The sequence below is a fragment of the Juglans microcarpa x Juglans regia genome, chromosome 1S (genome assembly GCF_004785595.1).
Source record: "Juglans microcarpa x Juglans regia isolate MS1-56 chromosome 1S, Jm3101_v1.0, whole genome shotgun sequence".
Taxonomy (NCBI): domain Eukaryota; kingdom Viridiplantae; phylum Streptophyta; class Magnoliopsida; order Fagales; family Juglandaceae; genus Juglans; species Juglans microcarpa x Juglans regia.
Window position 1 is genome coordinate 12,857,276 of NC_054595.1, and position 72,089 is coordinate 12,929,364.

Sequence of the window (72,089 nt, forward strand, 5' to 3'; positions counted from 1 at the left end):
AAACTACCACAATAAGATTTCGAGAAATTTCAGGAAGTAATCACACAACATACCACAGTTAACACAAGCATATATATCATTATATGCGTGCATGGACATGTACTTGACTTATGCCTTAACCAGAACTTGACTTATGCACTTAACCCTTTTCAAAAGACTTGTAACAGAGACTTAAACTTTTCATGAAAATTTCTTAACTTTTCTTATTCACGTGAACTTATTCAGAACTTGCCTTATTAGAACATATCACAATATTTACATCGACTGATCCTTATCATATCACGAGATTTTCATCAAGTGATCATTATCTTATAAGCTCTTATCCTTATTCAAAGGGTAGACACAACATGGCTCCCCTCCTTGCACTGCGTGTTCCTGCTAGTTACCGCACCATCAACGGTCCATACACCGTGATGAATACATCGTAAATAAAGAATCATATTAACTTGACCTTACTTCGTCGAGTTACATGCCTTATGCACCCACTAGCGTTACGTGCTTCCTCACTCCGGTATCCTTTAAAAAAAATTCACTTGAGGCTCATCAACTTTTCTTCGTCGACCCAAGGGTTACCACTCCATTCTTAAGCACTCCAGAGTGGACAGAGGAGTTCCACTAGGACAGTCCCCCGCCGTAGCACTTGGGGTCATGATAAAAAAATTTCTTTAACAACATTTTCTTTGAAAATAGTTTTTAAAACCATTTTCTTTTAAAAATACTTTTCCCCAAATGCATGTGACATGAGACTTAAACATGCATACTTATACTTGACATATGACATCTGGAATGCCGAGCATGAAATAACCAAGCATAACATTTTCATTTCATAGCATGAAAACATAAACCATTTGAGATATCATAATACATATATGGAATCATGAGAACTTGCTTAGCCTGAAACTTATAGGCACAAAAACATGAAGATCCATTACTTAAACATGTTCCAAACTTCAAGTATATAATATAGAAATCAAGATATAGTGACACAAACATGAAATCATAGGTTTTTGACCAAGGTTCGAAACTTTCAAAGCATGTTCAAACCGAAACATCATATTGCATAAACCATCAACCTCAATAAAGTGAAAGCCGAAACTTATAGGAACATTTCATAACATTTTCATCACAAATCCAAAACATATATTTCCTTCCTTAGAGTTACTCAAGATCATATTAGCATATTCAAACAAACAACCAAGAGATAGCAAACAAAGCAATCAAATACCATAGAAGGATTTACACAATCATATACGAATATTAACCAAGAGTAAGTTGAGTGTATACTTACAAAATCCTCGTAAATGAATACTAGCAAGCTATAAATCCGAACATACTATATTAGAAAGAGCATCTAAAACCCTATCTCATGTTCTTGAGTGTGTATGTGTGTTTCTGGGGCATCACTTGGTCTTAAACCATTCGGCTTCTAGGGTTTTTAGGTTAAAACCCCCTTCATTTCACTCATAAGGTAAAACAAAACCTAAGGTAGGCAAGAATACACATGATAGTCAAAACATGGAGGATGATCTCCCCTTTCACTATTCGGCCTCAAGTGTTTCTCTTCGAAACCCTGGGTTATTTCCAAGAAAATAGTAGAAAGTACATGTGTTCTATCTTTCTCAAAGTCTAATGAGATTTGAATCTCATTTTCGGATTGAGAAAAGACTTGTGTATGTGCAAGACTTAAGAGAAGCCGATCCTTACCTTGCTAATCCTTGGGTAGTGTCGAAATCCTTCTCTTGCAAGAATCTTCCTTGTTTGGTTGGAGAGAAAACACAAGAAAATTTGAAAGCTTTCAAAGGAACATGGGAGAATTGTGTGGAAAGAATGGAAACTCATGCAAAATTTGAAAAATGGCAAGGGAAAAGCCTCATAGGCGTGAACCCTTCTCTTTATATAAGACCCTTCACTTCCCTCCTTGTTTGTATTAAAACCCTTGCATGTATGACAAGTGGCAAGGTTTCTTCTTCTCCCTCTCTCTAAAACCGAAAAGCCTCTTGGAGTTCCCCACTTAGATTGCATTGGGAAGGGACATTCTTAAGAGGTGGCGTGTTGGACTTCTCTCCTTGGCCGAAAATCCCTTTTTCCCTCTTATGCCCTTCCTTTTCTTAAACAAGTAAATATCTTTTTAAGGGGTAACTTGGTAAAACCATGCATGTCTTTTCCTATTCCCAACAAGTAACTCTTGGCATGGAAGACAAGTGGCATTGGGCGTGTGCCATAGCCCTAGCCGTCCCCTCCATTTTTCCTTTCCCAAGGTGTTGCTTCATCTTCCCAATATTCATTCCCTAGGTGACCTTTCACATACTATTGGTCCAAAATGCACTAAGTGACAAGTGGCAAGTGAATAAAATGCTTGGGAGTATGCTAGCCGAAACCCTATAGGTAAATTTATCCTTGACACAAAAGTCTCATCAAAAAAATCTTCTAGAAACTTGGTGCATGCTTGACACATGGCAAAAGCTAGCAAAATTCGAAATCTCAAAAGTATCCCTTCAGTTTCCTATGCAAAACTTATAGAAAAACCCCATATCACTTCCCTAGGCTCCCCTTTCCAAGAAACCTACCTTGAAACTTGAATTCTGGACAAAAGAACAATGGGCTAGGCGTGTAAGCCAATCTTGGTGCTTTCCTACACCTCTCTTTCCCCCTTAACCCACTTTCAAGTCTAGGTTCAAGGTATAACATTCTCAGGACACATAACACTAGCAACTTAGAATTGGATCATGGGCCCAAACCATTGGGCCTAAGTTTCCCAATAAGGCTAAAATCCCAAAGTAAACTAGGGCCACTCTTTTCTTGGGCTTAAGTTATTGTATGAAAGGTTCTAAAGCCTTCCAAAGTAACTAAAGCTCCTAAAATGCCATGGCAACCTAGAACAAATTCTAAGGGCCAAGCCTAGACAAAACTCGGGCCATCACATCTGTGTACATCTTGCACTCCTATGAGGCTTGTCTTAAGGCTTCTAAGGCTTGACCCATAAATGTCCTAAGGTTCTAAAGGCCGTAATAGAATCACTAATGACTTGCTTTTTCCAATCCTTCAAGCTTAATAAGTTGGGCCTAATACCTTCACTCTTACTAAGTTAGGCCCAATGACCTTATGTCCTTTTCATTGGGCCTATTTTCTAGTGTCCTCCAAGATATGCTTAAAACTTTATATCTCATAAGTTGGGCCTAAGGCTTTTTAACATCTTATCCTTAGCTTATCACATCCTTCGTGCATTAGAGCCCTAAAGTCTTTAAGTCCATCAAGTAGGGCCTAAAATCTTATTGCCTCTCCTAAGCGTTTATACCCAAAAAGCTTGGACCCTTCGTAAACCACTCTTTGGGCCTTCTCCAATTCCATCAAATATTTAACCCAAATTGCTTAGCCCATTAATGTGACAACCATCCAATATGACATGTGTCATTCCCTTATGGGCCTCTTGGCTTCTTATCCTTAACATTAATAAAGTACTAAAAATTCTCCAAAATAATATTGCTAAACCAATCAAGCTTTAAAAATTTCTTTTTCCTCAAAATAATATTGCACTAGAATCTTCTAATAATTCTACTAAACCCAAAGTATACGGTCCTCTTGCCAACTCAAATATCCAAAATTATTTTTATTCTCAAATAGCTTAACTCCTAATTAACTAGATTAAGGCTACTAAGGTCAAGGCTTAAGGAGCTTTTTAGGCAGGGTGTTACATGTGTGGTATGTGAGGATGATGAGTATCGAAACTCATAAAAGAATGGATAAGGGTGTAACGACAAGAATTTGAATGATTAATAGTATGTGGAAATGATTTAATCAAGTGATTAAATACCAAACTAAAACCGGCTTTATTTAAGGTTTGGGAAACCATTTAGGGTTTCGGTGTCAACAAGGTATTTGGGGTTTCAATTGGATTCCAAATATTTGGAGTTTCACTAGGGTTGAAACCCTCTTTAGTTTGGCACAAAAATGAATGATTGGATATAATAGTGTTTGACTTAGGTGGCATGATCACAGTGTTGATTTTCCTTCCTTTCCTTCACATTTCTATCTCATGGTTCCTCTTGGTGCCAAGTGTCCTAAACTATTTACTAAGTGTGGCTAAGATCTTATCAAGTGTCCAAATGAAACTTCTCTAGGCTGATTTAAACATTCCAAACTGTGATCTGAAAACAACTAGACTGCGTGACACATGGCGCTAATACAAAAGTTACTATTCACTCCAAAAATGGTGAAAATAACTTTGCACCATAAAATCTTAAATAATCCTGCAATACCAGGAGTGCACTTTGTTTTGCAAATTCCGACTCCTAAGTGCCTCGAATAAATCAAAACGCATTTTCAAACAACTCTTGTCTGGAAAACAAAAATCGTTTTATTGCTCTATAAAATCCTAAATATTCATTTGAGACTAATGGTGCAAATTGTTTCTCATTCTCACACTCCTAAGTATCTCAAATAAATAACATCACATTTCTAACACCTGAGTAGGTAGGCCAGAAACTGACTATGCTGACAAATTCAAACCTACGTGATTGCTCGATTCGTAAGACCTTTCCGAGGTTTTCAAGATGTTCCTAAAAACTAAAAAAATTCATCCACTGAATTTATGGCAGGCTGTTACAAAACTCCTCTGGCCACTTTGGAAAATTTAATAATAGAGTGGTGTCCGTTGGGTTGATAGTGGGCTATCAACAACCTCGGATGAGAATGCAACAATCTTGAGTCGCAAAACTTGCCTCTTGGTTGGTGGAGACTTGAGAAGCTTGAGGTGAAGAACAGATATACAAAGCCTTAAGTGTTCTTGAGACGAAGTCATACTGATGGATGCTACTCGTAGCCATGACGAAGGGAACTAGGACATGCACATGGATCATCAAGGGAAGCCGTGGCATACGGTTAATAAGGAACAAATGGGGGATTCTGGGAATGAAGATGTTGAAGAATCTGGAGAAAAGTTTCCTTGGGTGCAGTTCATTCTCATGCACTCACTTAACTATGCTGATATATGTCATTGCATGCTATCAGTAGTATTGTCTCCGGGCTAAATTGTTGAGATTTTATAATCTCAACGTAGTAGTCCTACTATGGTGCCGATCTTCAAACTATAGATTTTGTAGACCAGTATCAAGAGGGAGGTTTCCAGCAAGACATTTAATCGTACGAGGATGACTGAATAAGGTGCCAGGGTTGCCACCAAGTGGACCTCTTATCGACGACCTACTATCATGGAAATGTAATGATAGAGTGGTACTTACGGTTGTATTTGTGACTTGTGGATGATGTTATTGATACAGTGTTAGAGGTTTAAAATTTTCCTCTGGCACTAATATTCTTAGACTTATTACTTTCTACTACAAATTGTTCATGCCATTAGTAACATGCTAGGAGCATACATATTGCTGTCATGAAAGTATGGAGTGTGTAAACTAATGTTACATGTGCCGACGTCTTGACAACCCATCAAAATCCAAGTGAGAAGTCGAGGGCATCAGAAAGAATATGTTTAATGATTACAAGTTTGGATGTATGTCAAATGTGTTGCGTTGTTACCCATTTTTTAAACAACTTTTGGATACTTCTCTTTGTGCTTCTAGTCTACATCATTTATGCATTGTCTTTTTAAGTTCATTAATGTGTTAGCTATACGTGTAAATATATCATAAACAAAATATAATTAATATTAATTTAGTGAGACACTATTAAATAAATGTTTCCTTTTCGATCTCTACATCGTTGTCTAATGTTTTTCCATATAAACATTTAGTTATATGTTTGAATGTATATCATACGTAAGCAGAAAATAGATCTCATTCAAGCATTGAGGATTTACATGTAAACTATCTACATTTGGACGGTATTGAAATCTATTTGAATGGTTAATATGTGTCACTCAAGTATTAAATTTATGCATTCCAATGATATTTTGTACCATTCAAATGTAAAATATATGCATTCGAATGTTAAGTTTATCATTTATTTCAATATAGGATTTTCTATTATTTTAATATTTTCAGCCATCATTTTTAGATCAAAATTACAATATTATGACCTACGTTTGAAGAAACAATTACGCTCAAAGACAAGTCCAACATGTTGACGTCAAGGGTGTCTCCATCACAATCTCAACAGATCACAGAGTTTCTAGGTATTCCTTGAGAGCCCTTTCATATCCTAATGTTGAACCACAATGAAATGAAAGTATAAGCAGCAACCTGATTCTCCAATTACATACTAGGGTCCATCTAACGACAAGTTATATTGTATGATTAGGCTTCAAGAGCATTAAATAAATAGACTATCGAGACTTCTTTAGGATGTTGTAACTCCTTATATCCTATAACGTTGATCCTTAACAACATAAGACACTTTGTATGACGCCACCAAACTCCGCTTGGGATTTGACGGAGTTTGAAGTATCGGGACATGTAACACAAGGTTACATACTCCTGTTCATGACAATTAAAAATGCAGACCACCTAGCATGCTTCTAACAATATGCAGTAAACGCAGTGGATAATTTTTTTTAACAATAAACATTGTACCAAAATGCTAATCCCAAAACATAATACTTTCCATTCATATTCACATAAACAAAAGTCACCTCCTTCTTCCAACTAGTCTGTAAACAAAATAACATAGTACTGGAGACAAAACTCCATAGTTATAGACAAATAGAAATCTGATCTAAATTTCAAGCCACTAACACAACTCAACTATCAGCTCCAAAATAATATCCAAAAACCGGAGGATTGAATCCATAAGCTTCCCGAGGCTCCTTCTCGGCCTATTTGACATCGTCTAGTATGAGGTGCGTTGTTCCTCCATTCCCTGACACATCGTCTACCTCCGGAATGGTAGCTGGGATTACCACATTGAGATTTATAATATCTCAGTAAGTATGCTCCTAAACTACCAACTGTAAAATTAAGCATGCGTGACAGTAAACATGACATGTATTCTTAATGAACATGGACTTGCTTATGAAAACACAACTTAGTAACATCATAACTATCATGAATATTGCATGTTTGCTTGCCTAAACTGACTTCATCCATTCTTATTAAGAGGGTAACTCAAGCAGCTCACACGCCTTCACAATGAGTACCCTTTGGATTACGGTAGATGTACCTCCTTCACCGTAGTACCTAGCAGCTCATATGCCTTTACCGCAGTACCTGAAAAATCGTATTCCCTTCACCGTAATACAACTTAGCTTGATCAACGTTTAATGCTTGACTAAAACATATTTTATGACTGCCTCATATACTTCATAACAAGTATTAGTGCTATGTGACAGATGTCCATGATCGATGCTCATAATGACATGGCATGGCATAATATTGCGAATAGGACAATCATATAATTAAAATAACATGGCATTAAACATTATAACTATAACAATCATATAATTAAAACAGCATGGCATGGCATAAACATTTCAAACAAAACAAACATAAATTATAACATGAAACTACATGCATGAATCTTACCCTCTCACATATAAAAATAAAGAAGCAAAAATGTACTTAATGTAGCGTGGGCTAAAACGAGAGACGTTTTAGGGTTAGAATTTCTCACTAAACCATATAAAAATAGAGTTTACAAACTTAGAGCTTAATTTGCAAACTACCCTTGGAAAATTGCAAATTAGCCCCTAAACTTTCAAGAATTGCAAACGGGCCTCAAAATTTACAAAAGTTACATACCTCATGTAAATTTTATTCTAAGTCCATAGAATTGACAAGAACTCAAACCTACGACAAAAACTCCTCTAGGCCGAACCTAACACAGGCTAAAAATCATGTTTTGTTTGCTATTTGGCCCTTAAACACATCATCATGCTTAGACCCAATTTTAACAACTTATATAAATCAAATCCCTAGTTCTAATAGCATGCCAATACACTAAATCAAGCATTTTTTACATAAACTCACCATTTCAAATAATCATACAAAACATCAAGATTAGGTCAAACCGAACCTAATCTTAGTGTTTTTAGACTATCACTTGCATTTCAACACCAAGGACTCCAAAAGCTCAATAAACTTAACTCCTAACATGTTAATCACTCAATCCTAAAGGATAACATGCATGACCAAGTATCAAAACTCAACTTACTCAACATGAAAAAATGGGCTTGAACTAAAAGCCTTAAGCCCAAAAAAAACATGCTTGACCTTGAGTCAAAATGACTAAATCCTTAATTTACATACATATCATCTTGCAAGAACACATCCATATACCTCACATTCAGTTTCTAACTTGATCTAAGCACCAAATTACATATATCTTGGAAAATCAAAACAACCATAAACCCAAGATCCTCCAAACCATGCATAAAAGCATACTCTTTGCATGTTTATCAAAATTCCAACAAAAACTTAGTCATAAAGCTTTAAAAATCCAACTTAATCCATAAATCAAAGCTTTAGGAACAAGAGTTTAGAAAATCAAAACCATGGATCCAAGTTTCTAAGGCTAAAATGACAAACAAAACAAAACAAATCTCATGTTGAAGGGGGGTTCTAACACTTAGTGGACCATGCAAAACCATTTTATTAAAACCTAATATGATATAAATCAAACCAAGAACTTGCATAAAAATCATAGCAATACACCATAGCACTGAAATCTTCAAGACTTTTCAACAGAACATCACAAACTTCCAGAGCTTAACAACATCTATCCAAATCGAGCACCATACCACCAATAACTCATCATGCAACCTTCAAACCTCCAATAAAAATTAACCAACACTCCCAAATGTTAACTGGCTTGGTTTTCACTCCATCCACCTTACACATTTATACTCATCTTGACAAGTCTACAGTGAGTTCCAAATGGAGGGTTGTGATGATGTCATGTGTCCAAAAGCTTTCCTAGTGATCATAGGCTGATTTGGACATCCAACATGGCGATTTGATGGTTGTTTGGACTAGGTGTCATGCGGCACTCTCTGATTGGCCTATTTTTCAACTAAAAAACTCAAAATTTTTTATTGAACCATAAAATCCTAAATATTCATACGAGTTTAATGATGCAACTCATTTCACCAAATTATGATTTTAAGTGCCTCAAATAAATCAAAAAAAGGAAATCCACCCTCTTACCAAATTAAGGGTGGGCTCTGACTCCTCCATCGGAAAGACCACCTCCGACAGTTGGAGATAATTTCAGACTCCGATTCCGATGGGAGTCAGAGTTGCCGAAGTCGGAATCGGAGAGTCGGAGCCCCAAAGGGAGGGAGAGAGAGAGCGAGAGAGAGAGAGAGAGATGGCTCAATCGGCATGTTCCATCAAACGGTGGTATCCTCAACACTGCTAAAGCCATCGTTTATTTGTCCGTCTGACATCTGCAAGAGGCAACAAAAATAGAAAATGAAAACTAAAGAGGGAGAAGAGTAGGTGGTGCTGAAAAGAGGAGATACTAGACCTACCTCGAAGCTAACATAATAACATTCATGGGGCCCTAACCAAAAAAAAAAGGAACCCAAAGCTCGACAGTGATTTAAATTTTGAACCCAAAGAAAAGCATGTAAAACGATGGTGACAGACTGCTGAAAACATCTAACAAACAGATACATAGATTGAGATAGACTGGTAAAAATAGCTGACAAACAAATATAAAGACTAACATAGACAATGATAGACTGCTGACAAGCAGATATACAAACTGAGATAGACAAAAAAGGTGGACTTTCTTTATTTGTTCGGAGAAGGAAAAGGAAATCGCAACAGATATTTTCTATTTAGTTGGAGTGGATATTGGCTTCGACTCCAAATCCAACAGTTTTTTTTTTTTTGCAAAAAGTTCGACTCCGACTCCGGATTTCAATTTTTTCGACTCTGACGGAGTCGGAATCGAAGCAGACATCGGCTGGCGTTGCTCCAAATGTGTTCTTCCAAGTGTAGAAGAGTCAAGTTGTATCATTGACGAATCCATGATCGTATTCCACAGGGACAAAGGGTTTATGTCAAGTGTTGGTGGAATGAAATTCTGGTATATGAACAAATGAGGATTGTCATGAATATTGTTTTTGTATTTTTAATACTTCTGAAAAGAAAACGTAAAATGGATTATGTACAAAGGTAGAAAAGGGTTTGTGATTTGTAGAGTGTCATTCTAAGATGGTGTTTGCTAGTGTGAAATGTAAAATGAAAACTGAAATTTTGCAACAAAGGAAAGGGAACAAAGTTTGTAGTAGAAAATTATGATTTAATCAAAGAAACAAACACCTAAGCTTCAGGTGTTTTCTCGATTATTAATCGAGCTAAGGTATTTATAATCAGATGATTTTGACTTTGGAAGTTCATTTGCAAAGTTCTTCAACATATTTTTTTTCTGAAATTCATAAATGGAAATATAAATTCAAGTGAGCATTGAATCCTTGCATTCTTTCAAGCATTTGATGTGCCTTTCATCAACAACATATCTTGAGCAAGAGATTCAAGTCATTTCTGAGATAAATCCATCAACAAAATAGTAAATGAGAATGAATAAGTGCAGAGATGATTCCCATTACAAGAAACCACAACCAATTCAAGCTATTCCATCAACTTAGGTTATAAAACTAGTCTTCCATACTCAATGTAAAAACAAACGTAAATACTCCAAAAAGCATTGCTATTCAACAAAAAATAATTCTAAGGAAGAAAATCCCCCTGTTCCACTTAGAGAATAGAGCTGAGAAAACCTCAAAAGTTCGAAAAAATAATAATCATTTCACTTGCTAGGACGCCAAACCCGTGTATAGCCCCTTCGTGAAATAGTCCCAGCCACCCAGCTGCAATTCTTGCTTTTTGAAAACACACCCCATGCTCCACTTCCAACCGCAATCCCGCGTTTGTTGCCCAGTAGATCATATAAGGAGATATCGGGGGTAATGAATTGATCTTCCAAAGTGTAAAAACCCGAAAAAAAAATTCAATGGAAGAATTTCTTTAGACTTTAGAAACACCATGAAATCCTAGGAGAATTTCATGAATCCAGCGATAGATTAGCTTTTAGTCCGTTAACGTAGTCGAAATTTGATTTGCTATAGGGGTGGGCAAAAACTCCACCGGCTCTGACTCCGACAGATGATAAAGCGTTAGAAATGCATAATTAAGTAGCTGAAGTGAGTGATTCATCTCATCAACAGAGTTGCGCACTTAATTATGCATCAAATTCTAGTACTGGATGCCAAATTAATTGATGCCAATATTTTGCACACAAAAGTTTCATATTTGCCCTTCAAATGATAAACACTTATATTATGCTTATAGGCTGCAGGGCATTTTTGAAAAGAAAACTAAATGAGAGAGTCATGCGGCATGGAGACTTGTTTCATTTCCTCACTTCAGCCGATAGTGCCTAAGGGAATGAGAGTGGAGCACCTGGGCACGGGAGAGAATGAAGGATGGCAAAAATTGAGAGAGGTGGTCCCAGAAATAGAAACGAAGAAAGTAAAAATTGGGGCTAAAGGCAAGAAAGTTGTCCCTGGAGTAATTTGTGAGGCAAGGTATTTGATGGGGATAGTTTGAAGCATGCATTAATGTTTTCGCGCCTCCTGGTGGTTGTGGGAGTGCACGAGTGCCAATTATCATTGAAGTTATCAAGCAACAATTACGGAGGTGCGGTTAGGTTTTATCAAGCAGATTTCACCAAAAAATAAGAGAATTACTTTTGAAGTTATCCTTGAGTATTGTTGATGATTACTATCAATAGTCATTTGATGTTAGCAAATGGGGAAAACAGGTTGGGTCTCTAACATAGACACATCCATGGGTAGAAAATGAATAATGGTGATATGTTTGAGGAAACTCGAGGTTTCCCTTTTAACATGCCTATAGCTGAGGGGTACCAACCCCCGTCAGCACTGATAAATCTGTTTCCTGCCCTGCTACCTAAAGAAGATTGTCCATATTTGCTCGTGGAAAATATCCACAATCCTTGGGGAGTGTTTTGTGCAAGAACCATAACTTCGTGAATTAGCCTTAGGAGACTTCTAATAAGATAAATTCCACTACGTCGTAGTATCTTCTGATCTTGATCAGGTCGTGACGAACCTTCCCATTTATAAAGTTTTCACATCAATTGAGTCGAAGTTAACATGTCCCATATTAGTTGTCCACGATAGTGGTCAATGTGAACAAGTTCTCTAGGTAAATTATCCGAAGTAGATCTTCATGCTAATGGAAGAAGCTCAGTTCAGGTAGATGTGGATGGTCACATCGTTCGAGTTTCCCACTTTGGTTAAGGTTTATATTCTGCCTTTTGAGGGGTTTTAACCTTGCAACAAGTTCCTAAGTTTTCTCTGATGCTTGGTTTTCCTTTAATCAAGATCTAGATAGCTGAATTTTAAAATCTCTAAGGGCAGTTAAAAAAAAAAAAAAAGGAAGGGATGATCTATCATCTAACTTTTAAGGATCGTTATCTAACTTTATCCAATGTCATCATCTCAATTCGCTTCTTACCCTCTTTTTTTTATTCATCCTTCTTCAATTATGCTTCATCCCTTGCATCGCTTTTTTGCATTATCTAATTGCACCCGAGACCTTGTGCCATTCGTTGAGATTAAGTTAGTTCTAGTTTACAATATTGTAGGAGGTTTCCAGAAGCACTTGTAACCAGAAATAATATGTGACACTTTAGTGGGTGTGACTAGAATGATAAAATTTAGAGTGAAGGATAATTTACTCTTGTGAGAAATGATATTTGCAATCATAAAATGTACAAGCATCGCACACTCCTTTAAAAAAAATGAGTAAATATATAATCTATATAAATAATAATAATTTTTTAATAGTAGACTATATTCTTTTTCAAAAAAAGTATGCAACATTTGCACACTGTATATAATATTAATCTACTCTTTTAAAATATCAGAGATGGTCTTATCCAATGAAGTAAATTAGTTGAAAGTCATTATATGGTTTTTTAACAAGAGAGGCAAGCATTGAAGAGTTTTATTTCAACTTATGATGTGTATTTTCACGAGAATCATTTAATTCTCTCTCGTTAAAATATGATAGACAGGAATGTTTAAGTCCATTGTAATACAGCAATGTTTAATTATCTTTTCCACACCAGTTCTCCTGGCAATGAACCTATTGTAAAGATAACTTTTTCTGGATAGCTTCAATCTTGTATTGTTTCATCGAACAAAACCCAACAAACGAAAACAAAAAACAAAAGAATCCATGCTCCTCTTCAAATTCTTTTTCCTGTTAAAAACTAATTACCCCATATATACCCAAAACCCATGTAGGATATATTTACACGAACAAATATACTGAACTAGGATGCCATGGGGTTGTACCACAGTGAAATGCAAACACCACTTTTGTGTTTAAGCTAAAACTATGTCACCTTCTAACTTTGGTTTCTTGTGTTTGGAATAGTGGTGACAATTGTGAACCACCACCAAGTGCAGCAGCAGCTGATTCAACATGGGTAAGGAGGTACTCGTAGATCTTCTTTCTCAACCTGTCAATTGTCTCAGCCGAAATATGGGGTGATTCTCCTCCATCCTTGCTTGATCCAATCTTGTCCAGCCAGTCATTCACACTCTTGAGCTGAGTCAACATCCCTGCTATTTGACCATTATCTGATAAGGCTGATGTGTCCACATCAGCATCCAAGAACCTCTCCACGTATCCCAAAAACCAATCCTTGGACTGCAGTTGCAACATTTCAGCCAAGTCAACTGCCTCTTCAATGCCAATTCCTCTAACCCACTCTGGTGGAGGTTGGGCCTGCAGCTTCTGGCTTATGGATGACACATCCCCTAGCCGGCGAGGAGTTCCTTGGGCAAACTTAGAACCGATGGCTTGGCGGGCTTTGCCTTGGCTTTTTGCTGAGGTATTCTTGGTAGAATTTTCTAGTACTAATACTGGTTGATTTACTGGAATGGCCTTTTGACTTTGAGTGGGAGTTGGAGCTGCATCTCGAGTCAAGGTAGGGTCTTTGCTAAAAACTGAAAAGAGTGACAGATTGGTTGCCAATGCAGCTTCGACCCATGAAGCTGCATGTTTTCGCCTGTTGGATATCAACTTTAGTGCTTCTTCTGACAGGTTTTCTTCATGATCTGGGGATGCACCCCCAGAACGAAATTTTGATAGGGAATCAGCAACCATGCAAGCATTATTTAAGCTTGCATGAAGAGTCAAGAACTGTTCAACTGCCGGCTGAGGGTTATCTTCCTTAGCAGAGGTACTTAACTCAGAATATATGCTGCAGAGAAACATTATGTCAGAAGAAATATAAGTAATATATTTGCAAGCAGTTTACAGATGTTGTATGATAACGAAAAATGTAAACATACGAATACCCTTCCAAAAAAATGAATATAAAAGATGACAGGTGCGTAGGATTGAATTTCAGCTACAAATAGAAGCACAATTCATTTTGCCTAATTATCAGAGTCCCAACATTTCCATCATGTGTAGAAAACTGATATTTATCTACAGATCAAGGTAAGCTGAATATTGAGTAGTATCCCAAGATGAACAAAGCCCCAAAATTAGCACACTAAAGAGGAAAGGATCAATCAGTTTGAGGCTGGTCCACCCCTCTACTTGAGCCCTCACACTATTCTATGGGATCTTAAAGGTTCTCCCTTCTTAATGAATAAACCTTAGGCTAATAAAAAAATGAAAATATACTTTATCACATTCCCAAGTTTATTGAGGCTTCCAGAGCACGGATATCTACCTTTGCTCCTACTATGGGAGAGGAAATGCCAGGATGGTTGAAATTCAGATATTCCTCAAACCATTCCAATACTTCTTTTATATCCAACCACTCGCAATAATAGGGACTTCTGCTTTGCAGGCCTGTCATTTGTACATTGTAGCCACATGAGAAAAGGCTCTACCACCCAATTCCTCAAAATGGTGGCACCAACTCCATGTTTCATGTGAATGCTATCCTTGATCTTCAAAACCCAGTCTAGTTAGCTCCATATAAGAAAAAGCTCTATAGCCCGATTAATATGGCTGCACCAACACCATGTTTTCATGTGAATGCACTCACTCATACAAATATGTTTCATGTGAATGATATCCTTGATTTTTTTTCATTAGTCATGCCTTTTCCCTGTCTTGACCCACATTCTTAACCCCTTGTAGTGCTATTCACTTCATACAAAGAACCCTGGAATTGTATAGCAATAAGTTTTCACCTGACAAGATCAAGCCATCGATTCTTTTGTACAATCTTCCATTCAACCAGAGCTACATTTAATTCACCTGAACTTGATCATTTCTTCTTCTATCTTGTATTTTCACCCCTATAACCAAAGATAATCTTTTCCACGACTCTATTATATGAGCATACTGCTCTTAACTTGAATCAAGATCGAAGAGGTTGAGAAAAGTGAGTCCTTCCCATTCAGGTGATGCCTAAGAACTTCAAATTCAAAGCATCCCTTCCAATTCTAGCTTTTCCATGCCCTAGATTCCTTAGAATAAAATTATCTAACAACATCAGTCATTGAGTTATCATGGGAAGTTAAGCACATTGATTGCAATGCCTGGCTGGCATGACCGTACAATTACAGTTATTTAATTGTGTTACCATAACCTTTGGAGTAATTGTTGCTGCAGAAAATTATAAATTTGTTTTCATTTGAGAAACATTACATAAACTATAGATAACACCAGATTGCTAGCCAAAATACTTCATTAATAAATAGAGTTTGATGCAAATGCGACCATGGGCATAGAATCCAGTCTTAATATAATCAAGGCCAGACTATCAGCCTTAAGGTTAAAAATCTATCAACCAAAATAGGTCTTCTTCTCTTACAGCTTCGCCCACCTCATTTGCAAAACTACCACGATTTAAAGGTGCAAAGATGAGTCCACAACTTAGTATGTCAATACCAACTGCCCAATCGAAGTGATTATAAGCCCTCTTTGTAAAAGTTCTATTTTCAACATAACAATTTAAGACAAGATAATTCAAAACATCCTGGCAAATATGCATGCCAAATATCATACTGACAGTAGCATGTAACACATGTTCAGTTGGGTTGCAAAGCGTATTACCCCACTTAGCCTTTGAGTTTTTGCCCAGCGTACTTCACCACCACCGACCCCCCCCCCCCCAACACGTGACCGTTGAGTGTTGCCAAGACTATCATCCCCGTTTGGCCGAATTCACATCTCATCAATCACAAGTTTATTATTGTAATGACCCGGCCCAATAATTCTAAAGTCAGAATATTGATAATTTTATTGGGCCTAAATTATATTTAATGGGCCATATTGAATAAGCCCACGAGTTATAAATTATTGAGGTTGATTAGGAGTTTTAATTAGACTCAATAACAATGTTAAATACCATTTAATATTTATTGAACGAGTTATACTCCTTTTAGAATTTAAAGATCTGCCATTAGCAGTTTATTTCAATTTAAAATCATCACTGATTGATAAGTAAGTTAATTCAGATAAATAAGTCATGCATGTCATCAGCATATTTATGAACAATCATGATTTTAATTCTCAGCATGAAATATTTTATGAAAACTTTTTGTTAAGTATGTTTACGTTATGATGGATTTCTTACTGAGTCATCAACTCATTTTAGTTGTTTTATGTTTTTAAACCACCCCAAGTCAGAATATTTATGAAAAGATAGGACTTAGTCCAGGGAGCCGTCACAGTGGCCTAGACAGTTTATGTTATGCTCGGTTTTATGATTTCTAGTTTAATAAGTTATTTTTTATAAGCACATGAGACGTTATTGATTTTATTCTAAAAATGACTTTATTGGGGAGCGGAGTGTTACAATTATCATACTTAATGCATGTTTGAAAGCATGTTTCATAGAGGTATTTGGTATTTTCTTGCATAAGTCATGATCATAAATAAAATTAAGGCTGGTAACCGAATGTAAAAATGCGTTCATAATTACTATATAAAAGCATGTTATCTAAAACTAGTTTGTAACTAGTAGGTCAGTATGTTTACACTTGCAATTCTCCTATCTTCTTCAAAAGTATTCCCTTCAAATCATACCTCATTTGCAATAGGTAGTACTTGATTAACATATTCAAAGCTAAAAGAATGATCTAAATCCTACACTACCTTTCAACTGGTCTTTTCTCCTCAAAACAGTGTTATTGTTCATTTTGGAGTTGGGTCATTTGACCAAGTCTAAACAGTGCTCCATCCAAGGTGTTTTGTCTAATATTTAACTATTCTCATTCAGACAGATGACTTCGAAAATGGCAACTATCCAATTTCTACATTACTTATTCGAAGACCATTCATACTTCTTGCAAGTCTCAGGTTTGACATGTTTTGGGTTCAAAACCCAACCAAAACTCCATTTTGACTACATTCTGAGTCCTAGGGTCACTCACTTTCATGTAAAAACATCATATTTCTACATTGGCCTTGCATATTAGAACAAAAATGTGTTTTCTAATGAAAATGTGACTGAGCATGATGTCTTCTACAAAATGATAATATTTTAAGCATTAAACCTAATCTAAGATCACACTCGAGAAAAATGGTCAGGGGTTTTGCAAGAGTTTACTCACCCTTGTAGTTAATCAGGGGGATAAAGATAATTTTTTTGTGAAAAACTGTTAAACAAAGATATATATAGATATATATATATATATATATTAATTTCCTTTTTGTGAAGATGGCGCTCCCATCTTTTTCCAATGCTCCTTCAACAACCACCTCAAGTGTTACAACTTTTCTTTATACACAGACTCGCAAGGAACACTCAAAACTTATGTTTTAAATTTTTTTTGGGTCATTCATACCACTGCTCTAAATTTCCGACTATTCCAAACTGTTCTAACCATTCTGTTCGAATTCTGAAAATTTCTGCTGAGATTTTCACTCGGTGACAACACATGATTTTGTGGAAGGCACAGAGCAACATTTGTAAATGGAGCTCGAATTTAATGAAGTGCGGGTTGAAGCCAAAAAGTTGTCTTCACATGTTTCATTGACCACACAAGAAATACTATTTTTTTTTTTTTAACAAAAATAAAGATATGTTTCCAATGTTTTACTCATTTGTCACTTAAATCAAGACACTTTTTTTCTGACAGAAATCAGGGCAAATGTTTTGAAACTTCATGCAGTTTTTTAGGCAACTAGGACTCAATTTGTTTAAATTACCATTTTGATTAGAAGCATCTCTTATTATTTTTGTATGAGTCATGATATAAAATGTCCAAAATATCCCTCTAAGATCATTTAACTTATATGAAATACTTACAAATAAATAAATAAATAAATACTTCGCATATATACAGTGGAGTCAAATAATGCATCCAATATTTTACTTCAAAAGATAAGGGTATTCATTGAATAGTCCAATACTAAAACTATGGTAGCATAATTATGGAGAGATGGTGTTTAATGAAGTCTATGAGGTCATGCTTTTATTCTTGACCAAGAACTTTAAAGTGAACAATCAACTACAACCAAATGTGATCTGAATAGCATGACATCATACAGACTTAACTTGGGAAGTATCATAGAAGACTTTATTTGTTGTTCACTTGTTTTACAAATGACAAATTAAATTTTATGAAATATGAATTTCCTATATTTAATGGTGCCCTTTTTTTTTTTTTTTTTTTTTTGTAAGTTGATAGATAATGAGGAATTATTGTTATTATATGCAGTATGAACCATACGCCAAAACACACACAAAAAAAAAAAAAAGGTTTACCGGTATCGAAATATTCTGATACCTAACCAGAAAGGTCACTAGAACAGGAATTAAAAAATTTGCTCAAACTCATAATGATGTCATGGGCAATTGCTATAGATTTTAACGGACTCAGCTTTCATGATTTTCTTGTACCTATTTCTAGTTCTTGATTAGGTGTTTTCTCTTCTTATATACGTACTATGTACTTGGGCTACGCCTATTTTCATTTCTATCAATAAGATTATTTTTCACTTAAAAAAAAACTCATAATGGCAGTCCAAGAGAATTTTTGAACGAGAGTTTGGGGTGAGTCAGCCTTGGGGCTCATATAATATCTAGATAGTATATCATGATGCTTGGACGTGTCAGGCCTAACTTGCGGCAGAGGGTTATGCTGAAGTGACAGTGTCTGGGTGCTGAACGTTAACATTCAGAAGGTCAGTGTCTGTCATGCATAGAATGCTACACCATTTTGTTTAACATGGTATGCAACATGTCATTCTAGCTTGTAAATATCCAGATGGTACAAGGCAATGTTCGGTTGTCAGTGCCTAACATTTGACCATCACCTGTGCCATGCCATGCCTTATTGTGCTTGACACGCACAGAAGATTTGATCATCGTTCAACAATTACGTGTCTTATGCTCGTTTAAGAGAATTGGCTTATTCAAGGTCAAGTGTTTGTGTCCTTGCCAGGGTGCCATTGTTTATATGTCAATTTTTGTTTACTTCAAGTTTGGATTCTTATAAGGTCCAATGCCGAGTGGTGCTGTATGACCTTAATTGTTTTTGTAAGTTTTCTTAATTATGTATTCTAAGTTCGAGGTATCACATAGATGGATGATCTATTACAATGCAAAAAGTGAATTCAAGAGCACAAAGATTAAATCACAACATAGGAGAAGAAAGTCAAGACATTATTTGATCTTAAAGGGTTAAAAACAGTATGCAATCACTTCATATGCAAGAAAACCCCCAACTTTGGAAGAAGCCATGCACAAGGCCTCCAAAAGACCTGCCTTGCCTGAGAAAGGGAGGTTTGTGTCTGAGTCTAGACTTCAATTTGCTAGAGATAAAAAAACTCCAAATGCCCACTTAGTTTTTACCATCCAATTCCAGTTTATATTGTTGTTTGCTAGATATGTTCTTATATCACACTTGTTTACGGATGATACACTGAAATTTAGTGAGGCACACCTCGAACACCTATGCTCTTTGTGCAGCATGTTCCTTTTTTTTCGAAGCAGTATCAAGATTGAAAATAGATTTCAGACGGGTGATGGTTCTTGGACAAAGTTCTAATTTGATGTATGGTGCAAATATCAGCCCCACAAAGAATCTTCAACCTGGCTAGGATCAAGGAGGCATCAGTAGTAGAATACAGCTTTTGGGCCATGTTTGGCAAGAGATATTTTCCATCTATTGTTCAATTTTTTCCCAAACATACAAAACTCTCAAAAACACCTCACTCAAAAACTTATCCTTTCTTCCATTAAAATGCATAACTTAAGATAAAATTGAATCTGGCCACCGCATGGCCACCCGGTGGTGGCTTGGTGGTTGGGCCACCCCGGGATCACCATGGGCGGCTTGTCTGGGCCACCCAAGGGGTGGCCACCGTCTTTCCCTTTTTTTTTTAATTTTTTATTTAAATAATAAATGTTTCATCATTTAAACATATTTTGAAGGTGGGACCCGCAAGTTTCATCTTAATGGCTCTCCTCAATTTTTTCAACTTGATTTCTTCACTATTCATAAAAAACTTCCTAAAATTTTTACATTCAAGCATTCACTTAATGGCTCTCCTCAATTGGAAGTAGGGTTTACACGCGCAGCACATGATTGGGGGTGGTTGCTATACCTCTTTTCATGCTTAGCTTTATGTGTTCAGAAAGAGACAAGCTAGTGCAGACAAGCTATGTTGGAGCATATTCAAGCCAAGGGTGTTTGAAGTTAAGTCATTCCTTTATGCATTAGTCCCATATAAGAACATCTTTATTCCATGGAAGACCATTTAGAGGAATAAGACTCCCTGAAGATCAGCATTTTTTTGTCAAGACTGTCTGGACGGCTGAATTGGGGAAGATCCTTACCCTGGACAATTCAAGGAAGAGATGTTACATTGAATGGTGTTGTATGCACAAGTGGGATGGAGAATCAATGGATCACCTCTTATTTCACTGTGAGGTAGCCACCTCTTTGTGGCAAGCTGTGCTTAAACTATTAGGGCTAAAAAGAGTGGTGCCTAAACAGGTGGTGGATCTGTTAGCATATTGGAAAGGGCGGTTTGAGAGTCCTCCCATGGAAGCATCATGAAAAATGTTCTTAATTTGCTTAGCAGGGAAACAAATTATCGAAGTTTTGAAGATAACTCAAGGACTGTGGAAGAACTCGAGGATTTATATTTTCCGGATTGCAGCCCGCCTTTGTCTTCCTATCTTTAGTTTCCAGACATTTTTTACCTCTTTTCCCTCCCCCATTAGGTGTATTTGAAGTATACTCCCTAGGGTACCTTGACAATGTCAGTGTTTCCCTTTTTAGGAGGAAAGAAAGAGCAATTTTATTAATAAACCCTCTCTTATGGCAGATGGGTGCCTCCTTTAAACTTAAAAGAAATGTTTCTCTTTCTTGATTATTAACTTTATCTTATGAAAAAAAATTTTATAATACTTGTCTTAAATATGGGCTAAGAAAGCTTCTCAAATAATTTTGCCACTGTACTGCACAATGGCAATATCATCTGTATATAATTGCAAGCCTAGGCTCGTTTGGACACTTGGAGTATCTTAGAATTTTGTGAATAACAGTGAAATGATTTGAGTTAAGATGTTTTATTGGGTTTTGGGAAAAGAGAGAAAAAGTTGAATAAAAATATTATAAAGTTAAAAAATTGTTTGAATATATTTTTTTTAATATACTTTTGTTTCGAAGTATGAAAAAGTTATATTGATTTTTTGGTTTTGTTTTTAAATTTGTAAAACTTGTAATGATTAGGTAATGATTACATGAAAAAGTTGAAGATTTGAAATTGAAGTGTTTTGTGTTTGAGTGATGTTTGGGAAGGAAATTGTGAGAAGTTTTGAGAATTTCTCATCTCATCTCATTACCCAAACTTACCCTAATTAAGCCATCTCAAGTTGCTCAGTTTTGGGCTGCTAGAAACTCATGTTTGCGCCAGCTTTCCTAGGTTGGTAGATGTCACTTTCACTCTACCAATATATAGTAATCTTTCTGCCATCACATACAGTATAACAAAATGTTAATGCACTACTATATTCATAGTCCCACCAAAACCACCAATTTCTCTGCTAACTCTCACTTTTAAGCCTATGTTTTTCAATGCAAACACTAAAGCATTTGGATCAAGCAGAGTCAACACCATTTTTCGCAATGTACAGCTCTGTATAACAATTATTACCCCAACAGCACTGACAATTTCATATATACTAGCCGATCAACTCCTATTACTACCCAAAGAGGAACTGAAGTAATCTGTGACATGATGGACTACAATTAACTCACACACTACAATTGATATGTCCCATAAGTTCAAGATATTCAAAAAACAAAATTTACATGCTGATGCCTACAGGGTAATGTCAGTAATGTTTAATCTAGCATATGATACTAAATAGTCTTGGCAAAGGGATACTTTGAAATTTCTTTAATAGGAATCATAAGCCACTGATTAATTAAACGTTCCCTCATAATAAAGATACTTCTACTTTAACATTTAGCAGTTATTTATTATCCTTTTAAGTATGTGTACCTAAGACATTGAAGTAAGTTCTCTGCAGCAGAAGCCTCTTGTATAGCCTCTATTGCTGCCAGCTGTGCAGCATCTCTGTTCTTCATAACTTCCTGTCATAATGAATGTGGAAGAATAGGATAAGAGACAGAAATTGCGAAGTCGTAGAACTTATGTTCCAAAATGGGTATCATTTAAGTAGGAATTTATAATATAATGTACAGGGTGAATGAAATATCCGATCCGTGGGACAACAAACATAAACACTCAGGGGCAACTTTCTTTTTCACTTGCAGATGGATTTAGAAATCTTTTGACCATCAAGACCCATTCCAGTAATGAAGTAAAATATTGCTATATCAGAGGATCATTTCATATATAATAGCTTGAGATATATATGTAATAGATATCTACAAAAAGGCACGGAGTTTATACCTTTCCGAGCTTTGCAAGACAAGAAGGGAGTGAAGCCCATGAAGCACTTCCATCCATCAATCTTCTACTACTTAGGGAAACCTTAACCATGTTTCCTGGCAGTCCATTACTGGAAACTTCTGATGACTTCTTTCCAGCAGAAGTTTGCTTGCTTACTTTTTCTTGATCCCCCAAAGTCGCAGAAACCTTTTTTGGAGACATTTGAACCCTAACCTCTCCTTTAGATAACCTACCAGATGACTGGACCGTATTCTCCTCTTTAGGCGGTAATCTGTCGCTTGATGTGCTTATTCTTGATGATGTACTTATCCTTGATGACGTGCTTAATCTAGGAGTCTGGCAAATACATATATATGGACGATGATAATTATAGTCGTTTGACAAGAAGTTCGAAGGATGGAAAAAGAAAGCGAAAGAAGGCAACAAAACCATCGGAGAAATTCAGAAAAAAATTGATTACCCACACATAGTCGTAAATCATATCAAAATGAAAAAATGGATTACCCACACATAGATGATAATTATAGATAGGGGCATAACTGGCTTTCTTGACTATTTTTTGTTTGTAACTGCTTGCATTGTTTGCCTCAGAAGCATTTGAAAGGATGAGTAAATTGATCCAACTCCAATTCTATTGAAAATCTTAGTAAAGAATGATAGAACTTACAGAACTCCGTACGTCAGGCTTCAGATCATGTTTGGTGGCCCTCAGTTTGGAACTATCTCTACTTTTCACTTCCATATTCCCATCCCAGCTCTTCCTCAGAGCCTTGGCCCCCAGCTCAATTCCTTGGACAAAAGTTTTAATCGGGTTTCCAATGGACACCTTCCTTCCAGAGGGAAGGGGACTCGCCGTGCGCAAAGCATTCACCTTTTCCACCACTCCCAACTTAGCTCTCTTAATCTCTGCCTGCTGCTTGACCCCGGTGGCAAACTTCTCAAAAGACGTCGGCAACGAATAACAACTTGTAGGAGACGAAGGAATAGACCGTGAATTAAGCGACTTCAATCTCGCCAAAGATTCCTTCTTTACATCCAAACTCAAAGCTGGTTTCGTTGGTTGTGACTTTGATTTTGCAAAAGATCCAATTTTCTTATCCGATTTCTCCTCTTTGACACTACTATTCAATCTCACTTTCTCCTTTTCCCCAACATGGTTATTCCGCAAGATTTTCTTAGCTGATTTCACTTTCTCAGATTTCAAGCCTGGAGATGAATTATTATTCAGAAATCCCAATGAGTGAGTCGCAACAATATCTTCAGGGCTGCCCACACAAGGGTGGCGCCCTGGAACCGGCCTAACCCCGCGAAGAATCGGGACAGGTGAGGCGGCTTGGAGGCGGTCAACGTGAATAAACTGACCCAGTTGGATCTTGTCACTAAGAATCAGATCATCATGCTCATCAGGGAGAGATACATAAGTGGCATGAGAGGAATCCGAAACCTTGAGGTAAAAGCCTTTGTTTGGGAACAACTCACCGCCTGCAAGCGCCGGAACAATGCTCACAACTTGCAGTAGCAACGACCTGTGCTCTCCGGCAACCTTTATATCTGTGTTCATGTGCTGCAGAAGCCTGAGGAGGACACCGGGAACAAGATTGGCCATGTTCGGGGCCTTCAATTTGCATTAGACTGAAAACCCTTGCAGAAATTGTTATACTTTAGATACCTTCAACATCTCTCTCAATACCCTGGTTTGAGACAAGGAATCAAATCAGTGGACTTTGACGGCTTGCAGAGTAGGCAAACTGGGATTATACTTCAGACCCAGATGAAATCCGTTTCACAAACAGTGTTTACCATGGAAAATTGAAAAAAACCTCACGCCCTTAAAGGTTTGGAGATGTAGATTTGGAAGGTCTGAACTTTTTGTACAAAAACCGAAAAAAAAAACCCTTAATGATAGAACCCAATACACAGAAATTAAATATTTGGGTTCCAACAATGGGTAGTAATAGTTGTCTACAGCTTGGGGGATGGAGAACAAAGGTACTCAACAACCCAGAGGAGAAAAGTACTCAGACTGATATTAAAAATTGAACTCTCTTCTTTGCAAAATTATAGATGAACGAATGTGCGGGAAAATTTTTGGCCGGGCATGTAGTCTTATAGACTCTAGTCTAGAGAGCCAAAACAGAAAATACGGAAGGGTAAAAGGCACTTTTCTGGAAGAAAATATGGAGAAGGGTCTTGAAAATTGTCTGTACCGAACATGGGATGTGCTGAAAATTTGCAGGAAACAGAGAAAAGGGTGCAAGGGGGTATCATCGATATCAGGCTTATAACACGGTTGTTTAATGCATAAAAACAATGAAAATGAAACAACAAAGTGTCAGAGCCTGACTCTCTGAGCTGAGACGAGACGGTGACACACACAAACATGTGCACACGCACTTAAAACGATGGGGGAAGTTATACAGGAATTGGAATCTGACCCACTTTGGCTTCGTTGGGTTCCATCCTTTCTGGGTAAAATATTTATTGCAGTTACTGTGCGCAGCACACCCTGTACTACGTTTAAAGAAAAAAAATTTGCATGCGGTGTGTGCGGAAAGTGCGGCGCACTCTTCTTTCTGAGCGGGTGCTTAAGGAGTTTTGGTGAGCAAGTGAAGCCAAAAGGGTCACAGCAATTGTTGGTTGGAACTGAACGAGGACATTAGCAGAAAAACTAAAAGCTTTACTAATTTTCAGAAGTTATTTAACTTCTTATTTATTTACTTTCAGAATTCTGTACAAGGAGGATGTTTCCTTTGAATCATTATTAATTTTAATCATTGTTTTATTTATTTTTATTTATGGGCTTTAATTCTTTATTTATTTATTCGAGTTCACGCAAATGGGTGCATGTGCCGTATGTGATGGGGGCGGTAGGAACAATGTCACATCGCCAAAGCTTCTATTATTTTATTCATTTTGTCTCTGTTTTGTTTTGGACAATGCCTCCGTTTTTCTCATTTGTTTATTTATTATTTATTGCTTTTAACCATGAGGTCTATAATTCTCAAAGCACTTCCAACACACAACAGTAGACAGTAGTGGACCCAATCGAACTACTTATCTATAAGAGAAATTAAAAATAAAAATAAAACAGTCAGGTATATATGAATTGTTAATTTATTTTAAAGTACCAAAATGTTTTTTTTTTTTTTTGGTATCTTTGAAATTCAATTAATGTTTAAAAACAAGGAAAAAAAAAAACTGCCAAACCAGAAAAGCAGCACTGGCGTCACCATGGTAATATGGTATAGTCCGGTACAGTTACATGATATATCTGAACATTATAAGTCAATATACTTTTGAGTTGGATAGCAATTAGCCTATTACTTATTATATACACGCAAGTAGTTTTTTGGCTAATTGAAATTTTCTATTCCCAGAGCATATATAGTAAAATATTTATATCACATAATTAAATTTAAAAAAATAAATTATAAAATTTGAATCTTACAAATCAAATCTTACTATTTAAATTGTGACTAACTATTCTTTTTTCTCTCGATTGATCAGAAGTCTCGCATTTACGTTTTAAATCTCGAATCGTTATTTTAAATATTATTTTTAAATTGAACCAAGTGTTTTAAAATATTTCAAATATGTTAAATGTCTAAAATCATTTTTAATGGGGGATATTTTAGTATTATTGAACCAAGTCTAATTTTTAAAGTAAGCATATTCATATTTTTGGAGCCAAAATAGTATTTTGGGATTAATAAAACAAAGTTGTGTTTTAAATTTAGTCACATTGCATTTCTATCTCATTTTCATATTATTTACTTAGTTTAATTCTAAGTGTTAAATCTCTACCGTTGGATCAATCTGGAGACTCCTAAATGAAGGGTTGGGATTAAATCCTAAAATCCTAATTCCCCCTCTCCATTTTCCCTCTTCCTTCTCTCTCCTCCCCTTCCTTTAGCCTCACCCCTCTCTCTCTCCGATTCCTCTTCTTCCCTCGGCCTCCCAGCACTGCCACTGCAACCCATCGCTGGCGACGACCTCTTCACCCTAAAGCCTTCCCCTACTTCTCCATGCCCAGCCCGAGGCCCTCCTCTCTCTCTCTCTCTCTCTCTTCTTTGTTTCCTCACCCACGAGCTCAACCCTTCTATTCCCGATGCTGTCGTGACGTCACCAATCCCATGAGCCATCGCCTCGACCACCACCTCCCCTCCCCAAGTCTATCGATGCACACCCAGCCCTCCCAGATCCATGCCTCTCCTCCCTTTCCTTTGTTTTTCTCATTGTCGCTGCCTCCCTGTTGCCCCGAGTCACCTCCAGCCACGGTGATGGCCACCCACGACCACCCCTCTCGATTCTTCCTCCCTAGATCTCCCTCTTCCCCTTTTGTCGTGAGCCCAACCGTCTCCCTCAACCCCTCCCCCATGGCCCTTCCACCACTTTCAGCCACTCCGTAGCTGATATGAATCTGTGAGAATGGAATCCCTTGAACCCACAATCAATTTGAAAACTTATCTAAGAAAGTCACATCAAGTCAATGGATGGAGAATCTAAACCTGATGAGAACTCGTTTCAAGAACCTAAATTTTATTAAAATCTAGACCCATTGAAGAAACTGTATCAAGAACCCAGATTACAAGGAGGAACGTCACAAAGGTTATGATTTGCCTTTGATAAGTTCAAAATTTCAATCAAAAACAAGAGGAGATAAACTTAACTCACAATGAATAAATTCATCAAATTTCATAAGCTAATTAAAATGAGACTACAAAGAGTATTTAAAGCAAAACCTAATCAAACTCTAGTCAAAATAAATCTCCATCTTCAAAAAATGCCTCTGAGTGAATAGTGTCGGAGTTACAATACCGCGACCACAGTAACTCGCTACAGTACATCTTTAAATCCTAGTTCCTAAAAAGTAACTTTTCAAATAAACTCTTGGCCAAAATACAAGATCTTCCCAAAAACCCTAGTTCATAAGAAATAAGACATATGTGGGCCAAGCATCCTCAAATCTAATTATTCTAGACTAATTCATATAACTAATAAAATAAGCCCCTTTAATAAAATAATTAAGTCAAAGGCCTTCAATCATATAATCATAATAATATGTCATAATTTATGTTGCACTCTTTCATAACTTATATCGCGTGGATGATCACTGGATCTCATTTTTTCAAGCTCATCTTGAATATTCGGCTCTTGCTAGACTCGTCCCAAGTAAATTGCACCAATCATTACATTATTTTTTTGATCTTCTTAGCTCTTGATCTTGTAATTAGCTCATTTGGAACATGCAAATGATCTTTAAGTCTAGACCCACTTTGGTTCCCATCATTCCTCCTCTCCTCAAAAGGATTCGACCTCGAATCTCCACCTAGATCAAAGGAAAAAATGTTAGTAACATTAAAAATAGCAGAAATATGATACTTATATGGAAGATCCATTTGATATGCATTATCATTAATTTGTTCAATAATTTAAAAAAATCCATCCAAGCTACTCCTGTCATCAACAAGTAAAGGAATTAAATCTAAATGAGTAAATAGATTAAGTTTATAAATAATTTTAAAAGGTAAAAATTTAGTAGTAGCATGAACACTCCAATTATATGTAAACTCAACCAATGGCAAACAATACTCCCACAAATGTTCATGAAACACAACTAAAGTTTTCCTCACACCAAAATGACTACTCCAATTATATGCAAACTCAATAAAATGTGAATGATACTCCCGCAAACGTTCATGCAACACGTCTAAAATCTTATTTATACCAAAATGACCACTCCAATTATATACAAACTCAATGAAACGCAAATGATACTCCCGCAAACGTTCATGCAACAGGTCAATGTATGGCAAAAGATACTCCCACAAACATTCATGAAACATACCTAAAGATTTCTTTACACCAAAATGACCACTCCAATTATATGCAAATTCAATGAATGACAAGTAATACTCCCACAAACATTCATACAACACGTTAATGAATGACAAATGATACTCCCACAAACGTTCATGCAACATATTAATGAATGGTAAATGATACTCTCACAAACGTTCATGCAACATATCAAAAGTCTTCCTTACACCAAAGTTACCTAACAAACCACAATGTCTATCATACACAAGCAACATACGCATATAACTAGTAGGCACACAAAGTTTATTCTCTCTAAATAAGTATCAATCTAATTTATGAAACTTACCAAATGAGGCATTCTCACGTACTCCATACACACTAGCCAAGCCAACATAATTAACATAGAGTTTCTTATTATATTCAAGTCTTAATAACTTTACATCTAAAATGATGACAAGGACATACCTTCTTCCTAAAGCATCAACAACAAAAATTTTCTTATCTTGTGTGTACTTGATTTCACGAGGAAATGTCTCAATGAATTGCACCCACTTAACATACATTTTATCCAACTTACCTTTTTCCCTTTAAATGCACTAAGGACTCATGTTCTTCAACAAAAAATCGAGTAGGAATTGTCGCACTTGGCACAAAATCAATGTAGTATTCTATCTCCCTAATAAATGGCAATCTACTAAACATACCGCTAGGAAACACGACCTTATATCTCTGCAATAAAGACACAACAACACTAGGCAAAGATATGTCAAGTTTGTTAATATTAAAACTCGCCTTAGCATAAAAAACTCACTTTTCTCTTTATTTTTTCTCACTTTCTTCACTCTCTTTTTTATTTCCACACTCTTTCTTTTTCACTCTGTTTTTCCATTTCAATCTCTTTTTTCTTTTCACTTTCTTTTTTTCTGTCACTCTCTTTTTTCCTCTCAACTTAACAATTATTTTTCAACCCATTCTCTTTTTTTTTTTTTGAGGTCTCAACATCATTCTTATCTTCTTTTTTTTTCTCTCTCCTTTTCGGCCTCACTATTTCTTTTTTTTCTCAATCTCACCTTCATTTTTACTTTTTAGTTCAATCTCACTTTCACTCTTGCTTTTTAACTCAAACTCTTTTTCACTTTTTCTTTTTTGATCACTCTCACTTTCACTCTATATTTTTTTATCACTCTTATTTTCACTCTTTCTTTTTTTAGCAACCTTACTTTTAAGTTTCAATTGGTCCCCATGGACCTGTGTTGGAGTTAAATAAGCAAATTTGATTGTTTTTCCATCCTTTTCAAAACAGTACATATTCCTTAACCCATCATGGATCACCTTCATATCATATTGTCACGATTTTTCTAACAAAATATAGCGAGCATGCATAGACACTACATCACAAAGGACCATATTTGGTATTCTCCAATTGAAAAAGAAACAAAGGACCATATTTTGGTATTTTCCAATTGAAAAAGAAACTAACACTTGTTTATTTACACAAATCTTTCCACAATCACTCAACCACTACAACATGTATGGTTTATGGTGTTTCAAGGTAGGTAAATTCAATTTTTCAACTAAATTAGTGCTAGCCAAAATAATACAACTCCTCAAATCAATGATCATACTACTTACCTTATTGTAAATGTGGCATCTAGTATGAAAAATATTATCGCTCTGCTGCTCTGTATCATCCATCTTAATTTGTATATTTAGTGCACGTCTATCACATCTATTTTCAACACTAGATTCACGTTGCCTCCTATTTCTCCTGGCTTTTAGATTTCTAATTACCACATCTTGATGATTCATCCTATCTCTCACTTCACCCAATACCAAATTTAACCACTCAAACTGTTGTTGCATGGTTTGCAACACAAAAGATGAGTTATCTGCCATTCCTTTTGGTGAAAAGTCACTTTTATGAGACATCATAATGTGCTGCATAAAAAGAATGTTAGTGAAAAACCTCATACAATCTCTTACGTGTTTACACTCAAATAATAACACTCCAATCGTGTTTCACTCTTAATTGACTTTTTCACGATAATAGTCTCACACTCTCTTGCATTTTACCTCAATAGTTTTTCCACTCAAGTTCTTTAAGAACTAGTTGAACTAAAATCAAGACAATACAACATTGTATTATTCTAACCAGTAATATAGATCCAAGAAATAAGAACAAAAAATAAGGAATGAACAAAATGACACGGGACTCAATCGTGAAAATCAAGCAATTGAATTCCGGCACACAAGAATTGACAATGAAATAAAAGAGAATTAATGGAATGACACTCCAAGCAATTGACAAACTTAGAGATGCAAGAAACCCTAGAATTTTGAAACCCTAAGTGATGCAAATTTCAGTCAAACCAAAATCCCTAAGAATTTCGGCAGCCTACTTTTTGTTTTTATTTTATTTTTTATTTTTTAGCAACCCTAGAACAATGAACCCATAGAATCAAAATTAAAGATGCAAGAATTAAAAAATAAAATCAGACCTGATTGGAGACCTTGCTCTGAATACCAAATGATATAAACCTGCGGGAATGGAACCTTGAACCCACAATCAATTTGAAAACTCATCCAAGAAAGTCAAAATCAAGTCAATAGATGAAGAATCTAGAGTTGATGGGAACTCGTTTCAAGAACCTAAATTATATTAAAAACTAGACCCATTGAAGAACCTGTCTCAAGAACTCAGACTACAAGGAGGAATGCCACAAAAGTTATGATTTACTTTTAATAAGTTCAAAAGTTCAATCAAGAATAAGAGGAGATAAACTCAACGCACAATGAATAAATTCATGAAATTTCATAAACTAATTAAAATGAGTCTACAAAGAGTATTTAAAGCAAAACCTAATCAAACCCTAACCAAAATAAATCTCCATCTTCCAAAAATGCCCTTAAGTGAATAGTATCACAGCTACTGTACCATGACTACAGTAACTTGCTACAATACTTCTTTAAACCCTAGTTCCTAAAAAGTAACTTTCCAAATAAGCCTTTGGCCAAAATACAAGGCATTCCCAAAAATCTTAGTTCATAAGAAATAAGACATATGTAGACCAAGCATCCTCAAACCCAATTATTTTTGACTAATTCATATAACTAATAAAATAAGCCCCTTTAATGAAATAATCAAGTCCAAGGCCTTCAATCACATAATCATAATAATATGCTCTAATTTATGTTGCACTCTTCTGTGAATGATCACTGGATCTCCTTATTTCAAGCACATCTTGAATATTTGACTCTTGCTAGACTCGTCCTAAGTGGATTGTACTAATCATTGCATTGCTTTATTGATCTTCTTAGCTCTTGATCTTGTAATTAGCCCATCTGGAATATACAAAGGATTTTTAAGTCTAGGCCCACTTTGGTTTCCATCAGTAGCCCTTGCCACCACTTAGCACGACCTAGAAGCACCGCTCTGAGTTCCATCACCATGCCCCACTACCCTTGTGCGAGAAACCCTAGCTCCAGCCCCTTCCAGACAGCCTATATTTTAGGTCACGACAGTGACCACCAAGGGGTAATCACTGCCCAAACTAGTGGCGTTTGATACCACGGGGCCTTGTCGGACACCAAGCGGCGCAACGAGTCAACCCCAATGCATGGTATAATTCATATTCCTTCCCCTTGATAGTTTACTATGCTTGTGAAGTTTGATGGTGTTATGAATTATGAACTATGTGTTGTTGTTGTGATGTGTTATGTGATATAGTTGTGAAATGATAGGCATTAATGTGAAGTGTGTTCTGTTGTTACGAAGTGTGTTGTGTTGTGAAATGTGGATTGTGGTTGTGGTATAGTTTTGATGTGCAGTGCATTACAAAGTGTTGGGATAGTTGCATAGTTGTTGAGTGTTCTGTGGATATGCGGTGTGAAGTGTTGGGATTACTGTAAACGGTATTGTGGAGTAGCTATGAAGTGACAGGAGTTAAATGTAGAGTTGTGCTGTGAGAAGAATTGGGTGATTGGGTAGTTGTGCAGTAGCTGGATGCCATGTGAAATGATGGGATCGCGGTGCAGTTTCGAAGTGGTTGAGAATTGTGTAAAGTGTTGGGATAGTTATGTGGTTTGTGAAGTCTCATGATGTCAAGTAAAGTGTTAAGATTGTGAAGGTTGTAGAAGACTGTGAAGCATGATGATTGTATGGGTTTGAGTTGAATGTTAGTGTCAGGTGTATGAAGCTTATTTATACAAGCAGGCGTTTAGTGGATTATATATTGATCTTAGGTGATGAAAAGGATAAAGTACATGTGTAATTTGGTTTGATGCATGTGCTAGATAGATTTACCATATATAATGAATAATCTGTCTTAAACATGAGTATACAACGTTTAAACCTCAAGGTTGATTTAAAGTTGTGTATTATGTTTGGTTTAGATTACGATAAAGTGTTGGTTAATGTGTATGGATGAAGGAAATTATGTGTATTGACTCGGGTTGAGATGTATAACTTGATCGGTTCAAGTCATACATCAAGATGAAGGATTAATAGGAAGAGTATGCTAAAGGTGATAGTGTTTTTAACTTTAAAGTAGATCATGAGACTCACTTTAAATGATAAGCACTTGAAGTAGAATGTTGTGTTTGAAAGGTGACCTCAAGTGGGTCCCAAGCTATGGGTTCAAAAATTTTGAGAAACGTGATAAAGAAAAATATAGAGGATGAAATTGGATAGTAGAGTGTGTCTAAGTGAAGAAAGTCTAAGTCAAGAGTAGTTTATGTATTTTCTAAGTGTTAATTACTTATGCACTTGAGGAAGGGAATAATGTTAAGGCTATATATGCATATAGGTTACCATCTGACACGCACATAAGTAGACTACAATAAATGAGAATAGCATGGAGTCCAGGTAAATATTATTCATACTCTTATAGAGTTTTCTAATTATATGAAATGAAAATGAAAAACTTTTATGAAAAATGTTCTTTTATGCAATGAAATAGAATGAAATGATGTTTTATAAAAGTATGTTAAGTATTAATATTTAAAGGTATACGTATGTAATGACCTACTTTGGTAGCCCCTATTTATGCATCAAAAGTAATAGTTGCACGCATGTGAATATATGTTATATCTAATAGCTATTGTCTTTATTTTTCATGAAATAAAATGTTGAGATTTACGCTTGATGCTTTTAAATGATGTTTAGATGATACGATGAAAGTGTATTTAAATGAAATTATGAAATGAAGTTTAAACGATGATATGAAATGATATTTAATGGATGCTATGAAATGATGTTTATTGATGATGTTTTTACTTATGCTCTTAAATAATGTTTATGAAATGAAATGGACTGATGAATAAAAAAAAAATGAAATTACTGAAATGAATGAATGAATAAAAGGAAAGGAAATGAAATAAATGAATATATTAATATATGAAAATACATAACGGCCATGACTGAATGGATGAATGATGGTACCAATGGACTGGGTAGATTGCAATGTCGAGTAAGTAGTACTGGTAGTGCATCTAGTGCTACCCCTTACTGAAAGGGATTCCCAACCTATGGCCAAAGGCAGAATCTGGATCCAAAAGACTGCTAATCCCAACATACGGGGTGTAATAGTGTATATTGCGCAGAAGAAAAGTGATAATAGTTAAATTAAATGTTGTGTAATTATTTATCTCTTTATGAATGAATGTATAAGGGGTGAGAAATGTTTTTATGAGAAATAAAAACATTTTTAAAGAAAAACTCCACTTTGTAATGTTTTCAAAGGAAGTAGATGTTTTATATAAAGTATGAAGATGAATGATAAATGCATGAATGAAAACTTATGTTAGTATATTTTTATAGTATGAAGTAATGCTTACTAGTTGGTTTTTCTCTATCGGGTGGTATCCTTCTCTCTAAAACTCTCTCCCTTCTCTCTAGACTTCCTTCATAGATCCGACTAGAGGGGTAGGAGCTTTGGCTCCCTTCCCTTCCCTCCCTTCTCTTCTATGTAGTGTTTTGTTTTTGTGTATTTTCAGGCGAAATAAGAGAGAATCGTAGATTTGGGTCTTCCCGCCGCCCACAGGCCAGCACGCGCCCCACCATGGTGTTTTCCAGCTGCCGACCTTCAAGACCACCGAATGCTGCACCAAACAGAGCGGCGAGTATCCCGCACGCGCGGGTCGAAGTTCCGGCTTCGTTCGGTGTGCATGGCTTTCACGCACCACCGGGGGCCCTTTGCTAACACCACGCGCGGCGTTTCTGGAGTCTGTGAGTCCGGGATCTCCAAGGTTGATTTTCGGTTCTCTTCCCAGAGTGGCGCGTGTACTGCACGCGCCACAACAGCCTCTGTGCACTGCTTTTTCTTTTTTTTTTGTGCAGTATTTTTCTTTGTAGTTTCTATTATGTAATGTAGTTTCTAAGTAAATAAAAATCCAAAAATAGTAGTGCCTTCGGACTTTGGTTTGAATGGAGTAGTAGTCCCCCCTCCTCGTTGACGGGGTTTGGTATACCCTATCTCGCTTAGTCGGGGTATGGAGCTTTGTAACCTCTGTCGTGGATAGATGTGGTATTTTTCTCTAAGATCTAGGTATTTAGAGATTTACCGTCTGGACTAGACCATGTCAGTTACGAAAATGTACTAGGAAGTTACTAACGATTGTAATTGGCTTGTTTTTCAAGTCAACTTTGTAAGTCCTCTCTTAATGAAGGGTAATATCCGTTTTATAAAAAAAAAAAAACAAAAAAGGTAATGTTTACTGAGTATTTGATTCATTTTATTTTTATATATGTCCCTCCCCTCTCATAAACAAAATGAGTAAGAAGCGTCAGAACAGACAAGACCCAAAAGAAGAGTGACAGAAGTCTAGGCCTATTTTAATATATAAAGTATGTTTTAATTTTAAACATAGATTCTTTTATATCTTGGGAAGGAAAATAATAAGTTTTAAAAGAGTCAGTAATTCCTGTCTCTTTTTCTTAAATTAATTTTTGAAATTCCACCACAAGGATGAACACGTTACATAAATGATGTAGATGGTGTGATTTATATACCAATAGAATAATTTATAAAATGTGAATCCATATCTCGTCTGTATAAATGCTTTGATGTAAATCTAGGTTGTCAAGGAACTTGTGAACCTTGCTTTTATTGCTGCAATAAAATTGGCTTATCGGTGTTTTTCAATGCTTTTTTCGTTGCCTAGTGTGGATTCAGATCCTTAATGAGGTTCATTTAACTGGGAAATATTGATTATACATCAAAATGTTGCTAAAACAGTATGAAAGGGAAAAAAAAAAATTATTGGTAAACTCATTGACACATTAAGTTATTTATCAGAATGACAAGTCATATTAGCATTAAAAAACAATTTTTTTTTTAATTTTTTTTTTATAATTATGTGAGTCTTATACTGCTTGATATTTTTACGCATAAATTTTCAAATGACAATTTGAAAAATATTGTTCAGCATACGGATGAGGATTAGTTTGGAAAACTTTGTCCTAACAGCAGAACCAGCTCAATAGGTTTTGAGGCTTAAGGCTAAAATTTTTAGTGAGACTTTTTTTTAAGATAAAATTAAATAAAATTATTTTTATTTTTATATTATATTTTTATTTAAAAATAATTCCTATCGTTTTGTAAAGTAAAATTATTGATTAAGATTTTATACTACATTTTCAACTAATAATTGACTTAATCTTTATTAGGAAATTTTTGATTTAGAGAGAATTTTATCAAATTTAGTTTTATAAGTACTTTAGACTCTTAAACACAATTATAATCATTATTGTCAATAAAGTTCTATAAACAACTTACACATTTGAAAAAAAAGTGGGCCATTACCTCTTCAAAGAATTATATAAAAACTTTTTTATGAACACTGAAAAATTAGATTTTACTATTTATAATTTTTACATTAATTATATATTAAACTAATAATGACAAAAGAGAAGTGTATTGTTAGAAGGAGAATAGGTAAAATAATAATTATCTGTGATACTTTTAAAAATAAATAATGACATAATATCTATTTGATCTTGTTTATATTCTCATTCTTATTGAGTTAATTAAAGTTTTTTATTGGATATATATTTTTTTAGAATTCTACTTTTTATATATATATATATATATATATATATATTTTAGGTCTTTTTCTATTAGGGGCCTTAGGCAATTGTCTAGATTGTCTAATGGAAGAGCCAGCCCTCCTTAACAGTAGCATGAGCTGCCCCAAATTTGGGGACAATAATAAAACAAAAACAAAACTACGGAAATTAAGGGCTTGTTTGGATAGAGTAATGATCTCATTTCATATTATCATTACAATTTTTTTAAATTTTTATACAAAATATAAAAAATAATTTAATTTTTTTAAATTCTAAAATAAAAATAATATTAAAAAATAATATTTTAATAATATTTTATTTTATTTATTTAAAATTATCTAATCTCATCTCACTATCTAAACTATCTTAACGTGTAAAAATAAATCCAAAAGTCAAGAGAAAGAAAGAAACATAACTTACCATGAAAGTGCACTCAAAATCATCATGTGCTTAGGTGACGGACTGATTGACATTTCCAAAGTCAATCCACTGGATATAGCTAGAAGAGCAGGCAGGGTAGCTGCCCTCAAGGAAAATTTACACTGGAGTTCTTCAAAATTTAGATAAATTATAGGTCAGATATTTAGGGTGCGTTTGGTTACCAAACTCATCTCAACTCATTTCAATTTATCATTACAACTTTTTCAAATTTCAATACAAAATATAATAAACAATTCAACTTTTTTAAATTTTAAAATAATAATAATATTAAAAAATAATATTCTAACAATATTTTATCATCACAACTCAACTCAACTCAACTCACTTCAACATCTACACACACCCTTAGAGTGCGTTTGGATGTTAAAGTGAGTTGAGTTGATAAAATATTATTAGAATATTATTTATTATTATTATTATTGTTTTGAGATTTAAAAAAGTTGAATTGTTTATTATATTTTGTGTTGAGATTTGAAAAAGTTGTAATAATGAGTTAAGATGAGTTGAGATGAATTATATTTCCAAACGAAGCTTAAATATACTCAAAACAGTTTTCCGGTTTTGACATTTAGATAGATTTAGGGCTCTAGGATTATGGTCCGAACTAGAAAAATCAGCCAAATCAAATGGTTTGGATCGATAGTCTTATTCGTCAGTCTCGATTCTAATATGTAGAAAAATTCAGTAATCTGTCTATATTTTTAGACCGGACTGGACCGAAACTGACCGAATGTATATATAGATATATATATATATTTCTAAATACTTATATATATAATATATTATTTTATATAATAATTGTATAGGTTAATTATGTAATTTTCATCTAAGGGATCAATTTTGACCATATAAAATGTTAAATAATCTATGCTATTAATTAATTAATATATCATATGATAAATCATGTTATTATGTATAGATACATACTGTACTATCTGCACCTAATTAAAGTAATTATGTAATTTTTTTTATGATATTAAGTTGCAAGTAAATATGAAGAATATAATATATATAAAATTAAATTATTTAATATTCATTAACCATATATAAAATGTTAATATGATATTAATCAACTAATATATCATATGATGAATAATGTTATTATATATAGATAAATACTCTGCTATTTACACATAATTAATGTAATTAGGTCATTTTTTTTAAGATACCTAATTTGCATATTAGCATGGAGAATCTACAGACAATGAAATTAATTAATATTCATTAATCATATATATTAAGACCATTATGAATACTAAGTTAGTAAGTTAGTAACTGTTAACATCATAAATTGATAAATATAAATATAATTAATTTTTTTTAATAAGTTAGTTATATAATCCACATAAAAGAGCTCACTTAATTTTAGTTGGACTAATTTAATTAATTTTTCTTTTAAAAAAAGATAAAAAAAAAATTCATGATCCAAATCAGACTGATTAGACCAATAGCTAACGGTTCAGTTCGGTCTATTAGGATAATCGGTCCAGTCTGGCAAAAATGATGGATTGAAATTCTCGATCCATGACCCTCCGAACTGGACTGATTACACCCCTAAATAGATTACTCTATATTTAAAAATGAACTGTTTAATTCTCATATTTGCTACAACTCGTGTTATTCTTTTGTTACAAATATATTAAAATAAATGATATTTGCTGTCATAGAATGTATAAGTTTCGTACATTCCCTTTAAAATAAGTGGGTAACTCTAAGACTCATGAAAAAAATCATTGCACTCTATTTTTTTTTTTTATCAAAAAAAGCGTATGAGATTTGCATACTCTAAGACTATATCTAGCATTAATCATATATATTAAACCCATTTACGAAAAGTCCATCACATGGATAGTAACTCACACCCACACCAATAAAAACGCACATGTTAAGTACATAAAAATTTAAAATTTTAAACTTTTAGCTTTGCTTTGCTAGAATTGTTAAAATTTAAAAATTTAATAACTTTTAGCTTTGTTAGAATTGCCTAATGGAGTTTGTATCTTGTGTTTTTTTTTTTTTTTGTTAAAATATATCTAAGGAGGCATTTTAAAGCGCGGGATGATAATGTTATCGTGTCATCAAAAACAAACAGGGCATGCTTTATTCACAACATGAGTGCAATCTATGGTTTATTATGATTCCAAATCCAAGCACCGCTGAAAGGCTGTAATTACTAATAATTCAACCACCCCACTCGCAATTCCCTTCTTTATCTACACGCTTATCTTTTAAGAAAAATAGCAGTCCTTACTTTTATTTTTTATCTTTTTTTTTTTTTTTTTTTTTTTTTTTCTCTCTCAATAGATTGTGGTGTAGGACTGCTGAAGAACTCATATTTTAAACCGTAAAATAAAGGATAAATATTTATCATTCTTTTTATTATCATTATCTTAACATCTCTTAATGTGAAATTAAATGATATGCTCACAAGTAAAATATAATAAATAGTATCTAATAATTTAATACCACATAATAGAATAATGAGAGGGTAATAATAAAAGAGGGATGCTACTCATCATCCCACACCACACACTTTAAATATTTAAAAAAAATATTTATTTTATTTTATTCTTACTAAACTAATTGAGTTGTTATACTCATCATCCATACACCACATACCGGAAGGGAGGAAAGAATGATTCTTGGCCCACATTGATAATTCGAGCATTGATACGGTGCTCTTCATGTTCATCAATAAAATATTAATAAATAAAGAGAGACATAGATATTTACATGGTTTGGCATAAAAACCTATGTCCACGTGTTGTTTGGGAGCAAAATCCACTATAATATATGATTTTACAATTTCTCATGACCTTACATATTGCTTAATACAATAGAGAAATTTAAGATTTTAGGAGGTTGAAGACGGTACCTCCATTGAGAGAGATCTAGTGGAGTCGTTACGTGTGGTAGAGTTTGTACTGTGGAGAGTCCCCTTCATTTGTAGAGATCTCCTCATTCTGTAGAGATCTATTTTCTTTATTTAAATAATTGAGTCCAACTTGCATTTTGAAACTTTTTCTTTCTAGGAGTCTGAGCTATATACTTTTAGTTTATATATTTCTTGTCTTATCTCTTAGATTGATCTCTTTGCTTATTATTAGTGATAGATTTTCAATAGATTGGAGCCGATCAATTTTGTCTTTAACAAGAGGTGTGATGTGTGAAATGATAAGTATAATTTTTCATAATAAAAAGAATGATAAATAATATTACTCCAAAACAAATTGCTATCCAGAATTCCGAATTTTGTAGAGAAATACATAGCTAACATAGTCGGTCCAGCATCAACATGCAGACGACCATACGGTTTTTCCAATTTTCTTTTCTTTTTAATTTAACTGAGAAGATGAAGGTGGGTTGAGATCGAGAAAATTGATTTTGCTACGATCATCATAATTGAATAAGACTATGATGATGGTGTAGTATGTAGAATTTTTCAAATAATATAATAAAAAAAATTCTATTTTCAAGCTAGTGTGGATAACACACTTAGCAAAGCGTACATGGCATAATTTGATTTGTAAGAAAAATTTTAAAACTTAATTCAATTCAAATCTACTATGCAAGTGATATGAATGATGTTGTTTATGTGTGTCTTGTAAGCTTGTAAATGTGGTATTTCTATCACTATTGGAACGTATTTTATTTTTTTAACAAAAACTTAAAAATAATGAGAGTGAAATATTGGTGTTGTACGTAGAATTCTTTATAAAATAATTTAAAGTTCAGAAAAAAAAAAAAAAATCAAAGGGTCAGAAAGAGTTTTCGAGAGATAATTTTTGTGTTATGATAATCAACCACCAAAAGGTTTGCAGACACATCAGTTGGTGACTTATTACCTAATCATAATCTTGCCAGGGAAATTGCTCCACTTAATCAAAACAGAGTATAAAGTATAATCTAAAAGTAAGCTGTTTGTGATTATATGCTTTTAGAGAGTAAGCTAAAGATGAAGCAAGAAGCTTAGACTTCCTAATCACACTTATTTATGCAAAAAAGGTCAATGTTAGTTAGGTTAATCTACTACAACAAAAATCTCCAAAACAAGTTTTACCAAATCTGCGGATTCTTGTTCCTTCAAACTTGCCCTAATTATATATATCCTTGAATATATTTAAATTGAGTGAGCGTGCGGTGGGTGCAAAATTTGTGTCAAATTAAAGTATGAAAACGATGAAGTGGCATGACAACAATAAAAGAAAAAAAAAAAAAAAGAATTGAGAGAGATGAAAAAGTAAAAAGAAAAGAAAAATTAAAAATGAAGTAAAAAACCATAAATAGCTTACATAATCTTTAAGAAGAGAAATGATTGAGTGTAAAAAAAAAAAAGAAAAGGCTTAACTATTATTATTTTTCTTTAAAAATAAAGGCTTAAGGGTAAAAATAAGAGGCAGAACTTTAAAGCGTATCTATTCTCTGTAAATAAAGAGGGAGCTTGTATTTTTTTTTTTTTTTTCTTCTTGGTACTTGAATGGACGAAAATATCCTCCAATATGCGGTCTAGCTTCAGCTTATTTGATTACCTTTTCGGTAATTAGGCATTATTCCTAGAGCCTAGAGGAAGGACTGACGGTCCTGAGAAATCATGCCTAAACCCATTGAGAAAAGTGATTCGCCTTCCAACTGAGGGCGATTAAGAACTAGTAGATCGGTTGGAAAATCTACCCGTGTATCTGTGGTTTTTTGTTAAATTGCTTGCACAGGATGGCCTTGGCATGGCCATCTGTTGTTCCTAACTTCCCCCAAAGTGTTTGAATACATAGTCTTCTCACACTCATCTGAGGAGTCACGTAGTCTCGCTTGGTCCAGTGTGTTAGTGCAATATTGCAGTCATTTTTTGCTTCAAATCAAATTGGTAGATTCTTTTCCATCTTTACCCTTGGTCCCTTGCCATCCACCGTCTGTTTCGATAGATCTATGATTTTATGGGCATTTTACCACTTCCGCTGATTACACTTGCTTCCATCACATCTTAGCCAAATAGGCATCCCCTCTCAATCATATCCAATATCAAAGAGGATGGCCTTTTCCTTCTTCCCACCATTCGAAGATGGTTAAGGACCGATGACCATGAAAAATCATGCCCAAACCTAGTGAGGAAATCCCATCTTCCTTCTATGCCAGCGTGAGCAAGAACTAGTGGATCAGCTGGCAAATCTCCATGTGTATCTTTGGTCATAAGTTACAATGCTCGCATGGATGGCCTTGACCGGCCATCTGTTACAGTGCCTGCACAGGATGGCCATCTGAGAAATTAACTCTTCTCCCTGGTGATAAAGTTCAAATCATCTTCAAAGCCACTATTGGGTCCCTAGTGATAGATAGTGGTCCCTAGTGGATATAATATGAACGGGGTCCGGCCCTTTAAAAACTTATCACCAATAACAAAGAAAGAGATAAAACAAGAAAGACATAAAGCAAATAAATAAGGCAAATGATATAAGGCAAGTATGACTCAACTTCTCCAAATAATGAAATAAGCCTCTATAAAAGGAGAAGATCTCTACAAGTCTCCAAACTTCTTGACACACACTCATCCTGTGACGCCTCTAGATTTTGTTTGGGATCCAATGGAATTTAAAGCGTTGAGACATGCAACATAGAGTTACCTGTCCCCGTTTATGACAATTAAAGATACAATACACCTAGTATGCATCTAGCAATATGCAATATTTGCAGTGGATAATTTTTTCCTTTGAGCAATACATAAAGTACTAGAATGCTAATCCCAGACTTAAATACTTATCCATAACTATTTACATATACCGAATTCACATAAACCATTTAGAGACTAGTTTAAACCATGTATGAACAAAAGTAGGGTCCCTACAACATGGGCCCTCTCAAACCTCAAAAGAGAAGTACTTAGTACATATTATAACTGATTCACTAAAAAATGAGCAGCACAAAGGCTATCCCAAGTGCAGGAGGATGTCGCGTAATAATTAGAAATAAATTTTTAGATCATCTTCTCAGAGAAAGTTACTTAAAATCAAACTCGTTTAAAATGGTGAAAATATTCACAAAGAGAAAATAAAAATAATGGTATGTGCAATGAATGGAAGTGTGCAACAAGAATGAAAAGGGGACTAGTCATGGACTAGATTTATATTTTTGGATTTTTGAGTGTCGAAATGAAATGTAAAAGACTAACAAATTGAAATTAACAATCAAAGAATCAACTAAACTGAACAATCTTAATTAATCTGAAAATTAAACAATAAAACTGAAATTATTTAAGTCCTAATTAAATTTTAATCAATCTAATATGCAATGGAACTAACAGATTAATAAAACTAATCTAAGAATTAAACTAGATTAGAAAGTAATTGACAAAATACGAATTGAGAATTGAAAAGCTCCAAAATCAAGATTCTAGAGTTCATCCTTATATTCAATTCACAAATTCTCAAAATCAATCCATAGCAATTGTAATCACTATTAAATGAAAGTTTAAAGAAGTGAGAAAAATAAATAACACGAAGTAAATAAACAGCAAATAAAATGCCAAAAAATCTAAGCCAAATATCTCAAAAATATTCCATAAACTTTAAACTGAAATTAAATAAAAAGTAGGGAATGAAAAGAGCAAGCCAAATAAATGGAGATGGAGATGAGAAGCAGTGGAGGAGAAGGCTGGAGCGCAGCAGTTGGATCCTCGAGATTCTTCAAGCGGTGCTGCGTGTAACACCCCGTAAATTAGTGCATTTTTAATGAAGCATTTTTATTTATTTATTCAAAATTTATTCTCTTATTTTATAATTATCGGGTATTTTAAATGGGTTATTTTATGATCTTTAAATTGTGGGAATTAAATTGTTATGTTTCCTTAATATTTATTTATTGTTGTACATATAAATTGTTCTACTTTAAAATTAATTGATTGTGGAATTTAATTATTTTATTTTCATTGTATCATTACGTTTAAATTATTTTAATTGATTTGCTGTTTTAAAATCATTTCCGTCGGATCATTTTCGTGACTCAAGATGTGAGGACTGAACCTCATTTCTTTGACTCCATTTTCTCTTTCCTTTTTTTTGTTCTTTTTTTTTTTCTTTTCATCTTTTCCTTTTTTTTTTCTTTTTCCCCTGCTTTCCCCCCTCCCTGCGCGACCCAGCTCCCTCTCTCTCTCCCTCTCTCTCTCCGTTCGTCCGTCACCTTCACCCAGACCGCCGCCGTCGCGCCGCCGTGCTTGACACCGCTCGGCCGACCAGCTCCCCCTCCCTCCAGCCACCTCACCCCCCAAATCCCAGCCCCTACCTCGCCGCCGGTAGCCCGCCGCACCCCACGAAGCCGCGACATTCTTTGCGCCGTTGCGCCGCCGTCGCGCCACCTCCGGCCACCATTTCTTCACTACTTCATCCCCGACCTCCTAGCAACCCAATGGACCCAACCCCAGCTCCGATCCGTCACCGGTGAAGCCCCACCAAGCCCATTTTCGATTTGTGCATCTTTGGCCTAAAACCACCCCTTGCGCCGCCACCCACGGCAAACCACAGCCACCATTGGCTTCACCGACCTCTCTAAGCCCTACCCTATCAATTTCGGGTCTTAGTTTGTCCCTGTTGAAAAGTGGGTATTTGAGACCCACGGCCACAGTGTATTTTATACTGTGTTGTTGCTGAGTCGTTACCTTTTGCAACTCCGTGATCCTCCAGAAATCATATTATAGCGCTGTAAGTATTTTTTCTTAAAGAATTTTCGTGATTTAAATATATTTTTGCACTAACACATATTATCTGTGAATTGGTTTGTTTTGCCAGACTGAGTCCGAGGAGTTTCGGGGGTCGGATGGATTGTGGACGGAGTTGTTGTGTGTTTGTTTGCATTGTGAATTGTGGTTGCTGGTTGTTGGTTATGGCTTGTTCATGTACATCGCATATTGCACGCATGATCATGTTTGTAAAGAAAACTGAGTTTTCGCATGATTGCATACATGTTCATGTGTTTATTGAAAATTGAATTCTCATGTGAGTAAAAGGAAAAGAGACTGTAGGGATGGTGGTAAGCAGGGATGGTGGTAGAGTCCCGCCTGCGATTCCCGCCTACGGTGCACGCGATAGGGATGGTGGTAAGCAGGGATGGTGGTTGTGTCCCGCCTGCGATTCTCGCCTACGGTGCACGCGGTAGGGATGGTGGTAAGCAGGGACGGTGGTAGAGTCCCACCTGTGATTCCCGCCTACAGTGCTCTGTTAAGTATTCATTGTGTGTAAAGGAATTGTAGGAATAGTGGTAAGCAGGGATGGTGGTAAGCAGGGATGGTGGTTGTGTCCCGTCTGTGATTCCCGCCTACGGTGCACGCTGTAGGGATGGTGGTAAGCAGGGACGGTGGTAGAGTCCCGCCTGCGATTCCCGCCTACAGTGTCTGATAAATAGTTTGTTTTGTGTGAATCATTTTCTGGGAAAATGACAAACTATATTTTTGGGCCAAAATGGGATTTTTGGCGTGTGTTGGAAATAATCATTTTTTGGAAAAAATGGTATTTTATGACTAAATGTATTTTGTCTTATTGTTGGTTGAATTAATGTATTTTTATCCCGAGAGTTGTTTGGTTTATACTTACCTGTGGTACCATTTTATGGTATCGCAGATTTTGATGCAGATGATGATGACGAGCCTTAGCTTGGCTCCGTTGGTGGAGTGATCTGGGATTGCTCCTGTTTAGTGAGTTATGTTTTTATCAATTTATATATTGCATTTGTAATATATTTGGGATGACTGTATAACTCTTTAAAGATAAATTGTGTTGAATATTTGTATTTAAAATTCTGGTACTTAGTTGACTATTATAATATCCGCTGTGAATTTTTATTGTGCATCTTTGCATGTTGCACACACACTTGAGCACTTTTCGTTGGGATGCATGACCGTATTGTCATCATCCCGACGTCACGATTCCTGTTCTTTTGTACGTGGGAGTCGGGGCGTCACAGGTGGTATAAGAGCAGTTCGGCTCTGAGTAAACCCACATGTCCCTTAGGTAAAGTTCCAGAAATTTTTATTTTTAAAGTTGTAAGTTAAATTATTTAATTTAAAGTATATTATTCTAATTGCTTTATTTATATTATTTTATTGTTACTTTGGTTGGTTATTTATTTTATTTTATGTTACTTTATTTTGTTTAACCATGTTATTTTATGGTAGGCCATTTTAGTTGTCTCTATTATTTTATTGTGTACTACTTCATTGTTTTCTTCATTTTGTCTTATGATATTTTATTGTTGGTTTTATTCTATTTTATTTTATGTTGTATTGTCGTATTTTAATTTATTTTGCTACAGTTGTATTTTAATTTGCTTGATTTGAAGTGGGGTTAAAGGTTGTGCTATGGCAGGAAGATGGTACGACTGTGAATGCCATTGTTAGGCTTGAATATTTAGTATAGTCGGCTTGAACTTTTATCGGCTTGGGTTGTTTTCATTATATCGCGGATTGAAGGGAACGACATGGTTTGGGTGAACTCTTTGGAGTAGGAACTCACGTTGCTGCTAAGGAGGGGAATAGTTTTAAATCGCTTAGGTTAATTGAGGTTGTAGCCTCCGTAAGAAAAAAATTATGTAGTGAGTTTATGGAGTAGGAGGTTGTAAGTTCAACGAATTTCAAGGTTAGATTTTTGAGAATGTCATCTAAGGTTTGAGGTCCCACAATTTTTAGGAAATAAGTTTATTGGATTTAAGGTGGTAGGTTCAACAAGCAATTAATGAATTACTTAGATTAGAAATTTTCGATCTTGTCGACCTTGATAAGCAATTTGGTAACATTTGGAGTTTTAGAATTTACAAGTTTTATAAGGTGAATGTTTAAGAATTAAGGTCATTGATCTTCAAGATTTCAGGAAATGATTTTTATCTGGTTAAGGTTTTAGAATTGCAGAGTTGAATGACTGAATTAAAATGGGATTGATCAGAGTTGAGTTACTAAATATGAGAATTTTTCAGTAGAGAACTTCTTTGGAGATGGAAGGTAATGATCTAGTTTGGGTATTTTCTGAGGATTGAAGATGTTGATCTAGTTCAGATAATGATTGTTTTTAGCTCGAAGTTAGTGACAGGTTGAGGATTTAATCTGTATTAATTTTAAGGAATAATAGATGGTGCGGACGTAGGAAATGATTCTTGTTGATTTCGAGGATATGGGCCCGAATAATAGAAATGGTAGTGATGGATCGCTTGCACGTATGGAGGATTATTGGTTCTAGCTAAGTGTGCATGAGATCGAATGCGTAGTAGTGGTGAGTGTGTATGCATTTCGGAGAGTACAGGGGTCGTTGTCTCATTTTTGGCTTGGAAGAAATGTCTTAGGTAGGTGTTGAAGATGAATAAATACAATAGTATTAAATTCTAGAGATTTTGACTTAGAGTTTTTGGTGAGTCAATCGGAGTGTGTAGTCGAAGTGGGTTACTCAATGGAATGAAGGTGGGCAATAATTATTGTGATTATCTTCAGGAATTAATTGTGACTTGAGGTTACCTAAATTTTGAGGCTATACTTTCCTTTGGTGGATTGATGATTAACTTTGGGAGTAGGCATTAGGTTACTGAAGGTCGAATTCAATGGAGGTTTAGAAGTTGTAGCATAGGAGTTGATTGAGGTTAGCACTAATTATTGTATGGAGTTATTAATCATTGGAATTTATTGGATTTATATTAAGGTTCTTGTAAAAATGGAGATTTTGGATAACATAGCCACCCTAGGAATACTAGACGTAAGATGCCATTGGAAGTCTAATGTGAGTATGATGGAATTGCCTATGGAAGTAGACTTGAGAGAGCATTACTTACGCTTTTGGGCGTTGGTGATGGCATGTTGTCTCAAGCGTGTTCTGGTTGTATCATGTATCCTGTTTTAGCGTGATGTTTGACTCTACAAATTTCGAGGACGAAATTTTATTTTAAGGGGGGAGCATGTAACACCCCGTAAATTAGTGCATTTTTAATGAAGCATTTTTATTTATTTATTCAAAATTTATTCTCTTATTTTATAATTATCGGGTATTTTAAATGGGTTATTTTATGATCTTTAAATTGTGGGAATTAAATTGTTATGTTTCCTTAATATTTATTTATTGTTGTACATATAAATTGTTCTTCTTTAAAATTAATTGATTGTGGAATTTAATTATTTTATTTTCATTGTATCATTACGTTTAAATTATTTTAATTGATTTGCTGTTTTAAAATCATTTCCGTCGGATCATTTTCGTGACTCAAGATGTGAGGACTGAACCTCATTTCTTTGATTTCATTTTCTATTTCCTCTTTTTTTTTCTCTTTTTTTTCTCTTTTCATCTTTTCCTTTTTTTTTCTTTTTCCCCTGCTTTCCCCCCTCCCCGCGCGACCCAGCTCCCTCTCTCTCTCTCCCTCTCTCTCTCTCCGTTCGTCCGTCACCTTCACCCAGACCGCCGCCGTCGCGCCGCCGTGCTTGACACCGCTCGGCCGACCAGCTCCCCCTCCCTCCAGCCACCTCACCCCCCAAATCCCAGCCCCTACCTCGCCGCCGGTAGCCCGCACGCACCCCACGAAGCCGCGGCATTCTTTGCGCCGTTGCGCCGCCGTCGCGCCACCTCCGGCCACCATTTCTTCACTACTTCATCCCCGACCTCCTAGCAACCCAATGGACCCAACCCCAGCTCCGATCCGTCACCGGTGAAGCCCCACCAAGCCCATTTTCGATTTGTGCATCTTTGGCCTAAAACCACCCCTTGCGCCGCCACCCACGGCAAACCACCGCTACCATTGGCTTCACCGACCTCTCTAAGCCCTACCCTATCAATTTTGGGTCTTAGTTTGTCCCTGTTGAAAAGTGGGTATTTGAGACCCACGGCCACAGTGTATTTTACACTGTGTTGTTGCTGAGTCGCTACCTTTTGCAACTCCGTGATCCTCCAGAAATCATATTATAGCGCTGTAAGTATTTTTCTTAAAGAACTTTCGTGATTTAAATATATTTTTGCACTAACACATATTATCTGTGAATTGGTTTGTTTTGCCAGACTGAGTCCGAGGAGTTTCGGGGGTCGGATGGATTGTGGACGGAGTTGTTGTGTGTTTGTTTGCATTGTGAATTGTGGTTGTTGGTTATGGCTTGTTCATGTACATAGTATATTGCACGCATGATCATGTTTGTAAAGAAAATTGGGTTTTCGCATGATTGCATACATGTTCATGTGTTTATTGAAAATTGGATTCTCATGTGAGTAAAAGGAAAAGAGACTGTAGGGATGGTGGTAAGCAGGGATGGTGGTAGAGTCCCGCCTGCGATTCCCGCCTACGGTGCACGCGATAGGGATGGTGGTAAGCAGGGATGGTGGTTGTGTCCCGCCTGCGATTCTCGCCTACGGTGCACGCGGTAGGGATGGTGGTAAGCAGGGACGGTGGTAGAGTCCCACCTGTGATTCCTGCCTACAGTGCTCTGTTAAGTATTCATTGTATGTAAAGGAACTGTAGGGATGGTGGTAAGCAGGGATGGTGGTAGAGTCCCGCCTGCGATTCCCGCCTACGGTGCACGCGATAGGGATGGTGGTAAGCAGGGATGGTGGTTGTGTCCCGCTTATGATTCCCGCCTACGGTGCATGCTGTAGGGATGGTGGTAAGCAGGGACGGTGGTAGAGTCCCGCCTGCGATTCCCGCCTACAATGTCTGATAAATGGTTTGTTTTGTGTGAATCATTTTCTGGGAAAATGACAAACTATATTTTTGGGCCAAAATGAGATTTTTGGCGTGTGTTGGAAATAATCATTTTTTGGGAAAAATGGTATTTTATGACTAAATGTATTTTGTCTTATTGTTGGTTGCATTAATGTATTTTTATTCCGAGAGTTGTTTGGTTTATACTTACCTGTGGTATCATTTTATGGTATCGCAGATTTTGATGCAGATGATGATGACGAGCCTTAGCTTGGTTCCATTGGTGGAGTGATCTGGGATTGCTCCTGTTTAGTGAGTTATGTTTTTATCAATTTATATATTGCATTTGTAATATATTTGGAATGACTGTATAACTCTTTAAAGATAAATTGTGTTGAATATTTGTATTTAAAATTCTGGTACTTAGTTGACTATTATAATATCCGCTGCGAATTTTTATTGTGCACCTTTGCATGTTGCACACACACTTGAGCACTTTTCATTGGGATGCATGACCGTATTGTCATCATCCCGACGTCACGATTCCTGTTCTTTTGTACATGGGAGTCGGGGCGTCACACTGCGTGCATTACTTCTTCGTCCGTATGAAAAAGAAAGAAAAAATATTTTCGTCTATCGTACGGCGTTCGTTCCCTCCAAGAAAAGAAACTTTTGTTCCTTTCGTAAAAACCAAAAGAACCCTCATTCCCTTTGCGTGTTGCAACCGAATCAATTAAAACCAAGAGTCCTTGATTTTTTTCTTTTCTTTTGTGCGTGCCTCGTGTCCTCCTTTAGAGAAATCCCAAAAGTTGCCTTTTATTCTTGCTTCCGTCCAAAATTTAAACACTAAAAAAATGTTGGTGCCTTTTGATGCCTTGACTTTTCTCAAACTTTTCATTTCTTGAGCTTTTGGTACCTTGACTTTTCTCAAGCTTTTCATTTCTTGACCTATAAAGATAATAGAAACTAGAAATAAAATAAAAAAAATAGAATCTCAAAAATATATTGTGCATGTGAATGAACATTATCCAATTAAATCACAAGTTATAAAATTAAGCATAAACAATACTATTAACCAATTTAAATCACAACTCGGATTTATTCATCTTAACCATTTTTCCATCTAAAACCAATAATAATGTAATGAAATAAATAAAATGTATTGGTTCTAAATGTATAAAATATGCAATAATTCAGCTCAATCAATAACATGTTAGTCCTTATCTTGTACTTCCCAAAAGTTCTTCAATCTCCTCCAAAACTCATATAGAATCCTTCTCTAGAAGTATAGTAATATTCATGTAGCAGCCTATTGATCAGAAGCGATCACCTATAGTAAAATCAGTACTACTCGGTTCTGGTCATGTCAATCTTAGTTTGGTTCAGTTTGGTTCCATCGATCCCTGTCACAGTACCTACCATTCAGGGAGGAATTGTAGTTGAGACTATCATGGTGAGATTTGATTACAAATCTTAGCAAGTTAACAAATAACTTAAATTGATATTTTAAATATGCATGCATGATAATAAAAGCATGAATGCAAAACGTGATCATAAATAACGTGATATGACTTGACAAATAACATGACATGTACTGACATGACTTGAATTGATATGAAAAGAACTGAATTGACGTGAAACGAACATGACATAAAGCTGAACATGAAACTGAATATGAATTGAACTTGAATTGAACGTGAATTGAATTGAGACAGAACATTAATTGAACTGAATGTTAAATAACATGAACGTGAACGTGAAATATATGAACTTGGAATCTTGTTAAATAATTAAGCATGATTAATAAAAGTGACCAATTGAGTGCTACACGGTTCCCCTTGAGCAATATGTCTCTATCGATTACCACATCACAATACAGGTGTTTGTACCAACCGTGAGTGTGTTAACATACATATCAATTCACAGGTATTTGCACCTACTATAAAAAACGTAATGTACATATCCTGTGACAGGTATCTGCAGCAACACGAGTACGTATAACATAAAAATGAAAGTGTGGGAGGCGCTATCGGCATTAGTGTCTGACTTTACTCCGATGACTAGTTAATTAGGCCTAATTTGAAGCCTGTTGATCTTTATCTTATCAACCCAAAGAATTTCACACTAGTTTAAACACTCCAGCGTGAACAAAGGAGTTCCACTAAGATATTACCTCATCCTAGCACTTAGGGTCGGAAACTATATATAGACTTGAGTTAATGTGGAAAACTGATTTCGAGACACACTCGGTACTCGAGATGTGATGTGACATGAAACAAAATGACAAATGACCTGATGTAACGTAACGTGACATGTATGTGAGATGAATGACATGACATAACATGCAACATACAAATATTTCGTGACATGGCATGATGTGTAACAGATAAACGTTTCATGACGTAATAAAATGTGCAACAGATAAACATTTCATAACATGATAAAATGTGAAATAACAAATAAACATTTTGTCACATAATAAAATGTGTAATAGATAAACATTGTAGTGACATGACATATTATGACATATATAAGAACATATGAACATGAACAACCATTCTTTTACCAACACACATAAACAATATACTGACAGTAAGTTAAAAACTAACTTACAGTGATCGTAGAGTAAAAATGTAAAGAAAGATTTCTAAACGTAAAAAAATCCTCACTAAAAATTTAGAAACATAAAAATACGGACTTAGAGTAAAATTACCATTTTACCCCTCTACATGTGGGACAATGACCATTTTAATAATAACTTAAAAATTTTACATCTTAACTCCAAAACTCATCAAAATTTTGTTCTAAATCCAAATATGTAATTAAAAAAAATTTAAAACATATCACGACTATGTCAAACATGCCTAGGCCAAAACATACATAGGCAAAATCTCTTGATTTTTGTTGCAATTCTATCAAAACTCAGTTCGTATGCTTAAACTGAAATATTGCAACATAAAAAAAAATCATATCCTATGCTCAAATAACATACTAAAACAACCAACAAAACTTTCATCACAAAAATCACAATTTCCTTCAATACAAAAGTTCAAGTATTTACCCTTAAGCACGACCCTTCATGATCAAGGTTTTATCTCTTTTAAAAACAATTTCAAGAACTCCAAAAGTTTAACAACATACTTCCAATACATTCATAACACACTCCTAAGAACTATCTTGCTTTGAATCATCAAATCAAAACCACAAAAATCCTCCTTAAAGCATTCGGCCTTAACACTTTCACCAAAACTGATTCCTATATGGTTTAGTTTTGATCAAACCATTTGATCTGATATATTTCATGAAATAAATTAAAAATCAACAACATCATATGGTTAGAATAGATCCAAGAATCAAACTCAAGATCACATAGCCAAATTTACATCAAAACATCAATCTACCCGAAAGCCTCAAATACATGACCTATATGAACCTTTTCATGTATAAAAAATCATATTTTTAAAATTAACACCATAAATCCTTAATTCAACTAACATTCTAACATGTAAATCAAAGTCTTAGGAGCATTGTATATAAATATTAAAGCCATTGGAGCATACTTTCACAACAAAAGATTCAAGCTTAGTCAAAACATAATCTATTTTCAACCTTCTAGCTTTTAATTTTTTTTTTTTATCTAAGTAAAACTCTCATCAAATCTTAAAACATGCAAAGAATCTTCATCAAACTTATATATTAGTATGTTAACTATACTCCATAAAAAAATAAACCAAGATCTTGCCAATAACTTGGTCAAAATAATCAAAATATCACACACTGTCCAAATTATAGTCCATAACAATCTCTTTATGATTAAACCAACTTTTTACCAGCCAAATGACCTCGAGAATTAACACAAAACATACCAATAGAAACTAGACTTGAATATGAACAAATTTTGTGAAGAGTACTTTGTGAGAAAATACTTGGGGTAATATCCTAGTAGAACTCCATTGTTCACGCTGGGGTGTCTAAACTGGTGTGAAATTCCTTAGGTTGACAAAGTAATTGGTCACCCGAGCGAAGCCAGGCGCCAGCGCCAATGGTAACAACCATAGTTCACATTCATGTTATACGCACTTGTGTATGTGTAGATACCTGTCACGAGATGCGTACATTACGTACTCACAGTTGGTGAAGATACTTGTGATGTGATGTGGTATCGGTAGGGGTGCACGGCTCAAGGGGGCCTGTGTAGCATCCACAAGTCATGTTTAATCAAGAAGTTATTATGGGAACAAGATTCTAAATTCATGTTTAGTTTCAAGATCAGTTCACGTTAGGTTCAGTTTTCATGTCACGCCATCTTATGTACAATCCAAGTTCATTCATGTTAATTCAGTACACATCAGTTCCAATTTATATCAGTTCATGTCATGTTATTTGCCAAGTTACATCACGTTTATTCATGTTCATGTCAGCATTTATATTTTTCCTGTCATACATGTATTTGTACACTGCTAGTTAAAGTTATTTTTTAACTTGCTAAGATTTGTAATCAAATTTCACTTAGTAGTCCCAACTACCATTCCCCCCAGAATGGTAGATCATGTGTCAGGATCGGGAGACGCGACTGACGATCAACTGGAGGGGCCGATTAGGCATCAATGCAACGACGCAGAGCTTGTAGCTTCAATGCTCCGTTTCATCAATAGTATGTTGGCTTCCTTGGTCGAGTTGCGGGAGCTACTACTTAAGGAGCATTGTCTCTAGTACTCGTGATGTTACTAATCTTTGGACATACATTGTAACTTTTGAACATCTGTTAAGTGGATTTTATGAAGTATGTTTATGTGTTTGGGATATGTTACTAAAAAAATTATCCGTTGTGAATATTGCATATTGTTAAGTGTATGCAAGATGCATTGCATCTTTATTTGTTATGAATGAGGGCAGGTGGCTTTGTATTGCATGTGCCGATGCTTCATAGTTTGGAAAATCCAAAGCAGAATCTGGGTGCGTCACACGACAAATCACTCTCAGAACAATAGGTCCCATGACCCAATGACTCAACGATGGATTATAATGAGAGAGAATGAATAGAGTTTAAGATAGAGAAGGAAAATGTGCTAAGACATCTACCAAAATAAATCCCTCACCACTTTCTGATTGTTTTATGATTTTTAGTTTCAAGTGGCGAGCGATGTGACATACACTACACGGGAGGCATGAAGCTCCCGCGAGCAACACACAAGGTGAGCAATGTAGCTAGCCCTGAACAAAAGGAATGGCGAGCACTTAGCCCGTCTGCATCCTGGGCAAGCAATGTCTCGTCCCTGAGCACAAGCAAGATAGCACTTAGCCCGCCCTCAAAATAAAGCTCAGGTGAGCAATAGGCAGGGTAGGCACCATCCCATCTTGAACTGCAATAATTGTGGGTGAACAATGTAGCTCACCCTCGAGTACTTAGCCTGCCTCATGCAACAAGCATCACGGGCGAGCAATAGAGCTCCCCCTAGCAAAGACCACGGCTTCTGGGCAAAAAGAAAACCCTTCTCCAAGCAACAAAAATCTTTGGCGACTAACGATGCTCTCTTTAAGAGACAAGAATCACAAGTGAGTAATGAAGCTTGACCTAAGAAAGGTACAAGGCTCATGGGCAAGCCTTAAAGCATGCTCCAGAGCAACAAGTGTGAGGACTGTACCAAAATGAGGGAATGAATCCCCTCACGCAGGTAAATTGTTGGCAATAAGGAGGTAGCTGGGCAAGCAACTTGCGACCATTGTGGAAGTAAGGCGAACAACACATTCTAAAGAGCCTGGCATTTGTGGGACAACACAGGGCAACAAAGGAAGGTTCACCCTACATCAGGTGAGCAAAGAATTTGTTGATTGTATGAAAGGGGAGTAACGAGTGACGAAAAGTCTAGTGCAAACCTGGGAGCAATCCGAGATAACATGAAGGAGCTCAAAGGGCAGCAAGTGTCGTACCCAAGTCCCATGCTCCATTAGAGATGGCATAGCAGGAGCATGCCTAGGAAGAAGGAATATGGACTTGCAGGCCATTTTGTCTGACCTCAGAAGTATGGCCTAACGCCACATGGGAGACTCATGAGGGGAAAGATTGCGGGTTTGGTCCCCAACAAGCTACGTAGAGATATGCATGCCTTGTTCAATTAGTCACTCGATCTCCACCATTCTTCAAGTCCAAAGGGCAAATGGACAGCCGAGATTGAAGATCTCTCATTCAAGAAAGACAAAGATAAGTGGAAGCATCATGTTCGTCAGCGCTAAAACTGGAAGTCCTGCCATATAAAAGACAATGAACAATAGTCAACATCCCACCCTAGAGATAATAATTGACTTTAACACTCTTTACTTCTTTTCTATTTGAAGACTTTAAGGATGTTGAAAGCTTAAAGTCTTCGTGAATCTAAGGATTGTCACTCCAATGCGACCATACCATTAGTATTTAGAATACTATCCTCACTCTTACTATTATACTAGAAGTGTGAGATAAATGTTGTATGTTCAGGATTTGCATATTCTACATCTCATCTCTTTCTCTCATGAAAGTGTATACTTTTTTCACTATATTTATTGATTACTTTTGATGATGTGATTTCAAGATAATGTGAATTAAAGTGATGTACTTTCAATGGGCTATGTACTCATGGGATCGGGTTGAAGATTCCTTGTATCATTCCTGGGCGGCACGTTAACATGAGTTTCATATAGGTAGAGGACTTTTCTGTGATGATCCAGGTGGGGCATTTCTGTATGGCCTCGCATGATATCACGGTTAGAGAGAGTCCTAGTGTTGATCAGGTGGAGCGTTCTTGGTAGTGATTTGGTGGAGGTGTTCCACATGTTGACTGGGTAAAGAGATTCTCTATGTCGGATGGGTGGGGTGATTTTCTGTTATGTTTTGGTGAATATGTTTCATGTGTTGACTGAGTGGAGAGATTCCCTATGTCGAATTGCTCCTTGTATTTGGTGTTCTTATGAAAGTTCCTGGATATATGTGTTTTGCTTAGAGGTAATTCATCGCCATGCTTATGAATATATGTGTTTTGCTGAGAGGGTGATTTCTTCCTCGCCATACTTATGAATATATGTGTTTTGCTTAGAGAGTGATTTCTTGCCATGCTTGAAATATGTGTGCTCTTAGCCTTATTTACATGAATTGGTGCATGCATATTCATTGTCATCATCTTTTATTTTGAGTACTGAGATATGGGTTTTACTTACTGAGATTTCAATGAAATCTCACTATGGTGGTCCACCTGCAATTTCATTCTTTGAAACCATATACTTTGATGCAAATGTAGCCTAGGAGAATTATCTCGAGGAAGAAATACTAGCCTAGCCTGAGAAATAGCTAGGAGGACTGACATTGTTTAGTTTATAATTTGTAATTTAAGATGTTTATTGTAATTAGGTGACGAACACTCTATGGTTTAGTATATTTTGATGTAAGTGATGAGTTTATGATGGTTTGCAACTATATGAGACAAAATGATAGTGACATGTGGATATTATAACTGTTAATGATGGTGCAACTTTGTACCTATATGGTATTACTAGATTAGTCTCTGGCTAATCCCTCTTACTATTTCCGCTACGATTCTTGTTACACACTTGTGATCTACATATGGGCACACAACCCTCACTCGATCGAAAGGGATAGGACCGACCGATTCACATCTCAGGCACCTCGATTCCCTTGCCAGAGAACTACTGAGGGCCGCGGGCACCACAACTTGGTATAAGAGCTTTCATGGCTCTAGATAAATCCATACTGTCACTTAGGTACAGTACCAGAGCAATATGATACAATTTGTAGCGTAATAGGCTTGAATCTCTAAGTATTATAGGCTTGATTTGTGTGGTAAGTGAGCAGAATCAAGCTAGAGAGTGATAGGCTTAGGTTGTGTGGCAATATTACGTTATGGTGCGATCAAGAGTTCCTAGTAACGGATGACTTAGAGGTGATCACACAAAGGATCAACCTCGTAATGATGGAGAACATGCGATGGCTTGAGTGATTGACTGTATGACGGACATGTTGTAGCGATGGTAGGGATTTTTTTAACAACAATTGCAGATACAACAAGTTAACCACGCACGTGTCGAACATCTAGGATGTATGCATGAATGATTCTTAGGCTATCGGTATCCAGGTTTCTTTGATAATGAAGTAGCGACAAAGACGGAAAGATGGATTATGGATATTGAAAAGACCTTTGAAGTGTGCGTTTGCTTGGAGGACTAAAAGGTATTATATGCAAGCAAGGTTATACACTTTAACACTCAGGGGAAGTCAACGAAGACGCTCTAGAGATCTAGGAGGAAGGCATCATTATAGGTACAAACCCCTAGACCTAGCATAGGCAAATAGTAAGTGCCATAAACCTAGCTATAAAAATTAGAAGGTTTGATTGTTATAGAGTCTCGATATTTGGGTACTATGCACGCACTTAGTTTGACTCGGGTGCTGATGGGCACCAAGATGGACCTAGTCTTAAAGATCTTTTGTAAGTTCCAGATGGACCAATTACAATGTCAAGAGCCAAAAAGATCAAGGAGACAATGCAAATAATGGTGCTATCTACTAGGGATGAAGCTAGCAAGACTCCAACACTCAAGATGGACTTCAGAGAAGGAGATCTAGTTTTGATCCACTTGATACAAGCTATGGAAAACATGAGCTAGAGTTATTATTTGGACATTGTTTAATTTATTAAAAGGGCTCATTTTATTAGTTATAGAAATTAATCTAGAATAATGGGGCGTGAGGATGTTTGGCCCACATATGTTTTATGTTTTATGAACTAAGGTTTCAAGAGAAGTTTTTAAGGGTAGTTTAGGGGTTGTTTTAATTTGCAGCTAGGGTTTCTTTTCTGAAGGTCTTGTATTTCGCCCAAGGATATTTTGGAAAAGAATTTTATGTTAACCTAGGGTTTTTGGGGGATTGAGATATGTAAGTTACTATAGCCGAGTACTGTAACCTTGACACTATTCACTCAGGGGTATTTTTGAAAGATGGAGATTTATTTTGGCTAGGGTTTTAATTAGGTTTTGGTTTAAATACTCTTTGTAGCTTCATTTTAATCAGCTTATGAAATTTGATGAATTTATTCATTATGAGTTGAGTTTATCTCCTCTTGTTCTTGAATGAATTTTTGAACTTATCAAAGGCAAATCACAACCTTTGTGGCGTTCTTCCTTATAATTTAGATTATTTAGATAGGTTCTTCAATGGGTCTAGGTTTTCATATAATCTAGGTTCTCATATAATCTAGGTTCTTGAAACGAGTTCCTCAACGGGTCTAAATTTTTCGTTGGTTTGATTTTGGCTTTCTTGGGTGAGTTCTCAAATTGATTGTGGGTTCAAGGGATTTCATTCCCATGGGTTCATATCAGGTGCATCTCAGTCATTTGTATCTACCACGTTTGCTAGGATATGTGGTTTACGGGTGAAACCGATGCGGCAAAGCAAAACATTAGTTTTATCGATTGGAGAGGTAGTGTCTTGCACCAGGGTAGCATCAAGTTGCCTTTTTGAAATATGGGGAAGGTGATGAAGGCAGACTTGATCTTGTTTGATCTACTTGGGTTTGATATCATCTTAGGAATAGATTGATTATTCCAACACTATGCGAGCATTAATTGTCAATGGCGAATTGTGAATTTTCAACTGCTTGGGGTAGAAGAAATTGCGTTTAAGGGTAGTAGATTAATGACGATGCTCGGAGTAACTTTGGCATTGCAAACAAAAAAGAATTTGGAGAAACGAGTAGAAGCTTATTTAAAACAACTAGTAGTGAAACCAAGAGAACATAAGGAAGTGTTGGAGATCCCTATAGTAAAGGAATTCCCAAAAAGTGTTCGCTAATGATCTTCTGGGATTACCCCCATTTCGGGAAGTCGAGTTGTCGTTGAATATTTAGGATTTATAGCGCAATAAAACCATTTTCAATTTTCGGACGAAACGTCTGTTTGAAAATGCATTTTGTTTATTTCGAGAACTTTCGAGTCGAATTTTAATAAACGATTTGCACCCTAAGGTTAGTATGTATATTTAGGATTTTACAGTATAAAGTTTATTTTCACTTTTTCTGGAGTGAATAGTAACCTTGATAATAGCTCTAAGTGTAGTGTTTTTAAAATCATAGTGTGGAATGTCCAAATTAGGTTAGTGTGGCACCCCTAGTCCCCGCTTGGGATTAGACGGTCACTGAGATGCTGGGACATGTAACACAAGGCTACACACCTCTCGTACATGACATATAATATGTTATATATATGCACCTAAGTATAGTAGAAGTATGCAATAGCGTAGCAAGGGAAAGTTAATAAAAGTCGGACGAACTAAGCAACGTGATAAGTAATTGCAAAGCACATGGCACCATACTAATATTATAACCCCAAACATTGTCTAAACGTAAACATGAGCCATAAAGACGTAATATCCCAAAAGCATAAAGCATAGTTGAAAATTTCCAAAATACAGGATTTCCTTAAAAACAACATAAATCCACAAAAGTTGGCCATAAGTACTGTTGTCTCTCCTTTTTTTTTTTTTTTTCTTTTCAAAATACTTAAACTCCTATACTCTTCATAACCATTGTCCCATTGGAAGATAGACACCAAAAGACCCCGTGGGATTACTGAGGCTTGGACGGTAACAGATCTAATTCTTTGCTACTACCTTTGCGCCAGCCAAGGCCTTAGAGGCTCGCTCTAAATATGTAGACAATTGGTCCATATTCCACCAAAACTTCAAATTCTCAGAGGGTTGATAGATTGTAGCATCGATCTCGGTCTCGCTAATACTATGTAAGATCTCCCTGAGAAGTTTAGCTGCATGAATTAATGCATCAGCAATGTAGTCTTGACGAGCCTGAACAGTGTACTCGTCCTGTAACGCCCCGACCTTGAGGGTCCGGAGAGTTAACTCTTAATACCTAAAATCAACTTAAATAACACAACTATAAAATCCAGAAAATCCCATAAAATATTAATCTATTTAATCAATCCAAATATCTAAGTTCCTCCATGGGGACAATAAAGAAAATCTTAATAACATAAATTAAAAACTCTCCAAAACTCGAAATTATCCTTAACTCATTAAATCAAAATATCCAAAAAATAAAATCAGTTTACTAACTACGATTCTCAAATAAGCACTTACACCCTCAAGCACTTATTCCACTTCGATCATCACACTTTGCTAAAACTTCCTACTCTTATTCTCCAGCTGAAGCATCAAAATTATCTGAAAAATATATGGAGATAAGGGGTGAGTTATCAACAACTCAGTAAGCAGAGAACATATACCAGTGTGTAAACATGAGCATTTACATAATTCAGAATGCAGAAACAAAATATTTTCTTTCAGAATGCAGAATCAAAATAACATTTTCATAATGCAGTGTCAGAACATGTTATCAAAAATATCAGAGCGAAAGTTTGAAAATATTCATAATCAAAATCCCTTTGGTATAACATAAACTGAAACATCACATCTTATCTTATCATACCAGAATAAATACCATGTTTAACCCCCGTGGTAGGGTTGTGCAAACCCCGGTAGCTAACTGAGCAGAAACAGAATGTGAATCTTCCCCTTATTCATTCTAGGAGCCCCGAGTGTGTAGATAGGAAAGATCACGCAGAAAACCACTTTGTTTCTAAAGTGGGTGCACCAGAAACAGAAAATATGGTACCAACCTGAACAGAGGCCACGGTTTTACACCCGTGGTAAGGTTAGAACGAAACAGAAATAGAAACAGAATGTTATGCCAGAGGTTTTCAGAAATCACATCAGATCGTATCAGAGTACATAAAATCTTTAGAACAGAACAAAATCATATCACAACTTAATTTATGCACAAAATTTCATATTCGCTCTCTTTTCAAAGTCAGAAACAGAAAGTAAAAAATAAGCTCATGTCTACACCAGTCATGACAGAAAATAATTTCTTGTTAAACAGAATCTCATGAGTAATGCAGAACAAATAATTCAGGTAGTTCAAATTTCTTTTCAAAATCAAATATGTATATTTTTCAAAAATAACCTCAGCTCATTTTATTTTAAAGCAAAGTCTAGCATAGGAACCTCGCTTACTTGGACTTCTTAGCTTTTCGGAATTTTTTTCAAAAAATGTCGAATAATAATTAAACGTCACCTATAAAATAACCACGTAATTATCGTAAATTTCTAATTAATCTCATATTTCGAAATTTAATCCTAAGCTTCTAAAATAACTTATTTAATTCCTCAAAACCTAAAATTTCAACCTTAAATTATGAATTATCACTTTCTAAAATTATCCATATTGATTCAATACTTTGACTACAACATTTAAAAGTAGGACCTATTTATTATTGAAAACAATTTATAAAGTTTAATAATAGATAATATAATTATCCTAAACTATTTTAAAATAAACCATAACTATTTTTAAATAGACTAAATCATATCTAAACTGTAAAAACAACATTACACCAATATTAGTTGCTCTTAAAATAAATCTTTACTTAAATAACATGTTAAAATACTTAAGTGATTTATGTAATCATAATCATATAAAAGTGTCCTATTACATAATAAAAGTTTAAAAGCCCAATAATATATCATGTATTAAAGGGTAATACGGTAATTTCATTTAACTATTTGAAAACAAAACAAAAACTTACGTAAATCAACATAATCATGCACAGTAGGGCTTACTCACGGAGGAAATCACGCGGCAGCGTGCGACGTAGTGAGGGCCTAGGCAGACGGTGGTGATCTCAGCGGAGCACTGGACGAGAGAGAGAGAGAGAGAGAGAGAGAGAGCAACAAATGAGGAAAAAAAATAAAAGACATAGAGTAAGCCAAGAGAGTGACACGAAGGTGCTGTTGGTGGCTTACCGAAAGAGACGCGGTGGAAAAGGAGTGGCATGGGGTGACCGTCGGAGTTCTCTGTGCTGGTGGTAACGACGTGGAAACGCTGGCATCGTGTGTGGTGGCTTTGAACGACAAGTGCACCGGCTGTGCGATGCTCTGTTTTCGGTGGCTAAAACAGAGTCTTGCGTGAGGCGTTGCTGCAATGAACTGCTGTTGCTGGGCGTTTCCGAGACGTGGAGGCAGTGGCTGTCCCACGGTGGTCCCATGGTTGACAATAGGAAAACTGGCTGCTGGGCTTCACGCGGTGGTGATGACGGGATTGAAGTTGGATGGTGGGAGGGGCATGCAACGCACTGATGTGGTTTATGGTCATGCATGTACTTTGTAGTTTAGGATAGCAGAGGCTTACGAAGGGGTGCACTGGTGGTGGCAGTATGGACGACGGAAGGTTGGCTTACGTGGGGCGACTCTCGGTATGGGAGAGCATGAGACCGAGGGGTTGGAGGCTGGGCTTGCGATTCTAAGGTGGTGCGGCGGCTAGTGTTTGGGTGGTTTTAATAGCATGGGAAAAACCTATGAGTGTCTAAATATATATGAGGTGAAACCCTAGAGATAAGAGAGACCTGAGTGCGGATGAAAGGCTGAGCCGTGTGTGTGTGCATGGAGCTTTTGTGCGTGCGGAAACTGAATCGTGCGTGTGTATGCATGCCGTGAATGAAAGGAACACTTACGGGTGAAAAAGAAATATAGACGGAAAGAAAGAAAAAAAAATATAAACATGCGAAAAAAAAATTAACGTGTGAAGAAAAATAAAATAATAGAAAATGAACTGAAAATAAATAAATAAATAAATAAAATTGAGCTTGATTGGGTCTGGGTGTGTAACGCCTGTCCTTGTGGTGGGTCTTTTTATAAAATTTTTTGAGAAAGGACGATGGGAATTACCGTCCGATTTAAAACTTTTTACTTCCTCCCAGGGTGCAAGACTCTACGTTTATAAAATAAAAATGTGCTTTTATAATAAAAGAGGTTTACAGCGGAAAACACCTTTTTTAATAATAAAAAGGCCTCTCTTACAATTAAATGCTCGTGCCTAGACTTCCGTGCTCTTCCCCATGTGCCGTGTCCGTCCCGACACGTGCTTCATTTCCTTCCCTGTTGGGGGGGAGGGACATGCATAAAAACTAAAATGAGTCGAAGACTCGTAAGCATTACTTCATGTAGTTAAAATATAATAACGTAGGTTTTCATTCATACATTCATCATTCGTACATACTATACATACATGCATGCGTGCATACGTGCGTTCGTTTGAAAACGTCACTGGACGGGGTTTTCCTTTCTTTTCGTATAACGTTTCACCCTTCAGTGCCTTCATTTCTTAAAGTGCGTTCGTGCATGCGTACATAAGTACATACGTACATTCTTTCTTTTCACTTTCATAGGCCGGTACACACTATTACGCCCCGTGTGTTAGGGTTAGCGGCTCTTTGACGTCGACCTTCGCGGCGTCCGCGAGCATCACCTCGCGGCGCTCGTGACAGCGTCGGTCCGTAGGATCCTCGAAGGCGTCCGCTCAAGCTCGTCTTTCGTGCATTTACATCAGTTCGTTTATTTGAAAATACATACAATAGATACATCTTATAGTCATCCATTTACATGCTTACAATTAATAACTTTGGGTGCGTAAAAAGGGGCTTTCATGGAAGGGCCGTACGTACATTTACGTTTGAAAGCTTGGCATCTTCTTTCGTAAGCATTTTCTTAAAAAGATAAAAGATTTTCGTTTTCGTTTTGTAATTTCTAGAAAACTCTAGAAGGGCATGAACGTAATACTTACCTGGACTCCATGCTACTTTCATACCATGCAGTCATTCATGTGCGTGTCAGCTGGCAACCTACATGCATACATAACCTTAACGTCATTCTCTATCTAATGCATAAGCAACTTAAACTATAAATAGAACTACGCTATACTTGGAACACTCTCCTTCTATCCCTTGCACTTACGTGCCCTTAACTACGTTAAAACCTTCGGGACCAATTGCGGTCACCACATCTTCCAACTCAGGTCTTGCCTCGTGTGCTCATTCACTAAAGTGAACCCATGGTTCACCTTAGGATTAAGACACTAAGACCTCTGTCTCATTTTTCTCATTAACCACGTTCCGACGCATGACTCAGACCAACTAAGTCACGCATCCCTTCCTTAGACAGTATACTCGTCACTATCTTCATGCATCTTAGCCAATACTAATCCTCATTCCCATCCATACAAGCTACACGGCTCTAAGCCAACTCTAAGGCTTAATCACCGCGCAACTCTACTGTGGACAGATTACCCATTACGTATGGCGAATCCGTCTGGTACACGTGTCTCACCAGATTACACATGTACCTTACCCCTTTATCACCTAAGATCAACATATAACATGTCGATCACCTGCTCGTAGGGATGAGGGCCATATTCTGATACCAACATTCTCTTAACTCGGCTAGCATGACTCTTCATGCTATCCGTCTCTTCTTATAGTTCATCCCAACACTTAACATGACAAGGCTCCATTCACCATTACACCTTATGTCAAGTCACATAGCTCGAGACTACTCTCAAGCTACACCGTGACCTTGTCACATCACCTGATATTCTGTTACGTCATTTCTTACACCAACTTCTAACTCATCACGAGTACGGTTCCTCACGTACTCCCGTCACATCGTGACATCTGGTCACGTTTCCGCTACGCCATTCCAAAGCTAACTCCTTATCCATCATAAGCATGACTGTCAAAAACCACGTCACTTCGTGACGTTGCCCAGTCATGCTTCCACTGCGTACTCTTATACTTGTTCTACTACTTCACTCATATTCCTAGCCATAAGTCCATCACGGTGACACTTGTCAACATAGACTACAAGCTACGCCATAACTACTTTGGGACACTGTTTCACAGTTCCCGACACTACTCATCACGTTCCATGTCCATCAACCACAACCATCCTTATGTTTGCGACACGTCACACGGAGTGTCGTTGCCTTGTGGAGTACACTCCACGTATACTCATTTTCCACACGCTACAACCTATCATCAATATGGCATACCCGGCATACGATGCATCACTCTACCACATGGAGTACACTCTTCGTGTACTCCATTCATACACGCCATGACCCATCCCCGTTATGGCATACTTGCCTTATGGTGCATCAATCAACCATATGGAGTACAACTCCCTTCACATACTCCATTTACATGCACTACGCCACATCACCCTTATGACATACTTGCCATATGGTGCATCAATCCACCATATTGAGTACATTCCACAAGTACTCCCTTCATACCCATCACGCCACATCACCATTATGGCATATCCGCCACATGGTGCATTACTCCACCATATGGAGTACATTCCACATGTACTCCATTCATACACATCACTCCACATCACCATTATGGCATATCTGCCACATGGTCCATTACTCCACCATATGGAGTACATTCTATATGTACTCCTTTCACATATCACGCCATACAGAGTACACGTGTACTCTTCCCAATCCATAAGACGCCAGGAGAGTATATTCTACATATACTCTCTTTATGTCACACTACGCCACACACAAAGTACACTCAGCGTGTACTATTCCCACTCCACATACGCCAGAAGAGTATATTCTACATATACTCTCCTTATCCCACACTACACCACACACAGAGTACACTCAGCGTGTACTATTCCCATTCCACAATATGCTAGGAGGGTATATTCTACATATACTCTCCTTATCCCACACTAAGCCACACACAAAGTACACTCAACGTGCACTATTCCCACTCCACATGCCATGTCACCAATACCGCACATACTCCACAACCGCATTACATGGCACAACCATGCCATAATTACAGCACAAACTCCACAATCATACATCACCGCACACTTCACAACACAGAATGCCCAACACTTCACAGCGCACTACACAATAAGCCCAACACTTCACATACACGGCACATCACATCACCACACTACACAGATATGCCCAACACTTCACAGCGCACTACACAACGCATCTCAATACAACCCAGTCATTTCCCTAATACTAACAACACAGTCCACAACCTAATCAACTAATCAATATCTAACATAACTAACGAGGGATAGAGAGTTATACCATCGACGGGATAACTCGTGCGTTGCTCGCTGATCGTTACAGCCGATGACGTTGGAGAAGTCGTACGTGGAGGCTAACCCACGTACGTTGACTATTTGGGTGTTTGGATAGCTAAGTGTGGTCTTGGAAGGGCTTGTGAAGGCCTTGTGTTGGTGGCTGTGAGGAGCGGTACACAGCGTACCTAATCGTGTACAATGGCGGTCAGTCACATGCAGTGACTGTCCATCACGTGCAGTGATTACCCACCATGCAAAGTGGTGGTTTGGACCTAGGGTTTGGCTAAGGGAAATGCGGTGGATCTCATGGTGGCGTCGAGGTGGCGCCACGGTGGCTCACTCAGCGGATCTGGCCGCATAGTGGGTGAGAGGCCGTGGGAGAGTGAGAGAGAGTGTGCGTGCATGGGTGACAGATCGGGGCCGTGGTTGGTTGGGTTGACTTGGTGGTGGCCTGAGGAGGCTGATGACGGTGGTTACCCACCGTGGGTGGCGGTACACGGCGTGCAACCCGTACGTGTGAGGAGGAACGTCCGTGCATGGAGGAGAGGCCATGGGCCTCGAGTCCAAGGGAGGAGGAAGGGGAAGGGGAGGAGAGGTCCATGGTGGCTGTGGGTGGCCGTGGGAGTCGCGCACGGCGGTGCTAGCAGAGTCGGTAGCTCGAAGCCGTGCGAAACCCATAAATGGGTTTCGTGCTTGTGTGCGACAGAGGGGGAATGGGGGCTTCCCGAGGCTTCGGTTCCATGGGAGGGGTTCACCGGTGAGAGGGGAGGCCGTTGGTGGCGGTGGTGGTGCCAGAGGACGGCGCACGGTGGCGCTAAGGACAGCAAGCCCATTCGGGCTTTATGCTTCCAGCGGAGAGGAAGAGAGAGCGAGAGAGGGAGAGGTTGCTATGGGGAGGCTCGCCGGAGGGAGAGGAGTGCGACGGTGTCGGCAGTGAGAGCTGGCGGCGCACGGCGGCGCTGGGCTGAGGCATGGAGCAGTTCGGCGTGGAGTAGCAGCGTGCTGCGTACGCCGAAGGGGAGAGGGAGGAGAGAGAGAGAGGGGAGGGAAAAGTGAGGGAAAGAGAGAGGGGGGTCTGGGTATTTAACCCACTCCTTTTGTCTTGGGGTCTACAAAACGATCTAACGTTGAGATATTAAAATACTGATTTGAAAATGCGTAAACATTAACTTAATTAAAAGCATTCAGAGGAATTAAGGTAAAAATTATTTTAAACTAACTTTAGTTTATAAAATAATATTTCTTCATCATTAATAAAATGATGAAGTCTTATTTAATATCTTTAAGAGAATAAAACCATTAAATTAATTAAAGCCTTCAATATAATTTAAATTCCATAATATTTCAAATAATGGGAATCATTTTAATAATTAATACTAAAATGATTTCTGACAATTATAATATTTTGGAGCTCTTCAAAATATTATAATTGTTTCATTTAAAAATAAGTTTAACTCAACGATACTGGAAATACCTCATATAAATATTTCTAGTACATTTAAAATACTGGACGTGCCTTAGAAGTCACCTAATATCTCGAGAGACACGTCGTCATGGTTCGGCACACATGACGATGCTCGCAGTCGCCAGAAAGAATGACAGACTGTTTCATAATTTCGTCATCGAAATTTGCTTACTTTAAAAAGGAGGAGCCTTACGTAAGAAAAGAGAGAAGCTTACGTAAGAAGAAATGAACGGGGGTTACAGGGTGTTACACGTCCTCTATTAGGGAACCATCCGGGTTGATCTTTCCTGGGTATCTGAGGTACCTATTATAACTTCTACCATTCCAGTTCGGGAATGGTAGTGGAAACTACCACAATGAGATTTCAAGAAATCTCAGCAAGTAATCACACAACATACCACCGTTAACACAAGAATACAAGAGGTATATCATGAAATGCGTGCATGGACATGTACTTGACTTATGCTTTTGACCAAAACTTGACTTATGCACTTGACCATTATCGAAAAACTTATAACAGAGACTTGAGCTTTTTATAAAAATTTCGTAACTTTTTCTTATTTACGTGAACTTATTCAGAACTTCTCTTATCAGAACATATCACAAGATTTGCATCGAGTGATCCTTATCATATCATGAGATTTTCATTAAGTAATCCTTATCTTATGAGTTCTTATCTTATCCTTGATCAGAGGGTGGACACAACACGGTTCCCTTTTGCGCTGCATGTTCCTACTAGTTACCGCACCATCAATAGTTCGTGCACCATGATGAATACGTCATAAACAAAGATTCATATTAACTCGACCTTATTTCATCGGGTTACATGCCTTATGCACCCACTAATGTTAGGCACTTCCTCGCTCTGGCATCCTTTGAAAAGAATCCATTCGAGGCTCGTTGACGGTACTTTGTCGACCCAGGGGTTACCCCTCTATTCTTAAGCACTCCAGAGTGGACAAAGGAGTTCCACTAGGACATTCCCCCGCCCTAGCACTTGGGGTCGTGATAAAACTTTTTCTTTGAAAACACCTTTCTTTTGAAAACACTTTTTCTGACGCCCACAGATTTCGCTTGGGATCGGATGGACATCCGAGGCGTCAGGACATGTAACACAAGGTTACCTGCCCCCGTTCATGACATATAAGATGCATGTTCCCAACATGCATATAACATTATGCAATATTCGCAGTGAATAATTTTTTTTGAGCAATACTACGCACCAAACTTATAATATCCCAAATACTTAAAACATGCTTCATACATAAAGACATACTAAACAACTGAGATCACAACACTAGTCCAAAATGATTGTGAACAAAAGAGTGCTAGAGATTGAACTCCACAAAATACAAGTAGTAATCTAGGGCAACTACATCTATGTCGCACCGTCGCTTAGTCGATCATTTCCAGTTGGTCGATTTTCGGTTCTCTTTCAGATCTTGTAACAAGATCTACCATTCGAGGGGAATGGTAGTTGAGACTACCATAGTGAGATTTGATTACAAATCTCAGTAAGTTAACAAAAAAAAAACCTTCACACAGGTTAATGATGTATGCATGGCAATAAAGGCATGAATTCACAATCAAGTCAATAGTAAACATAACATAACCTGATATAACATGGCATTAAATAATAAGCATAATGTGACTTGACATAACATGGCATGAACTGACATAACTTGAACTGAAACTGAAACTTAGCTTAACGTAACATAAACTTGAAACTTGACATGAACGTCAGCTTGAACCTAACATAACGTGAAACATGACTTGAACGTGAAATACATAAACTTGGAATCTTGCTCAGTAGACTTAATTAATAAAGTGACCATACGGGTGCTACACAGGTCCCCTTGAGCCGTGTGTCCCCGCCGATTACCGCATCACAACATAGGTGTTCATACCAGCTGTGAGTGCGTTAATACATACTCCACAATTGTTGTGGCCCCACGTATTCTAGGTGTCACAATTGCTGTGTCTCACGTAGTGTATGCTCCACAGTTGTTGTGGCCCCATGATTTGTTTGTGCCACACTTGCTATGGACACACGTAAAAAAAAGTGGCTCCATCGGCATTAGTGTAACGCCCGTTCTTGTGGTGGGTCTTTTTATAAAATATTTTGAGAAAGGACGACGAGAATTACCATCCGATTTAAAACTTTTTGCTTCTTCCCAGGGTGCAAGACTCTACGTTTATAAAATAAAAATATGCTTTTCCAATAAAAGAGGTTTACAGCGGAAAACATCATTTTTAATAATAAAAGGCCTCTCTTACATTTAAATGCTTGTGCCTAGACTTCCGTGCTCTTCCCCATGGGCCATGTCAGTCCCGATGCGTACTTCATTTCCTTCCCTGTTGGGGGAGAGGGACATGCATAAAAACTAAAATGAGTCGAAGACTCGTAAGCATTACTTCATGCAGTTAAAATATAATAACGTAGGTTTTCATTCATGCATTCATCATTCGTACATACTATACATACATGCATGCGTTCGTTTGAAAACATCACTGGACGAGGTTTTCCTTTATTTTCGTAAAACGTTTCACCCGTCAGTGCCTTCATTTCTTAAAGTGCGTTCGTGCATACGTACATACGTACATACATACATTCTTTCTTTTCACTTTCATAGGCCGGTACACACTATTACTCCCCGTGTGTTAGGGTTAGCGGCCCTTTGACCTGGATTCCGCCTGTGACCACATGTTGGGAATCCCTTTTCATAGGGGGCAGCACTGGGTGCACTACCAGTACTACTTACCTGGCATTGCAATATGCCCATTTATTGGTACCCTTTCATTCATTCATGTAGCCGTTATGTATCTTCGTACATTTCATGCTTTCATTCATTCATTCATGCCAACTCTGAAGAGCTGGAGCTTTCATTCAGTTCTTTCTTTTATTTAACATGAGAAAACATTTCTTTTCGTGAGAAAACATCATTTCGTGAGCATGGGCTCAAACGTCCTCTTTCGTGACGTCCATGAGCTTCATCTCGCAGCATTCACAAAAGTATCGGTTCGCACCGTCCATAAAACATAAAGCACGGGCCCAAACTTCGCCTTTCGCGGCATCCATAAGCATCACCTTGAACGTTGGCCTTCGCGGCATCCGCGAGCATCACCTCGCGGAGCTCGCGACGGCGTCATTCCATAGGATCCACGAAGGCATCGGCTCAAGCTCGTCTTTCGTGCATTTTCATCGGTTCGTTTTCTTTGAAAATACGTACAATAGATACATCTTATAGTCATCCATTCGCATGCGTACAATTAATAACTTTGGGTGCGTAAAAATGGGCTTTCATGGAGGGGCCGTACGTACATATACGTTTGAAAGCATGGCATCTTCTTTCGTGAACATTTTCTTAAAGATAAGAGCTTTTCGTTTTCTTTTCGTGTAATTTCTAGAAAACTTCAGAAGAACATGAACGTAATACTTACCTGGACTCCATGCTACTTTCATACCATGCAGTCCATTCATGCACGTGTCAGCTGGCAACCTACATGCATACATAACCTTAACGTCATTCTCTATCTAATGCATAAGCAACTGAACTAGAAATAGAACTACACTATACTTGAAACACTCTCCTTCTTTCTCGTGCACTTACGTGCCCTTCACTACGTTAAAACCTTCGGGGACCACTTACGGTCACCACATCTTCCAACTCAACGTCTTGCCTCGAGTGCTCATTCACTAAAGTGAACCCGTGATTCACCTTAGGATTAAGATACTAAGACCTCTGTCTCATTCTTCTCATTAACCACGTTCAGACGCATGACTCAGACCAACTAAGTCACGCATCCCTTCCT

At 36.8% G+C, this 72,089-nt stretch overlaps 1 protein-coding gene across 2 annotated transcripts; it reads right to left on the reverse strand.

Moving 5' to 3' along the window:
• Positions 1–13,078: 13,078 nt before the first annotated feature.
• LOC121246200 lies at positions 13,079–25,298 on the reverse strand. Of its 2 annotated transcripts, XM_041144259.1 has the most exons (5): positions 24,508–25,298; positions 23,506–24,470; positions 22,839–23,174; positions 22,425–22,516; positions 13,079–14,196 (listed from the first exon to the last, which is right to left on the reverse strand). In XM_041144259.1, the coding sequence occupies exons 2-5, from the start codon at positions 24,442–24,444 to the stop codon at positions 13,329–13,331; spliced, it is 2,235 nt and encodes a 744-aa protein (XP_041000193.1). In that variant the 5' UTR covers positions 24,445–24,470; positions 24,508–25,298; the 3' UTR covers positions 13,079–13,328. The 2 variants fall into 2 exon arrangements, with proteins under 2 accessions (XP_041000193.1, XP_041000192.1); XM_041144258.1 differs by having other exon boundaries at positions 23,506–25,298.
• Positions 25,299–72,089: the final 46,791 nt, after the last annotated feature.

Bases quoted from the DNA above. Each gene is read 5' to 3' on its own strand.
- LOC121246200 (XM_041144259.1), bottom strand. From the start codon at position 24,444: ATGGCCAATCTTGTTCCCGGTGTCCTCCTCAGGCTTCTGCAGCACATG. The intron at 23,175-23,505 runs GTAAGTTCTATC...TGTATTTGCCAG, and splicing joins AGCCTGACGTACGGAGTTCT to ACTCCTAGATTAAGCACGTC. The intron at 22,517-22,838 runs GTATAAACTCCG...TCATTATGACAG, and splicing joins GTCTTGCAAAGCTCGGAAAG to GAAGTTATGAAGAACAGAGA.